The sequence below is a fragment of the Sminthopsis crassicaudata genome, chromosome 5, assembly GCF_048593235.1.
Source record: "Sminthopsis crassicaudata isolate SCR6 chromosome 5, ASM4859323v1, whole genome shotgun sequence".
NCBI classification, from domain to species: domain Eukaryota; kingdom Metazoa; phylum Chordata; class Mammalia; order Dasyuromorphia; family Dasyuridae; genus Sminthopsis; species Sminthopsis crassicaudata.
In genome coordinates, this window is record NC_133621.1 from 232,820,931 (window position 1) to 232,890,171 (window position 69,241).

General features: G+C 48.2%; 3 protein-coding genes across 8 annotated transcripts; all 3 read left to right on the top strand.

Annotated features, from left to right (window-relative positions):
• Positions 1-2,754: 2,754 nt before the first annotated feature.
• On the top strand, positions 2,755-38,809 carry KMT2D (lysine methyltransferase 2D). The gene is given in 56 exon segments (XM_074270497.1): positions 2,755-4,411; positions 8,931-9,016; positions 9,353-9,479; positions 9,692-9,912; positions 10,033-10,142; positions 10,336-10,498; positions 10,608-10,773; positions 10,864-10,978; positions 11,098-11,264; positions 11,497-11,642; positions 11,850-11,987; positions 12,292-13,343; positions 13,678-13,791; positions 14,132-14,242; positions 15,173-15,277; positions 15,814-15,995; positions 16,207-16,371; positions 16,496-16,605; positions 16,693-16,740; positions 17,413-17,634; positions 17,841-17,963; positions 18,074-18,178; positions 18,375-18,499; positions 18,606-18,753; positions 18,891-18,971; positions 19,724-19,834; positions 20,253-20,393; positions 20,484-20,568; positions 20,817-21,058; positions 21,154-21,227; positions 21,405-21,455; positions 21,670-23,490; positions 23,616-23,792; positions 23,905-24,041; positions 24,390-26,278; positions 27,222-27,345; positions 27,474-27,561; positions 27,746-27,812; positions 27,924-28,156; positions 28,277-30,584; positions 30,586-31,148; positions 31,379-31,519; positions 31,667-31,834; positions 31,968-32,127; positions 32,643-32,718; positions 32,883-33,058; positions 33,345-33,475; positions 33,613-33,748; positions 33,838-33,965; positions 34,114-35,227; positions 35,798-35,934; positions 36,027-36,157; positions 37,651-37,936; positions 38,059-38,132; positions 38,250-38,358; positions 38,464-38,809. Coding segments are annotated over 55 exon segments (15,264 nt in total). The 5' UTR covers positions 2,755-4,411; positions 8,931-8,967; the 3' UTR covers positions 38,557-38,809.
• A 2,870-nt stretch (positions 38,810-41,679) lies between these two features.
• PRKAG1 (protein kinase AMP-activated non-catalytic subunit gamma 1) lies at positions 41,680-50,075 on the top strand. Of its 2 annotated transcripts, none has more exons than XM_074270495.1 (12): positions 41,680-41,798; positions 44,334-44,382; positions 47,124-47,233; positions 47,379-47,460; positions 47,587-47,645; positions 47,876-47,921; positions 48,023-48,077; positions 48,267-48,393; positions 48,534-48,699; positions 48,820-48,857; positions 49,137-49,283; positions 49,429-50,075. In XM_074270495.1, the coding sequence occupies exons 1-12, from the start codon at positions 41,790-41,792 to the stop codon at positions 49,531-49,533; spliced, it is 993 nt and encodes a 330-aa protein (XP_074126596.1). In that variant the 5' UTR covers positions 41,680-41,789; the 3' UTR covers positions 49,534-50,075. The 2 variants fall into 2 exon arrangements, with proteins under 2 accessions (XP_074126596.1, XP_074126597.1); XM_074270496.1 differs by having other exon boundaries at positions 41,739-41,798; positions 47,063-47,233.
• A 144-nt stretch (positions 50,076-50,219) lies between these two features.
• DDN (dendrin) lies at positions 50,220-55,863 on the top strand. Of its 5 annotated transcripts, none has more exons than XM_074270490.1 (3): positions 50,220-50,562; positions 53,111-53,182; positions 53,640-55,863. In XM_074270490.1, the coding sequence occupies exons 1-3, from the start codon at positions 50,528-50,530 to the stop codon at positions 55,603-55,605; spliced, it is 2,073 nt and encodes a 690-aa protein (XP_074126591.1). In that variant the 5' UTR covers positions 50,220-50,527; the 3' UTR covers positions 55,606-55,863. The 5 variants fall into 5 exon arrangements, with proteins under 5 accessions (XP_074126591.1, XP_074126593.1, XP_074126592.1 ...); XM_074270492.1 differs by lacking the exon at positions 50,220-50,562 and adding an exon at positions 50,574-51,736; XM_074270491.1 differs by lacking the exon at positions 50,220-50,562 and adding an exon at positions 50,574-51,050.
• Positions 55,864-69,241: the final 13,378 nt, after the last annotated feature.

The following is a 69,241-nucleotide window of genomic DNA, read 5'->3' on the forward strand; positions in this document are numbered from 1 at the left end:
GTAGCTAATTTCCTTGATGTTCCTAGCAAATGGCAGATTCCTAAGGGTGATGGGTTAGGACTGTTTCTAGAAAAAGTGATACTAGTACTAGTGAAAGGGCCAGGAAGACAAGTGGACACTAGTTTCTGGTCTTTTACTTCCATTAAAGGAATTCTGCTGCAGCTATTGGAATTTGTTCCTTTTTTAGCTTTTAGATTTCTGTTTAGAAGTCATTTAAGACTAAGGCAAGGACCAGAGTTGGTTTCTTTGGGGATCCTTTGAAGGGCATGAGTATGGGCAGGGTAGGGAAAGCTATGGGCTTCCTCAAATAAAGCAAGCTCCTCAACTGCCTAGTTTCAATTCACAAATAAGACCTTCTTTATTTGGGGAAATGGTACATACCTTTTCATTCTGATCTGAGCTTTGCCTATGACGTAAGCATGGGCCTTCTCTGGCTGTATTAGTATTTTGAATTCTCTGCTTCACCTTTTTCCTTTTATCTAACTCCTACCCCTATTTCTGTTCTTCAGCTCACATTCATATTTTACTCCACTGTTACATACTTCCCTTTATTTCCCACTCATACAACATTATTATTAGTTTGCTGATTCTACTTACTGGTTGTATAATAGATAAGGCAACTTTCCTGAGCTTGTCTGCTCCTATTTATAAAAGTTGCATGGCAATACTTGCCTTACCTACCTTACAGGGTTGTTGTAAGGAATGCAAACCATAAAGCACTGTATAAATAAGTTATTGTTTTCTCTTTTTTGCCCTCAATGGACTTTCTGTGTAGGCTGAGCCAGTTACTTGGGGTTTAAGGCCTTTATTCGTCTCCTAAGCTTGGTGGTGGGTAGGGTGGAATGAGCAAGCTATGATTTTTCATATTCTAGATTGTAGGGTTCCTTTTAATTACTGAAACACTGCCCTCTAGTGAATAACATTTTCAACACCAGTTTATCCCATGAGTTTAGACTCAGCTATGAGTTTTTATATTATAGTAGAATTTGTAGGGGAATCTGAGAGAGAGAGAGAGAGAGAGAGAGAGAGAGAGAGAGAGAGAGAGAGAGAGAGAGAGAGAGAGAGAGAGAGAGAGCATGCAGTGTGTAGTGTGTGTGTGTGTGTGTGTGTGTGTGTGTGTGTGTACAGTAGCTAGATTTTGAAATAGAGGGAGGGACAGAGATAAAGTAAATAGAAAAAAATTATGAAGATAGACTTGGGGAGGTAACTAAAGAGAGCTCTCTCTTTTCCCCTGAGAAGAGGTTTCTGAACATTCTGGACATCATCCCACCAACTCATTTCCCCATTAAATCTTCTTTTGGGCCCCACAGATACTATTCTTTGAATGTTCCTGAGTTCTAAGTCTAAGAAATTAATTTTCTATCTTTTAGAGAGTTGGCTTATATAATTACTATGTTGAGAATCCACTTATTCTTCTCTTTCCACTGGATTATTAAAATAGTACTTTAAGAAAAGCATCACCGGTGTCAGGTACACATGTAATTGTTCAACTAGGTATACTGGGGCGACTAGGCTGGGTAGATGGAATCATTCCTTCTCCAGAAGTCCAGAGCCTTGCTATCTGACTTGGCTGGACTCTCCTCTGGCTCTTATTTCCAGCGGGAGCTTTCTATGATTGGGGACAAATAGCAGAATCAGAAAACTTGCAACTTACACTTTAGGTATCTTTTAGGCCTGTACAGCCTGCCATCAAAGGGTCTAAGGCTCCCGTTTGAAGGATGCACAGAAATCTAGGATCCTGTTTAATTTCTACTTTCTTATTAAGGACATTCCCATAATCTAACTCTCAGATTGTCCTAGGTAGGGTTCAGAGGGTTTGATCACTAATAGGGCTTGGGGAAAGGAGGGAAGTGCTGTTGAACTGCCTTATTTTTCTCATTCTGCCCCCAATTGGCATTGTATTCCAGAATCATAGGAACTTCAGTAACCTAGACCTCTCTCATTTTAGGAAGCACTAGGGTAAAAATGTAATTAAGCATCAAATATCTTTTAACTGAGACCTGACCCACTTGCAGTAGAATATTTGCTCTCTGTGTCTTTCGCGGTGCTTCTGGGCAGAAGAACAAACACTAGAAATCCCTAAAAATTGTGTAAATATGGAGCAGCCTGAGTGAACTTGAGGATTGTTTCCTGAAAGAATGTTATTCTTCCTGGGTTTCTTGTAACCATTGTTACCATTCCATCTACTCCCCTCTTCTCTGGGATTAATATGTCTGTTTGGGGGGAAAAAAAAAAAAGTAATCTGGGCTGCTGGGGAAGTCTTTTCCTGAAAAAAAAAAAAAAAAAAAAAAAAAAAGGCATCTTTGCTTTGTGGGAATAGTTCAAGAGGTGAGGTGAGGAGAGAAATCGAAGTTGGGAGAGAGGGCTGAAAATACTCTTCCTTCACCCTGACTTCCATATAATACTCAGCCCTTTGAACTTAGGGTCCAGAAGGACCCTCCTCTCTCCCTGTTTGAAGCTTTGGAAAGGCTCAGACCCAAGATTATAGGCCCAAGGAAGTTCTGCTGCTCCAAAAGTAAGAACTTTTTTCTCTCTTATCCAAATGTATAAGGATTGTGTGTTTCAAGGAATTTTTTCTCAATTGTCCTAGGTAACTATCTATACTTGGGCCAGGAAACGAGAGGAAGCCTGCGAAGTAATCTCCAGTGCCTTTCTATCGGGAGGAAATAAGGGGCACAGCTATCTCCACTCCTCCCCTAATTCATTCTTCTCCTAGGAGGAGCGGGGGCTTTTGCTCTGGTTTTCTACAGTGTCCAGAACATAGAGAAAACCCTTCCTGTGAGAACTAGGAGCCTATTCCTCACTTTCTCCGTTTGGGGACTCCAGTTCCCAGGATGCAGAGCAGTAGCCAATCCCTAGCCTCCTCTTCTCTTCTTCCATCCCCCTCCTTAAGCAAGAATGCCCCAGGGGACAGGTGGGGGTGGGGAGAGCTAGAGTTTCGGGTTCTGGTAAATACCGAGGAGAATGAATTGAGATGAGGCAGAGGAAATGGAGACTTCAGGGTTCCGGGCTCCAGTCGGATCTTAGGCCTTTCTGGAAAACGGGGGGGTGGAAGGACAAGAGCTTAAGGGAACTTCATTCCCACGTGTCTGCGCATCAGTCTGACCGGCGCCCGTCGGGGTTAACCTCAAGCGGAGGGATTTCTCAGCGTGTGCGCAGAACTGCAGAGTCACAGCTTTTCCCCGAAAGAACTGTATCCCTCCGCTGCTCAGGTCCAACACAAAATAGGGCCTCGTCCTCTCCTTTCTCCCCTTCTCGACCTGATTCCTTCGGCACCGAGCCCCACACGATTCTTCCGCTGGAGGCTACCTGAATCTCTACACCAGTCGTCGACATCTTGGCCCAGGGAGCAACCCAATTCGCAGGAACCACCCTCCCGGCCGCGCAGGAGGCGGAGGGGGGAGGCGGAGCTGTGTCTCCGCTGCACTACTTTCCTCTCCGGTTGCAAATGGCTGCCTTGGTCCCCACTTTCCGCTCAGTTTCCTGACCCCCGGCGCCGGGAGCCGGGGCTGGGCCATGGACCTTTAGATCCCCGGTGATCTTATCCTGCACACGATAGTGGAGTGCAAGCCAGTCTGAACCGGCCAGATAGGAGTCGGGGCAGCCCTCAGAGCGAGAGGGGAAGGGAGGCGAGAGCTGGGCCCGGAGCGGCCGGAGAGGAGCGGGCAGAGGGTTCCGACCGCCCGCTCCTTCCTCCCCCTACCCTCCCTTCCCCGGGAGGAGTCGACGGTGCGGGGATCGAAGCCGCGGAAGGAGAGAGAGGTTGGGGCGGAGGCAGTGGGGCCGGAGAGTGTGTGTCAGTTTCACTCCTGAGGCCCTCCCGGCTTCGCTTCAATGTAGCTAAGCTAGCACGGCCTCAGGGGGCCCGAGGCGGGGAGAACCTCAACGTTCCATCCGAAGTCTCCGCGTTCCATCCGGGCCAGCTGGGCAAGAGGCTCCGCGTTCCATCCGGGCTGGCGAGGGGGAGCCTACAGTGTTCCATCGGGAGCATTTCAGCCTTCCACCGGGGACCGGGCGCTGGGCATCGGGGGTTGGGGGGGGTCCCCGGCAGGCCCGGGGCTGGGAGGCGGACCGGCTCGTCGGATGTGAAGACTGTTCGCCCAAAGATCAAAGCAACCGGTGCTCCCCTTTGTGTCGGCTCTGGATTCGCCACCCCGAGGCTTTGCTTGGAAAACTAAGCTATTGGGACCTAGGGCAGAGGACCAGCTCCCAGCCTTGGTGTTTTCATCCACTTTAAATTTTTTTCGAAGTGGGGGGGGGCCGCTCCGACCTGGATTTACCGTTCTTGGCCCCTCTTTGGCCCCCCCCGTGTGGGGGGCGCTTGTGATCGTCCTGGCGGGTGGAGGTCGGGGAGCGGCCGGAGTTGTGGCCATGTTCTCGGGTGAAGATTTCTGGACCGCCTTGTGAAGAGGTGAGTGAAGTCCGCGCTGCCCGGGCCCGTTTATGCGTACAGCCAGATCACGTTCCATAGCAAGTACCAGCATCTAGTCTGGGAACGAAGATGTCAGAGCTCAGGGGAGGGCTTTCCTGGCAGTGTCCACAGAGCAAAACCTGGAGTGAGGCTTGCCTTGCGGCCTGGTGTGTTGGGGTGTGCCTGAGAACCGGGAAAGATAGCTCCAGTCTTCCCGAAGCCCAGGTGTGTTTTTATTTGTGTGTGCTGAGAGGAAACGGCTTTGGGGACTGGCTAGAGTTGTCCCAGCAGTCTGCACACGCCCCTGGGGCTGCTTCCTCTCCCGCCTTGTTTAGGCTTCTCAGATCTTGGGGAGGTGGGATTGGGGAGAACTCCACCGCTTGCTTATCCTTAAGCACCCCCCCTCCCCATACTTTTAACTGACGCCATCGACTAAGGGACCCCTCCCGCCTTCACCTCCATTCTGCCTTCACCTCCATTCTCCCTTCCTGTTCTTGCAATAGGAGCAGTTCCTGTAGCCGAACTTGTATGATGGAGGGGCTGGCAAGGTCTAGAGGGAAGCGGAGATGGCCCAGATGCATAATCAAAAAACAAACAAAACAAAACAAACAAACCCCTACCCACTAAAGCCAAATGACCACCCTGAGGCCTAGTGCTGTGGAAGAGCTGTTGCCTTCCTTCTCTTGGGGATGGACATAATCTCCAGAGGATTATAGAGAAGACTGGAGATTTGTTTCCTGCGAGAATGTGGACTGGAAAAAAATGGCTTTTGTTTGTGGCTTTCTCCGTGTCTGCCCTGGAGGGTCTGTTGCCCATGAGCCCCTGGCCATTCCCGCCTGCCCTTTTTTGGCCCCTCCCACACCTCTTCAACCCTTTTCCAAGTGGGGACGTAACCTAGTCCACTGATTTGCCCTGTCTGGGCAGATAAGGTTGCCTTGCCTTCCTAAGAGGGGAAGTGACCAGATCAATGCTGACTCTGCTAGAGAGCCTATGACCAGGGTTCTGGGCATTTGCTCAGAATATAGTATTCACTTTTCCTGGCTTTGTATTGGGACAGATGATTTCTTCTCAGTCCCTCTACTTATGCTGTCCAGAAGGGATTTGACTGGAGTCTCCACTACCTACCCCTCCTCCTCACCCCCACCCCAGGTTTCCTTAAGCCTAGCCTAGACACTAGGGAAGTATGGTCTCTGCCTTGAAATATTTCTTGGTGTTAACCCTGTAGTGAGAAATGGCATTGGTAAGGTGTAAAATGAAGTGGCAACTGTGGTTCATGTTTCTAGCTCTTCTTTGGAGGCTGTAGCCTCTTCATTAATAGAGTTTCCTAATATCTAAACCCTTCTTGTTCCTCCCTCCTCCCCTAGTATTATTCCAGTTAGGTGTGGCTGACCCCAGAGTAGGCCTGGGACTACCCTGGGAATCCCTAGGAACAGCTTTCTATCTTTAGGGTTCTTTCCGGAGGGATATGTCCCCAAAATAAGGGTCAAGAGAGGTGTGGTCTGATCTTCAGACTGGGAACAAGGAAGTCCTGAATTTCTCAACAGAACTAGCTGTTCACTCAAAGGCCTGGTTAGGCCCTTCACATCCCTAAGCTCCTGTTTTCTTATTTTCTAGGAAAAGAAGCTTGAGCAGTTGGCATGAGTGGGAGTAAAGGTAGAGGGGGAATAAAGCTGATATAAAACTAGCTTTTTTCCTTTTTTACTTAGGACATTTTGTTTGGAGAGTAAGCAAAATCATTCAATCTCTTTCCTGCTTACTTTCTGGGGTCCTCCTAGGTCTCCTCTTTACTCTCTCTCGCCTAAATCCTGCTAGAAAATATTTTTATAGTAATCTGAGAGATCTTTCTTTTGGGAAAATATTGAACTGGGAAGGGGTCTTCACTGATCACAGGCAAAGAAGAGTGCTGGTGTGAGAAATTTAGTCTTTAGTTTAAAGTCAGTGAGGTTTTAGAGAATGGGTTTTAGAAACTTGAGAGCTGTGGCTACTGCCCATGAATATATATATATTCCTAAAACTGATAAAGATGGGTAGGAAAGATGTTGGTGCTAGAATAGGCCAGGCACTTGTTTAATCTCTTCAGAGTAGATATAGAGAAGTAGGACTGAAAGTTTTGAGGCTGTTTAGGGGACTCAGGATCAGGATATGGCTCGGGAATTGCTGATGTCACTTACCCTATCTCAGTGGGGTGAGTGGTCATTTCTTCCCTAATGATGCCAGCCTATTTAGCTTGAGATGGCTGTACTCAGGAGAAGAACAGAGGAGTCTGTCTCTCTGGCCTTGTATAAGATGGTTCTCCTCCCACCCCACTGTATTATCACTGTTTTCCCCCTCCCTTGCTGTTGTGATTTTTTTTTTTTTTTTTTGGCCTCGAGAATCAGTGGGATGGGTAGGGAGTGCCTGGGTGAAGGACAGGAAGTAGCAGAATGTTGTCTCTGTTTAGAAAATGTTGAGGGTCTCAAACTTCATAGATATGATTAGGGCTCTAATCCTACTGAAACAATCTTAGTTTCTACAACTCCTTTTCCCAAAGGTATCCTTTGGATGTTTTCTGTGGAGCTGACAAGTAGATAGGATGATTAAGTGGCTGTTCTGTCCTGTCCTTTTCTGTCACAGCTGTAGTTGAATTGAGAAGTAGGAGGAGAGATGTTCTCTGGTTGAAAATAGTGGATGTCAGTTAGGTGTCCTCTCCTAAAAAGTGCTTTCTGGATAGGATGTGGAATGTGGAGTGATGCATCTTGGAGAACAGAGATTGAAAAAGGATTTTTTTTTTTTTTTTTTTTTTTTTTTTTGAGAAGTATCCCTTAGAATGAGACTCCAATCTAAGGATTTTTGGAGGTGTGGGTTTAGGGAAGATACTGAGGTTTTTGGATTATTCTCTGGTCCTGAGAACTATAGGAGGAGTACTGTGATTTCCTTTGTCCTAGCATCATTTAAAAAGATCCAGATGGATTATCTGCCTTTAATTTGTTGGGGGGGAGGGGGGAGTTAGAAGAGGAGGGACTGTCCTGAGGCCGATGTAATTTCTTTTTTTTCTGTTCAGAGGTATGAGAAGGGTAAAACATAGCTGAGGAAGTTTGTTTGTATCTACTATAAAAATGAAAAATTCATCCTTTTAGAGCAGTTTTCAAATTTTTGAATAGACTACTCTCTCACTCAATTCCCAAATCTCAATATTATGAACTACAAACATCTGCTTTTTCCCATATTTCTCCCATTCCCTAAACTCTTTACCTTATCCTACATATAGAATAGACTCAATTTGTGTCCCAGGAGCAAACTTCATAGTATATTAATTACCTACACACTTATTCAATGCTTTCTAGTGGGCAAAGTGCTTAATATATGGAAGAGTAGGACAGACCCCTCTCTTGATTCCCCCCCCCCCAATTTGGAGGGTCAGTGTATTTCTATTTTGAGATAGTGCAGGCCCTGAAACAGTCAAACCTTCATTGAAGTATGTGCCATCTTTATTCATCTTTCTCCACCCCCTGCCTTTCCCCACTAAGTATGTGGAAACCCCACTTAGCTAAAGGGAAGGAAACTACTTAGTCCTCAACTTTTAGAACTCCTGTTGGGGCAGTGTGTTTCCAAGGACCACAACTCCCAGCATGCCTGGCGGTAGGCCTGGTTACACATGCTCAGTAGTTCCCAGGGCCCTTTTCTGTTGCTTCTGGGGGCATCTCAGAAGGAAAAGCTGTTGTCGTTGCTAGGGGCAACAGTCTGGGGACTCCAGGCTAGGTGAGACCCCTGGTGGGGCAAGGGGGAGGGGACTGTGCTGGTTCACTAGGATGGGAGGGGAGGTGGGAACAGGAATTAGGACTAGCTTCTCTGGCTGGGAGCCAATGGGGGGGAGGGGGTGGGGGTGGGAGGAGTGGGGAACTCCCCTCAGAATGAAGCCCCAGTTTAAACCTGGGGATCTGTTGTGGGGCCAGTGCCTATATGAGCTATGGCACTGATGAATCCTTCCTATCTCCTTTTCTTTGTTAGGGAAGGCCCCAGACTCTGTCTTGGGAAAGCCCAGGTTAAGCTATTTGTCCCCAGAGAGGAGATGGATGGGTGCTTGCTCCCTTCCAGTTGAGCTTTCCCCTCTAAGAGGCTGTCTGTGTGAATATGTGTTTGTGGGGGGGGTGTCAGGGAAGAAGGTTTTTGGACCCTGGCACTGCCGAGCTTTCAGATGGTGACTGAAACGAAACTCCTGTATGGGTTCAAACTGGTTCTGTTTAAATGTATTGAGCAGGGTACAAGTAGCTTTGCTAAAAGATAGGGGAGGAGAGAGGAAGCACTTTTGCTGTATGATGTGCTTCTGATTGAAGTCCTCCTGACCCAGTACCTTTTTGTGGGAAAGTCTCAAGGGATGAAGGGAATGGAGGCCTGTTGTAGCAGGAGGGACCAGAATTACTAGGCATGGTTAAGTTCTTGCAGTGTCTAGGTACACAGCTGTCCCTTCTTCCTGATACTATGAAAAGAGTACTAGTGTGTCAAAGGGTGGTATCTTGGGCATTTATATTTGTGCTGTTAGGTCTCCCCGGGAGGGCACTGCCCAGTCGGAGAGAGGAATGGACGACCCGAAGCCCTCTGGTGAAGATAAAGATTCAGAGCCGGCAGGTGAGCATAGAAAGTTTAAGGTAGGTGGGTGGGTGGCATCTTGAAAAATTATTCCTGGCACAGAGACCCAGAATCCTCTCTGGGTGATATGGGAGCAGCAGCTATGTGACAGATCTAAAGCTTATATATGTCCTTTAGTATAATAGTAGACCTTGGGGTGGCATCATGTTACCTCTTGTTTGTAGAGCTCTGACCACTCGTCCTAGGCCTTTTTCCTCCCAGGACTTAATGTAAGAATAGCCTGGAAGTTCTATCAATGATTTTAGGGATTGGGGCAGCAACCTGGCTTGAGCATAATGTTAGCGAGTGCTTGATATCCATTCTCTGTTCTTCTAGCTGATGGGCTTGAAGCCTCCGAAGAATCAGGCCCCACTGAGCCAGACCCCCCCAACCTACCTTTGGGGGATGCCTCTGTCCACAGCCCAGGGAGTTCCAAGCCCCAGGACCCTCCCCAGGATTACAGGTAATTGGCCTGTGGGAAATAAAGGATAGAGACTTAGAGGTAGTAAGGGGCTTTGATTTAAGGGTGTTTTTTTTGAAAGTCTGCAGTAGGGATTTGGCATCCATAGGTTTCAGAAGAATTTGGGAATGTTTTAGGAGGTTTGTTGCGAGTGTGGCCACCCAAGAATGACTGGAGTGCTTAGGGGGAATGTTAACGGTTTTATATGCTTTCAGCAAGGGCCCACTTCGGCGCTGTGCCTTCTGTAACTGTGGGGAATGGAGTCTCCATGGGCAGCGGGAGCTTCGGTGCTTTGAACTTCCACCAGACTGGCCCCAGGGTTCAGCAGTGCCACCTGAAGGGCCTGAATGTGGAGAGGCAATGCCACCCAATGATGATTTGTCCCAGATTGGCTTCCCTGAGGGCTTGACACCTGCCCATTTGGGAAAGCCTGGTGGTAAGATTGGGAGAAAGTGGAGAGGGATAGTGATGGAACAGGAAGAATTTGGGGAGGAGAAGGGGAGTGGGGAGATAATCTGGAAAGAGATGAATTATTCTCTTCTACTGTCTTGTATAGAACTCTGCTGGGCTCATCACTGGTGTGCAGCATGGTCAGTGGGAGGACAGGGCCAAGACGGGCTGGAGTTGCACGGAGTGGACAAGGCCATCTTCTCAGGGATCTCTCAGGTAGGGCAAAAGGGAGAAGACAGTAGAGGGTGGGAGTGATGGGCATGCTGTGCTCAGCTGCCCTGTTTCTAATCTGCACACTCCAAGCTGGCAAACTTGGAGAGGAGGTCGGTAAATGTGGGGCTGGATACCCGCTCTGAGGGGAGTGCTAGGTGAATTTGGCCCATCCAACTCTGAGTCTCTACCTTGGCAGCGCTGCTCTCATTGCACCAGGCTGGGAGCCTCCATTCCCTGCCGATCGCCTGGATGCCCACGGCTCTACCACTTCCCCTGTGCTGCTGCCAGTGGTTCCTTCCAGTCTATGAAGACCTTGCAGCTGTTGTGTTTGGAGCATGGCGAGGAGGCTGAACATCTGGGTGAGCCATTGGAAAGGGGGCACATTTGGAACTTGGGTGCCTGTGATTACTTGAATGCTTTCATTTTTTAACTTTTGACTTTGCTGATTTTACTTTTCTTCCACACTAGAGGATGCCCATTGTGTAGTATGTGATGGGCTGGGTGAACTTCGAGACCTTCTCTTCTGTACCAGCTGTGGGCAGCACTATCATGGGGCCTGTCTGGACACTGCCCTGACTGCACGAAAACGTGCCGGTTGGCAATGCCCGGATTGCAAAGTGTGCCAAACCTGCAGGTGGGTCTGGGTTAGGAGATGAGGAGGAGGGCAGATAAAGCTGAGAAGGAGACTGGGGAAGGATGTTGTACTGTGCCCTCTATCCTACAGGCAGCCTGGGGAGGATTCCATGATGCTAGTCTGTGAGGCGTGTGATAAGGGCTACCACACCTTCTGCCTGAAGCCAGCTATTCAGAGCTTACCCCCTGATTCATGGAAGTGCAAGGTGAGTATCCCTGAGGCTCTTCTTGGCCTCTGACCCAGAAGGGCTTCCTTTTGCTTGGTCACACTCTCTCATGTCTCCTCTCTGATCTGATGCCCAAGATACTCTCTGTCTACCTACAGACGTGCCGGGTGTGCCGAGCCTGTGGGGCATGCCCAGCAGAGCTGGATCCCAACTGCCAGTGGTATGAGAATTACTCATTGTGTGAGCGGTGCCAGCGGCAGCAGAACACTCAGGGTGGAAGGATGGGAAGCTCTGACACCGAGCAGAATCTCCCTGTCTGCAACAAGTAAGTGGAAGAGAGGGTCTTTTGGTAATTGGGGGAAGGGGACTGCTGGTATTAGCAGATAAAATGGGATTTGGGAAGCTTATCCACGGTGCACTCTGGAGTAGAGAGGGCCATTCATAGCCATGGACTACATTCACAAGAAACCTTGATGCCCATATGGAGTTGGCAGTTGGGCAAGGAAAGCTGGGGCCTACAGAAGATTATAGTGCCTACTTCTCTCTTCCTTTTGCAGATGTCCTCAATCAGAGCCTGGCATCCCCTCTATTGATACACCTGATGATCTTGATACTGCATGCCAGGAACAGTTGGAGGGGGAGGAGGAAGCCTGCAGGAAGTCTGAGGAACCGGGGCCACTGCATTGTGAAGCCAAACCACTAGGTGAGTAGGGTCCTCCAGATAAATAGAATTTGGTTCTTAAAGCTTTACTAGTGTAAATAGCTGCCAGCTCCACTAAGACTTTTGGGACACTGGTTCGACTTCACTGCCTTTGACATGGAGTAGGTCTTGGTTGCCCCTGTCTTGTGCTTTCTGTAGTGTACATCTGAAGCTGTACCTAGGTAGGAATTTGGCCTCTTATGTCTGCAGGGCAAGCAGGGACCCAAGATGAGTCTCTACCTGAGGTCCTGTCCCCACCTGAGGTTGCCCCCCTTGATGAGGAGATGCCACTGGAGCCCCTGTTACTACCTGAGGAGCCACTCCTGTCACCTCAGCTACCACCGACAGGTAAGGAACTGGGGAAGCAACCTCTTCCTGGATACAGTCTGTCCCCCAGGGAGACTGTGAAATGAGTAGAGGATGGAGAGTCAGGAAGCCTGGGTTTAAATTCTGCCTCTTGATAGTCCCTAGTTTTGTGACCTTAGACGAACAAGCCTCTGGATCTCTCTTTGCCTGAGTATCACCGTTTGTTAATACGAGGCCTATAATAGTTTGTACAGGCTTGTACAAAGCTCAAAGCACAATGTGAATTTTGTCCCTTGGTACAGAATACTGTACCTCTAAAATCTTGCTTTTTTTCCCCCCTTTCCAGATCCTCCCCCTCCTCCACTCTCTCCTGCCACTGCTGTAGCCCCACCATCCTTGTCTCCCTTGGGGGAGCAAGAGGAGCTCCCTGATGCCAAAGGGGACAGTGAGCCAGGAACTCCTCCAGAAGTCCCTATCCTAGACACACCCATCAGCCCCCCTCCTGAAGCCAGCTGCTTTGAACCAGAACCCATAGCTCCTATAGACTTGACCCCTTCTCCAGCCTCCCCTGAAGAACTGGGAGAACTGAATTCTCCCATCCCTCTAGAGCCCCCTCCTCCACAGTGCTCCCCTCTACCATTAGCCCCTTCTCCCCTGGGCTTCATGGAGAAGGCACCAAAAGTCCTAGATGAGACTGAGTCGCAGGAGATGGAGACAGAGCCAGAGTGCCCAGCTTTGGAGCCTAGTGGGATCAGCCCCCCAGCCTGTCCCACAGGAGACCTCTCCTGTCCTGCCCCTAGCCCTGCCCCCAGCCCTGCCCCAGCCCTGGATGTCTTTTCTAGTCTGGTTGAGGACACAATCTGTCTTGATGAGGCAGAAGCTACTCGTCCAGTGCCAGAGGCTGGACAGACCTCTGGCAGTTCAGGTAGTGATCCTAAAGGCTCCCCCTTGCTCCTTGATCCTGAGGAGCTGGCCCCTGTGACCCCTATGGAGGTCTATGGTTCTGATGGCAAGCAGGCTGGGCAGAGCTCACCTTGTGAAGATCCTGAGGAGCCAGTTGCCCCACCAGTGCATACCCCTCCCACTCTCATCAAGTCTGACATTGTCAATGAGATCTCCAACCTGAGCCAAGGTGATGCCAGTGCCAGCTTCCCAGGCTCCGAGCCTCTGCTGGGCTCCCCAGACCCTGAGGGGGGTGGCTCACTCTCTATGGAGCTAGGTGTGTCCACTGACGTCAGCCCTGCCCGGGATGAGGGCTCCTTTCGGCTCTGTACCGATTCACTGCCTGAGACTGATGACTCCTTACTTTGTGATTCTGGAGCAACTGGAGCTGGTGGCAAGGCTGAGGGCGATAAGGGGAGACGGCGAAGCTCCCCTGCCCGTTCCCGTATCAAACAGGTAAGAGAAGTGGGGTCAGAGCAGCCACTTTCCTTCCTGGGGCTGCCCGGCTACAATTTAATGCCGCTCTTGGGTGGAATTAGCCTCTCAGGAGATGCCAAACCTGGGAGAGTTTAGAAGAAAGCTGCTCATTACCTTTTTCTTCCCAGAGTGGGCTTTTTGGAATTGATTCTACTCTTTCCCCTGGTTGGGCTACCAGGAACTTAAGTGGTCCCCTCTCCTCCCACTTAAAGCAATGCTCTGATGATCTTTCCCTGCCAAACTCTTGGGTTCAGGGTACAAGCCCTTGACCTCTCCTGAACTACCCATGTTGCCCATTCCTTCTCTTGCCCAGGGCCGTAGCAGTAGCTTCCCAGGAAGACGTCGACCTCGGGGGGGTGCCCATGGAGGAAGGGGGAGAGGACGTGCCCGGCTGAAGTCGACCACTTCCTCTGTGGAGACTCTGGTAGTAAGGAGCGGTCTCTTTCTGGCCGTCCCCTGACTATACCCATCCTAGATTCCATACCTTCTGTGTAGCCATTTCCTTTTTCCAGACTTAGACTACTTGCCTTCTATCATTTCATCCTTCCTTTCCCCTTAGGATACTTGGTTTTTAAGAGAGTCAACCCCACTAGCCTCTGAACAGAGTCCTCTGTTGCTCAGGGTGGGAGAGGCAGAGCCCTCTCCATCCCAGCTTCTGTCCCTTCTGCAGTGGCCCAAACTTCACTTCCTATCACCCAGGGAGGAGGAAGATTAGTTGGGGTGGGGTTAGTTGTGGCTCACCTTCCTTGCCTCCCTTGGCCTCTCAGGTCGCGGACATTGATAGTTCTCCCAGCAAGGAGGAAGAAGAGGAAGATGATGATACCATGCAGAATACTGTTGTTCTCTTTTCCAACACCGACAAATTTGTCTTGATGCAGGTACTGTCTTTTGTCTGGTTCCTTTGTCGGCAGTGGTACATGGTATCAGAGAAGCATTTGGAGGTTGGTGGGAAGAGTATTAAGGGAAGATCCAAGGCCTATCCCAGGGAGGCATTGTAGGCCAGGTGGAAACAAAAGATGGGCCACTTGAGTCACTGCCTCAAGTGTTAGTTTGAGCCTGAATTGTGATGAAAAAATGGCACTTGAGAGCACATTCCAGTTTTCCAAGTCTTCTACATGAGATCCCTTGCTGTTTGATAGCAATTTTGAATATTTTCACCACTTAAGACAAATGGAGACGGTAGGATCCCCTGGAGTAGTAAGAAGGAGAACCAGGGGTTAGCAGGAAAGAAGATTGAATTGATGATAGAGGTTACTAGGAAATGAGACCAGATTCCCTCAAATCCATGTCAATAATAGAATGTTAAAAGTGGGGTAAAGGCCCCAAGGGTAGGTAAGGTTAGTTATAGATGAGGAAATTGATTTTGAACCCTTGCTTTGCTTCTGTACTTTCTTTTTCTGGACTTCAGTTCTTCTAAAATAAGGGAGTTAACACAAAGGAGAGGTTATTACCCTTTTCAGAATCATACTTTTTAAATGTGTAGACCCAGATAGCATAGGATTGCAAAGGAAACAGGTTACGTGGAATTACAACTATGTCGGTATTAAAAAATCAAGTTCATGAATCCTAGGTTAAGAATCCCTGACCTAGATGATCTCAGAAGTTCCTTAGATCCTGGTAAGGTACAGAGGTCAAGTAATTTGCTCAAGATCATGGTATCCCAGTTATAGAGACTTACGCCATTATTTCTCAGCATGGTGTTTCAGGAGGAACACATCGTTCTTCTTGTGGGAGTGTGGCATGGGATGGGATGAAAAGAACTGCTAAGTGGCTACAGGTTCCACTCATCTGTCTGGGTTTTCTTCCAGGATATGTGCGTAGTGTGTGGTAGCTTTGGGCGAGGGGCAGAGGGACACCTCCTGGCCTGCTCTCAGTGTTCACAGTGCTACCATCCTTACTGTGTCAACAGCAAGGTGAGTCTAGAGCCCAGAGCAGAGAGAACAGGGGAGAGGAATTGGGAGATGGAGGCTCACCTAACTTGTCTCGTTTTAGGGGTATTGTTGAGTCACATCTTTTACTAAAATAGCTAAATTCTCATCAGTGGAGAAATTCAGTCTCGTAGGTTTAGGGACTTCTGAAAAATTGAAAAAAAGAGGGAAGTAAATATGGGAAAAGCAGGACTCGGGGGAGGGGAGAAACATAGTTTTTAAGAAACAGGAGACTTTGGTTCTAACTAAAGTTTTGAAAATCGTTCAAGTCATTCAAGCATTTCTTAATTTCCTACTTGTCCTAGATAAGGTCAAGACTTATCTTAGGAGTTTTTAAATCAGCTGTACCCTTCCATGGAGATTTACCTTCCAGGGTGATTCTCCTCATAAAGATCAACCAGTACATGAAAGAGACCTTCATTCATTGGCCTAGAAGGCTGGCCTGATGGACTAGGCTTTGTTGTGGTTGGGCCCATGCTCAGCCAAGTACCTTGCTGAGAAGGCCATTTTCCATCCTCTAGATTACTAAAGTGATGCTACTGAAGGGCTGGAGATGTGTAGAATGCATAGTGTGTGAGGTGTGTGGCCAGGCCTCTGACCCATCTCGCCTTTTGCTCTGTGATGACTGTGACATCAGCTACCATACCTACTGTCTGGATCCCCCTCTGCTCACAGTGCCCAAGGGTGGCTGGAAGTGCAAATGGTACTGGGGAGAGGCGTCTGTGTTTTGGGAGGAGTGGGAAGGGGTAGGGGTGGGAATCAGGGCCTGGGGATTAGTATGACTAAGGGAGGTCACCCCTTGGGTGTGTTGAGGGTCGGTGTGCCTGAATGAAGACCGAGTTTAGTGCCCAGGGTTTGGTAGAGGGATGCCCAGATTGGGCAAGCCGGTTCTAAGAATCCATTTCCTCTGCCAGGTGTGTGAGTTGCATGCAGTGTGGGGCTGTTTCACCGGGCTTCCACTGTGAGTGGCAGAACAGTTACACCCACTGTGGGCCCTGTGCCAGCCTGGTGACCTGCCCAGCATGTCGTGCTCCCTATGTAGAAGAAGATTTGTTAATCCAGTGCCGTCATTGTGAGCGGTGAGAGGACTACTTCTTCCTTTTTCCCTGGATGACTCCCCTGCCCATTCCTTGAGTTTGTTCCCCTCAGCTCCACTCCTCAGTCTTGGTTCATGTGTCTGAATCTCTCCTCCCCTAATGGCAGGTGGATGCATGCTGGTTGTGAGAGCTTATTCACTGAGGAAGAGGTAGAACAAGCAGCAGATGAAGGCTTTGATTGTGTCTCTTGTCAGCCCTATGTGGTGAAGCCTGTGGGTGAGTTAGCAGGAACTGTGGGGCAAGGAGCTTGGGGCCTACTTGGAGAACAGGCCCCTCATTGTGTCTCTGTTCTTCCCCATCCAGTGCCCATTGCGCCACCAGAGCTCGTGCCTGTGAAGGTGAAGGAGCCAGGTAAAGAGTGAATCATAGAATGTTAGATATGGAAGGGACCTTAGAGGTCATCTGGGCCAACTCCCTCATCTTACAGGAGGCCGAGGCCTAGAGAGGTGAAGGTAGTTGTCCCAGATTGCTCACTTAGTGGTGGAGCTGGGACCATAGCCCTGATCCCCTGACTGCTAACTTAATGCTTTTTGCTATTTTACTATCCCTAGTGATAATCTCTCTAGAGAACACAGTTCAGGTGGGGGACTTAGAACACCTGTCCTAAGCACCCTATTGGGTGTTCTTGTTTGTCATCTGGGGTATTCATTGGTGGCATTCAGTGAGTAGGGCATTTTAAGCCCCTGGGTAGTGGAGAACAAGGTAAATTCGCTCAGGATAAATTAATCAAATCTAAAGTTTGCTCCAATGCCAGAGAAATTCTTTTTTGAATTTCCCCTTGAGAGTTAATCATAAAGAGCCAAATCTCTGTTGGTGCTTGGGAAGAGATGGAACTATTCTTTCCTTGAGATGTGCCAGTCTTGGGGCTTCATCTTTGTCTGCTTCCCTCTCCATCCCTCCTTTCATCTGTTTGTGGCTTTGCCCTCCCGAGTTGGGCTGACTGCCGTTGGCCTACCTGGGAAACATAATTCTTAACTTAGTCCCTTTATCCTGGTGTCACCATCTCCTTCCCCTCCTTTACAGAGCCCCAGTACTTCCGCTTTGAGGGAGTGTGGCTGACAGAGACCGGCATGGCCGTACTTCGAAATCTGTCCATGTCCCCCCTCCACAAGCGGCGTCAGAGACGTGGACGGCTCGGCCTCCTAGGTGAGGGTGGGCTAGAAGGGCCGGAGCCCTCGGACCCCAGTGGCCCCGACGACAAGAAAGATGGGGACCTGGAAGCTGAGGAGTTGCTCAAGAGCGAAGGTTTGGCTGAGGGTCTGAATTTTGGCTAGAAGTGGAATAGTTGAATGTGGATCTGTCTCAGGATCACACTGGAGCCACTTGCCTCGTCTGGATGTCTCAGGGGAGACTCCTGGCTCTGTTCTAGGACTAGGGGTTTGAGGGAAGTGAGTTTTTTGGGAGTGCTGTGCCACCCACATACCTGACCTCGTCTTCTAACTTGCTGGCAGGAGTTGGTGTGGAGCACATGGAGTGTGAGATCAAGCTGGAGGCCCCTGCCAGTCCTGATGGGGAGCCTGGCAAGGAAGAAACTGATGAGGGCAAAAAGCGCAAGCGAAAACCTTACAGACCTGGTAGGTCTTTGTGAGATGGGGGTGGATGTGGAGGTGAGGGAAGAGGGGAATGGGAGAATGGCTTCTAGCCCTCCGAGCAGCTCCTCATCCTGCTCATGATCTCTTTTCAGGCATTGGGGGCTTCATGGTTCGACAGCGCAAATCTCATGCCCGTCTGAAGAAAGGGCCCGCTGTGTTGGTGGAAGTGTTGAGTGGGGAGGGCCAGCCTGATGAGGGTGAGATGGATTGGGGCACTGGGATCAATAGAAACAATAGGGTGGGCGGAGTGAGCTGGCAGTCAAGGGGGAAGTAGAAGCAGGTGGGAGATTCGTGGGGCAGAGAGCAGATTGTGGATTAGGTGGGATGGAGGGAATAGAAAAGGGGAGGGCTTCCTGGTGGGGAAAGGTTTTAGCTGTGGCTCTTCTCTTCCAGTTGTGACAGTTGACCCACCCACAGAGGGTGCAGTGGAGCAGAGTACAGCGGAAGGTGATGAGAAGAAGAAGCGTCGGGGTCGGAAAAAGAGCAAACTGGAGGACATGTTTCCTGCTTACTTGCAGGTGGGGACTAGAACAGGAAGGTCGAGAAGGGAACGTTGGACGAGAGGTCTAGCAGAGAACAGTAACTATTTGTTCTTGGCTTCCTTTCCTTTCTCCTACCACGTAGGAAGCCTTCTTTGGGAAGGCACTGTTGGACTTTAGCCGAAAGGCATTGCTGGTAGCTGGGGATGGACGACCAGGCTTTGTGCCAGGCACTCTCAGGGGTAAGGGGGACCCAGGCCCTGAGAGAAAAGAGTCTTCTGCCTCACAGAAAGGTCAGTGGATCTGGAAAGGAGGATGTTGGGCAAACACTGTAGGATGGAGTGCAGTGGGGGGCTGGGGCGGTTAACTACGGCATTGGCTACCCAAAAGAGAGGGTATCTCTAATGAGAATGCTGGCTGCTTTTCATAGGGGATGATGGACCAGACATTGCAGATGAAGAGTCCAGAGGCCCTGAGGGCAATTCAGAGACTCCAGGTGAGAGACATTGGTGTGAGTAACCAATTTTTTTTTCCTTTTTAAAATATTTTACTGATTTTTTTCTTTTTTCTTTTTTAATGTCACTGTCAATATCCACTATTCTGTTTCCCTTAGTAGAACAAATCAACACATGGGCCATGCCTGTTGACACTTCTTAATCCACATAATCTTTGCTTTATCATCAGGCCTCTGAATTCACAATTAGTCATTGCATTGATGAGAGTTCTGGAACTTTTATTGCCTTCCTTTATGTTACTGTGTCATTGTGTAAATTAAATTACTCTCCACTTCAGTTTCACCTCCACATCCATCCTTGCCCCACAGGTATCTACCAGTCCTGTAAGGTTTTCACTTGTGCTTTTTTGCCCTTATCAGTCCATTTATGCCTCCATGGAGCCCTCTTATCCTACTGATGCCCACTGTAGAATCCCAAAATGGAGTCTGAATCTGTTATTCAATAAAACTAAGCTAAGCATATGCCCAAGGAGGTTAAGGGCAGAGAAAGGGCCCAAATAGAAGAAAAATAATTATAACGGCACTTTTTATAGTGGAAAGGAAGTAGATATCCATTGATTTTAAAATGTTCTTATAAGAAGTTTCCAGCTTACTCTATTACATTCATGTATTGCTGTTTGTTTAGTCATGAACGGCTTTATCAGCCTCCTTTATCCTTGAGAAATAGGAGAGAGTATTGGTGGGAGTCAGGGGCAACAAAGTTGTCCCAAAGTCCTCTAACCCTAACCCAGGAATTTTTGCTCCCACAGGCCCTGAAGAGGGAGGCATCAAGACATCCCCTGTACCCAGTGACTCAGAGAAACCAGGAACCCCAGGCGAGGGAATGCTCAGCTCTGACTTGGACAAGATCCCCACAGAAGGTTGGTTCCTAGTAAAGTCTTCCTTCAGAGTTCAGGGTTCCTCGCTGAGATGTTTAAAAAGGAATGAGAATTCCCTATATAGGTAAAGTGTAGCACATAGGGAAGGATGAGAGAGTGCATTTGTCCTTATCGAGCATCTAGTTGGTCAAGATTGCTTCAAGGAAAAGGGGCTAAGGCAGGTTGGGATTGACATCGGATGAAATAAAGATCAGTTCTGGAGAACAACAACAACAACAACAAAAAGCAAAAGCCAAAATTTTGATTTTCTTGTTTGGCTGTCTTGGGCTAGGTTATCAAGCAGGTAGTTTTATTTTCCTGGGTTCTCTTTCCCTGCCAGGCTTTATGTTGCGTCTTGCTGCTTTCTTACTCGTCCCATTCGTTAGCCACGTTCACTAGCCCTCTCCTCTTCCCCACACAGAGCTGCCCAAGATGGAATCAAAGGACCTTCAACAGCTGTTCAAGGATGTCCTAGGCTCAGAGCGGGAGCAGCAGATTGGCTGTGGGACTCCTAACTTGGATGGGAGTCACACCCCAATGCAGCAGAGGCCCTTCCTACAAGGTGGGATAGTCGGGACCCATTTGAGAATTAGAGATAGAACCATGCTGCTTTGTGCTAGCAGTGCCCGTGACCCCTATCTACCTCTTGCAGGTGGGCTTCCTTTGGGCAATCTCCCTACCAGCAGCCCAATGGACTCCTACCCAGGCCTTTGCCAGTCTCCTTTCCTTGATAATAGGTAGGTATCTATACTTTTCACTGTTGTTCTCCCTATAGTCCCTTTTCTCTCCCTTTCTCCCCAGTACTTGTACAGACATAGGTTTGGTTTTTTGGTTTATAGCCTGACCACTGGGTTCCCTTCTATTAACTCCTAAATCCCTGCTAGTTTCGACTCCCTTCATGGCTGATAACCTATCATGGGGGAGGGAGAAAGGGTGTGGACTTGGAACCATTGGCCCGCTGTGACCTTCTGCCCCTGCGCCCCAGGGAGCGCGGGGGCTTCTTCAGCCCAGAGCCTGGTGAGCCTGACAGCCCCTGGACGGGCTCAGGGGGCACCACACCCTCCACACCCACCACCCCAACCACGGAGGGTGAAGGCGATGGGCTCTCCTACAATCAGCGGAGCCTCCAGCGCTGGGAAAAGGATGAGGAGCTGGGCCAGCTGTCTACAATCTCGCCTGTGCTCTACGCCAATATTAATTTTCCCAACCTCAAGCAGGATTATCCAGGTACATGCTGGGATAGGAAGGGAAGCTGAAGTCTGGTATGGGACAGTGTCACTTCTGGCCCATCTCCTTTTGACCTCTGATCCTTTGGCCTACAGATTGGGCCAGTCGCTGCAAACAGATCATGAAGCTGTGGAGAAAAGTCCCGGCCACTGACAAAGCCCCCTACCTGGTGAGGAGGAGAAAAGGAAGGGAGGCCAGGGCCCCAGGGGAAAGAAGGGAGTTCACTTGGAGCTGGGGTTCTCTCCATCCTACCTCCACTCCATTCACCCAGGGAATAGGTTTCCGGGTCAGGGTGGGTTTGAGGATCAGAGCATATGACTAAGCTCTGGACCTGATTATCCCTCAGCAAAAGGCCAAAGATAACCGGGCGGCTCACCGCATCAACAAGGTGCAGAAGGTGAGTGGGAGCCTGGAACGTGGGGAATTGTGGGAGAAGCCTGGGGCTTGCTGGGAGCCTTAGGATTTGGATTGGAGGAGGGGGATGTTTTCCACGGCAGAACATATTTTTGACAGAGTAGTGAGATCCCTAGAGCAAATGGATACCCCCGGGCCCTTGCAGCCAGGTCCATCCCCTTCAATTTCATCTATCCTCTCTCCTTTTACCACTACAGCAGGCGGAGAGTCAGATCAGTAAGCAGACCAAGGTGGGCGAAATAGCCCGCAAAACCGATCGGCCCACCCTGCATCTACGCATTCCCCCTCAGCCAGGGATGCTGGGCAGTCCCCCTCCAGCTTCTGCTCCGACTGTCTTCATTGGCAGTCCTCCTACCCCAGCTGGCTTGTCTACCTCCTCGGATGGGTTCCTGAAGCCACCAGCGGGCACAGTGCCTGGCCCTGACTCACCTGGTGATCTCTTCCTCAAGCTCCCACCCCAGGTGCCCGCCCAAGTGCCTTTGCAGGACCCTTTTGGACTGGCCCCCAGCTATACTCTGGAGTCTCGCTTCCCCACAGCACCACCAGCCTATCCCCCCTATCCCGGGTCAGCAGTGCCCCCTGCAAAGCCTCAGATGGTGGGTGCTCCCTCTCGGCCTGGGGCTGGCCAGCCTGGAGAGTTCCAATCCACCCCACCTGGCACCCCAAGGCACCAGCCTTCCACACCCGATCCTTTTCTCAAGCCCCGCTGCCCCTCACTAGACAACTTGGCAATTCCAGAGAGTCCAGGGATGGGTGGAGCCAAGATATCTGAGCAACTGATGTCCCCTCCACCCTTTGGAGAGCCTCGGAAGGCCCTAGAAGTAAAGAAGGAGGAGCTGGGGGCAGCTTCTCCTGGTTATGGCCCCCCCAGCCTTGGTTTTGGAGACTCACCTTCCTCTGGGCCCCACTTAGGCAGCCTGGAGCTAAAGGCACCAGATGTTTTCAAAGCCCCTCTGACCCCTCGGGCATCTCAGGTAGAGCCGCAGAGCCCGGGCATAGGCCTGAGACCCCAGGAGCCTCCCTCTGCCCATGCTGTGGCCCCCTCACCCCCTAGCCATGCAGACCTATATCGTCCAACTCCTTCTGGCTCCTATCCTGAGACCTATTCGCAACCCCCACTGACACCCCGGCCTCAGCCTCCGCCCCCTGAGAGTTGCTGTCCCCTGCCGCCTCGCTCCTTGCCCTCTGATCCCTTCACTCGAGTACCTGCGAGCCCCCAGTCTCAGTCTAGTTCTCAGTCACCCCTAACACCCCGTCCGTTGTCCACTGAAGCCTTCTGCCAGTCGCCAGTCACCCCTTGCTTCCAGTCACCTGACCCCTACTCTCGCCCACCCTCACGGCCCCAGTCCCGGGACCCTTTTGCCCCACTACATAAGCCTCCTCGGTCCCAGCCCCCTGAAGTTGCCTTCAAGGCCGGGCCCCTAGCCCATACTCCACTAGGAGTAGGGGGCTTTCCGGTGGCCCTGCCCTCTGGGCAACCTAATGAGCATCACTCTAAGAGTTCCGGTGGGCAGCCTCCATCTTTCGTCCGCTCTCCTGGGGCAAATGTGTTTGTGGGCAATCCTCCTGCCATGCGCTTCACTTTCCCCCAGGCAGTGGGCGAGTCACCCTTGAAGCCCCCTGCCTCTCAACCCAGTCACCCTCCACCCCATGGGATCAACAGCCATTACGGGCCAGGACCCACTGTGGGCAAGCCCCAAAGCACAAACTACACAACAGCCACAGGCAGTTTCCACCCAGGAGGCAGCCCCCTGGGGCCAGGCACCGGGCCACCCGGTGAGGGCTATGGTCTGTCTCCGATGCGTCCACCATCGGTTTTACCACAACCAGCACCGGATGGTCCTCTCGCTTACCTGCCCCATGGTGCTTCACAGCGGGGGAGCATCACTTCCCCAGTCGATAAGCGGGAAGATCCAGTGTCTGGGATGGCCACCTCCCTGGTGGGTCCTGAGCTACCAGGTCCCCAGGACCCCAGCATGGCCAATCTGAGCCAGACAGAGTTGGAGAAGCAGCGGCAGGTGAGAGTCTGCAGGGATGGGTCTGCCTTTGTGTCGGAAAGGCCAACTTTTTGCATCTTGCCAGCCCTGGCTTTGATAGAAGTGCCTGACTTTTCCTTCCCTGTCTTCCCTTTATTCCTACTTAGCGTCAGCGTTTGAGAGAGCTATTGATCCGACAGCAGATTCAACGGAATACCCTTCGGCAAGAGAAGGAAACGGCAGCAGCCACGAGTGCTGTAGGGCCAGGAAACTGGGGTGCCGAGTCCAGCAACCCTGCTTTTGAGCAGCTGAATCGAGGCCCCACTTCCTACCCTGGGACACAGGTAGGTGGGGGACAGGAGACCGAGCTTCAGACTGGAGAGGTGGGGGCGGCCTGGCGGGAGTGGGAGCATTAACCTTCTCATTCTGCTTACACACCTCTTTTTTTCCTTCCAGGACAAAAGTGGCCTTACAGGATTGCCCCCTAACAAACTGAGTGGCTCGGTGCTGGGACCCAGCCCCTTCCCTGCAGAGGAGAGACTCTCTCGGCCCCCACCGCCTCCCACCCCTTCTTCTATCGACATGAATGGCCGGTGAGTCATCGGGGGCAATGTGAATACAGGCTGGGGGTAGGTTTTGAGTTTTAAGTTCTGATCCCGCTTACTGGAAAGATTTAAGATCAGGAGAGGTCCTGGGTTGAAATACTCTGTTAAAGTAAGGACAAAAATCCCTATATAGCCCATGAAAATAGGTTCAAGATATGTAGAAGACTTATAAATCTTAACGTGCTCTCTGTAGTCAAGAGTTTCTGGCTATTATGGATACCTAGGCCATCTTGCCTTATTCCCCTGCTTCCTCCTCCAATCCTTTGTTCAGGTTCTGAACTCCTGGCTTTTTCCTGCCTTACCCTTTCTCTCTGATTCTGTTGTATATGATTGCAGGCAACTGGTTGGGGGCACCCAAGCCTTCTTTCCACGGGGGCCCTTCCCTGGACCTCTGCCTCAACAGCAGCAGCAACTGTGGCAACAGCAACAGCAGCAGGCCACTGTGGCTTCCATGCGGCTTTCCATGCCTGCAAGGTTCCCTCAACCACCTGGACCTGAACTTGGCCGGACAATCTTAGGCCCTCCTTTGAGTGGGCTTTCCAACCGGCTGCCCGGGCCAGGGGAGCCACTTCCTGGTCCAGCAGGTCCTGCTCAATTCATTGAGCTTCGTCACAATGTGCAGAAGGGCCCAGGTCCTGGCAGTGCCCCTTACCATCTTCAGGGCCCTCCTCAGAGACCCCGATTCTTCCCAGTGGCTGAGGACTCCCACCGCCTGGCTCCAGAGAGCCTTCGGCCCCTGGCGGTACCCGCCCTGCCCCCACAGAAGCCCTCAGCTCCTCCACCGCCTGAACTGAGTAACAGTCTCCACCCCCTTCCCCATACTAAGGGTCCCAGCCTTCCTGCTGGCTTGGAGCTGGTTGGTCGATCTCCTTCTAGCACAGAGACAGCACGTCCACCCCTGGTCCTAGAATCTGCAAAACTGCCCTGTGAGGACCCTGAGCTGGACGATGACTTTGATGCCCATAAAGCACTGGAAGATGATGAGGAGCTGGCCCACCTGGGAATCGGGGTGGATGTGGCCAAGGGTGATGATGAGCTTGGCACCCTGGGAAACTTGGAGACCAATGACCCCCATCTGGATGACTTGCTAAATGGGGATGAATTTGATCTCTTGGCCTACACAGACCCTGAGCTGGACACTGGTGACAAGAAGGACATATTTAATGAACACTTGCGACTAGTAGAATCTGCTAATGAGAAGGCTGAACGCGAGGCACTTTTGCGGGGCACAGAACCTGGCTTATCTGGCCTTGAGGAGCGTCCAGCCCCTACCACTGATGGCCCTGATTCCCATCTCATGACTGGGGCCAGTGAAGTAAAGCCTAAATTAGAGGAGGGTGGACATCAGGCCTCTCCTTGCCAGTTTACTGTGACCACCCCCAAGGTGGACCCGGTGCCTCCTGGCACCTTGGGACTGGGGCTAAAGCCTGGACAGAACTTGTTGGGGCCACGGGATAACAGGCTGAGCATGGGTCCCTTCCCTAACAATGTGCATACAGCTGAGAAGAGTCCCTTTGGAAGCACAGCAGGTCCCCCGGCCCAGCTATTGACCCCGAGCCCATTGGGTGGCCCAGGAGGGGCATCCTTGCTAGAGAAATTTGACCTAGAGAGTGGGGCCCTGACCTTGCCTGGTGGGCCTCCACCATCTGGAGATGAGCTAGACAAGATGGAGAGTTCCTTGGTGGCCAGTGAACTGCCTTTGCTTATTGAGGACCTTCTGGAACATGAGAAGAAAGAACTCCAAAAGAAACAACAGCTCTCTGCTCAGCTCCAGCAGCCACCCCCTCCGCCACCCCCACCGCCGCCGCCACCACCGCCGCCGCCGCCGCCACCACAGCAGCAGCAGCACCCCTTGCTGGCCACCTCCGCCACTGCCCAGTCCATGCCTCTGCCCCAAGAAGGTCCATCCCCTGGCCTGGCTGTTACCCCACAACAGCTTGCACTAGGGCTTGGGGCCCGGCAGCCCGGCCTAGTGTCCACCCAGGCAATGATGCCCAGTCAGCAACCATCTCATGCCCTGCAACAGCGCCTGGTCCCTCCCATGGCCATGGTGCCCAACCAAGGGCATATGCTCAGTGGAGGGCAGGCGAGCTTGGTGCCTCAGCAGAATCCACAGCCAGTGCTGGCTCAGAAACCTATGGGGGCAGTACCACCATCGATGTGCATGAAGCCACAGCAGCTGGCAATGCAGCAACAGCTGGCCAACAGCTTCTTCCCTGACACAGGTACCTGTTCTTGTGGGAAGAGGGTGGAGGGGCAGGGATCTTTTTTTTTCTTTTTCTTTTTTTCCCCCTGAGGCTGGGGTTAAGTGACTGGCCCAGGGTCACACAGCCAGGAAGGGTTAAGTGTCTGAGATCAGATTTGAACTCGGGTCCTCCTGACTTCAGGACTGGTGCTCTACCCACTGCGCCCCCTAGCTGCCCTCTAGGGCAGGGATCTATAATCCTCATTGTTGTCATCTTAAATTGACTGGAAAGTGACATTCTGAGTGCTTGTCTCTGAGAATTTCCACCCCTATAGTTGGGGAGCCAGGTTAGTTACCTTAAGAGATGACTCATAGTACAGGGAACAAATGTAAAGTACTACTTGTGTGACTCGGCCAGTGTGCCCCGTGTTCAGAAGGGAGGGAGGGAACCTTGAGTACAGAAGCAGTTATGAAAGGCTTCACGAGTGTGGGGGCTTGAGCTGGGCTTGAGGTATCAGGAATGATGTCAAAGAAGAAAGATAAATTTTCAGGGAGCAGTTAGCAGATCAGTTTGACCAGATTGGAAAGTTTGGGTGGAGGAATAGCAGCGAAATGATAGTAGAAAAAGTAGAGTTAAATCCAGTTAGTGAAGAAGCCTGGATACCAGCTTAAGTCATCTGAATTCTTTTTCTATAGACAGACAGCAGGCAAAGGTTTTTGTTGACATAATCAAAAACCTATTAGCCATGTTGCTTTTGGCCCCTGATTTCTTTGCTATACAGAGCAAACGGACCTGGGCCGTGGGTGGGATCTACCAGGTGTCTAGGGTGGAATCATGGCATTTGGACCAAATCATTGCTTCTGGGCAATAATTTCTTAGCTGTTTGGGGACAAGGAAGTCAAGAGACCAGACAGACCCTGGGTGGCAGGCAAGCGATGGGGAAGGGGTAACTAACCCTAACCTTCTGGTATTCTTTTCAAAGATTTGGACAAGTTTGCTGCGGAAGATATCATTGATCCCATTGCCAAGGCTAAGATGGTGGCCCTAAAGGGTATCAAGAAAGTGATGGCACAAGGCAGCATTGGGGTGGCACCAGGCATGAACAGGTGAGGAGTCTGTTGAAGTCTGGAAGAGGCCGTGTAATTTGTCCTCCTCTCTCCTGACTCCCTTTCCTCTGTGCCACCCATTCTACTTCTCTTCCACCTTTTACCATCTTTTCTCTGGCTGGTTCTAGGCAACAGGTGTCCCTCTTGGCCCAGCGGCTCTCAGGAGCTCCTGGCAACACTGACCTACAGAATCACGTGGCAGCTGGGAGTGGGCAGGTGAGTGAGCAGTGGATAGGGGCGTGTATATACAGATTTAATGTGCAGAGAGAATGTGTCTTGGTACCCATGTTATTTCTACTATTATATTAGCCTCATGTAAGAGCTAGGTAAGGAGGGTTTACTCAGAAGAGCTTGGAGGGGAAAAGAGAGCAGTGACCCATGGCATCTTTCCCACTTATAGGAACGGAGCAACAGTGACCCCTCCCAGCCTCGGCCTAACCCGCCCACTTTTGCCCATGGTGTGATCAGTGAGTATGATATGACCTGAAGAAAATTGGGGGGGGGGGGAGGTGTAATGCTGTTCCCCATTGGGACCTGCAGCTAACAAACCTCTTGACCACTTCTCCCTGCTGGCCCAGATGAAGCTGACCAGCGGCAGTATGAGGAATGGCTATTTCACACCCAGCAACTGCTACAGATGCAGCTCAAAGTGCTGGAGGAGCAGATTGGGGTACACCGAAAGTCCCGCAAGGCCCTGTGCGCTAAACAGCGCACCGCTAAAAAGGCTGGCCGAGAATTCCCAGAGGCTGATGCGGAGAAGCTCAAGTTGGTCACTGAGCAGCAGAGCAAAATCCAGAAGCAGCTGGACCAGGTAGCTGGACCCCTGGCAAAGAAAGGTTATGAAGGGGGATGTGTGGCCTGAGGTTGAGGCCTCTACCCACTTATGACATCTTCACTCTTGTCTCCCCACCCTTCCCATGATGTCACTTAGGTTCGGAAACAGCAGAAGGAGCACACAAACCTCATGGCAGAGTATCGGAACAAGCAGCAGCAACAGCAGCAGCAGCAGCAACAGCAACAGCAGCAGCAGCAGCAGCATTCTGCAGTGCTGGCCTTGAGCCCCTCTCAGAGCCCTAGGCTACTGGCCAAGCTCCCTGGCCAGCTGCTCCCAGGCCATGGATTGCAGCCTCCACAGGGGCCCCTGGGTGGCCAGGCAGGCAGCCTTCGGCTGCCCCCTGGAGGGGTTACACTTACTGGCCAGCCCAGTGGCCCGTTCCTCAATCCAGGCCTGGGCCAGCAGCAGCAACAGCAGCAGCAGCAGCAACATCAAGCTGGAGCAGGGACTCTAGCAGGCCCCTCAGCTGGCTTCTTCCCTGGGAATCTTGCTCTTCGAGGCCTAGGTGCTGATGCAAGGCTCTTACAGGAGCGGCAACTCCAGCTGCAACAGCAGAGAATGCAGCTGTCTCAGAAGCTACAACAGCAGCAGCAGCAACAGCACCTTTTGGGACAGGTGGCTCTGCAGCAGCAGCAGCAGCAGCAACAGCAACAGCAACAGCAACAGCAGCAAGGCCTGGGACCAAAGCCCCAGGGACTCCTGCCTCCAGGCAGTCATCAGGGCCTCTTGGTCCAGCAGCTGTCCCCCCAGCCAACCCCAGGGCCCCAGGGCATGCTGGGCCCTGCCCAGGTAGCAGTACTGCAGCAGCAACAGCAGCAGGTACACCCTGGGGGTCTGGGTCCCCAAGGCCCCCATAGACAAGTACTCCTTGCCCAACCCCGAATGCTGGGGTCTCCTCAACTGGCCCAGCAAGCACAAGGCCTAATGGCCCACCGACTTGTTATGGCCCAGCAACAGCAGCAGCAGCAACAGCAGCAGCAACAGCAGCAGCAGCAGCAGCAAACCCTGGCTGGTCTCTCCCATCTCCAACAAGGGTTGATGCCTCCTAGTGGGCAACCCAAGTTAGGCACCCAATCTATGGGGACACAGCAGCAGCAGCAGCAGCAGCAGCAGCAGCAGCAGCTGGGGCTCCTGAACCAGGGTCGAACTTTATTGCCTCCCCAGCAGCAACAACAGCAACAATTGTTGCCATCTCCAGCCAGCTCTCTTACCCAGCAGCAGCAGCAGCAGCAGCAACAGCAGCAACAGCAGCAGCAGGTGGCCCTGGGTCCTGGCTTGCCTGCCAAACCCCTCCAGCACTTTCCCAGCCATGGAGCCTTAGGCCCAACCCTTTTGCTGAGCAAGGGGTTGCCCTCGGGCTTACCAGGCAAGGAGCAAGCTGGGGCAGAGACAGTGCTAGTACCTGAGAGCACTGAAGCCCCCTCAGTGCACCTAGGAGGACCGTTGGCATTGGGTGCCCCAACAGAAACCCTGCCCCCAGAGCCAGTGGAGGTGAAGCCCTCTATCCCTGGGGACTCTCACCTCCTCCTCTCCCAACCCCAGCCTCATACTCAGCTCCAGCCCCAGCCCCAGCCTCAGCCTCAGCCTCCGCTCCAACCCCAGCCCCAGCCCCAGCCCCAGCTCCAGCCTCAGCCCCAGCCCCAGCCTCAGCTCCAACCCCAGCCCCAGCCCCAGCCCCAGCCCCAGCCCCAGCCCCAGCCCCCTCAGATGAACTCCCTGCAGTTACAGGCACCTCTGAGACTCCCAGGGCAGCAACAGCAGCAGCAACAGCAAGTCAGCTTACTCCATCCAGCAGGCAGTACAAGTCATGGGCAAATGACTGGTGGACAGCCCCCAGAAGTTACTTCCATGTCCCATCTGCTGACCCAGCCCCTTAATTCTGTAGGAGAGCGGCCATCTGGGCTGGATCGACCCTTGAAAGGGAGCCCAAGGCCACAGCCTCCCAAGCCAGGCCCTCTACCCCACCCTGGGCAGGGCCTGCCTGGGCATTCAGGAATGCCCACAGTGGGGCAGCTTCGGGCCCAGCTTCAGGGTGTCCTGGCTAAGAACCCACAGCTTCGGCACCTGAGTCCTCAACAGCAACAGCAGCTGCAGGCCCTTCTCATGCAGAGGCAACTGCAGCAAGGGCCAGGTGCTAAGACAAACAGTGCCCTATCTGGAGCCTGGGACCCAGTCTTCTTCCTTGCAAGGGCTCCTAGGCCGCCAGCCCCAACCTGGGGGCTTCCTGGGAGCTCCATCAGGGCCTCTCCAAGAGCTAGGGGCAGTGCCCCGACCTCAGGGCCCTTCCCGGCTCTCCACCTCACAAGGAGCCATATCTTCAGGGTCAACCCTTGGCCTTGCACAGCCCTCTCCTCTGCCATCCAGCCCCCAAGAGCCAAAGAGACCTTCCCCCCGATTGCTGCCCCCTAGCCCTCAGCTTTCTGCTGAGGTTCAGCTCACTCCTACCCAGATCGAGAACCCAAAGCCCCAAGAATCCTCCTCGGAGTTACCTTCGGGGGACATTCCACCCCCCTCATCTGCTGCCTCTCAGATTCCAGATGCTTTCTTTGCCAAGGGACCGGGACCTTGGGAAACCCCGGACAACCTGGCTGAGGCCCATAAGACTGAGCAGAACAACATGGGACATGGAGAGGTGCAGCAGGTGAATGGGCAGGAAATGCCGGAGCCACCCCGCCTCATGATCAAGCAGGAGCCTCGAGAGGAGCCTTGTGCCATGGGGGCCCAGTTGATCAAACGGGAGGCTAATGGGGAGCCTATGGGCACACCAGGCACCAGCAATCACCTCTTACTGGCAAGCAGCCGCTCAGAGGCTGGGCACATGCTCTTGCAGAAGCTGCTTCGGGCAAAGAATGTACAGCTTGGCACAGGGCATGGACCCGAGGGGCTCCGAGCAGAGATCAATGGGCACATTGACAGCAAGCTGGCTGGTTTGGAGCAGAAGCTTCAGGGCACTCCAGTCAGCAAGGAGGTGAGTACCTTGATTAGAGAATGGCCTTTACTTGGTCTGGAGATCATGTGTCTTCTAAGTGACAGGTCTAACCTCTGCCTACTTTGCCTCCATTGCATGCCGTTAAACCCCTTTACTGTATGTATGTATATTGTAAACTCTTTACTAAAAGAAAAACTGAAAATGAGATGTCCCGAAAGGTTGGAGAGGAGGTGGGTGGGCATCCCTCACATTAGACATGTCTGTCATAGGATGCTGCAGCCAAGAAACCACTGACCCCCAAACCGAAGAGGGTACAGAAGGCAGGTGATAGGATAGCAAGCTCCCGAAAGAAGCTTCGGAAGGAAGATGGGATGAAAGCCAACGAGGCCCTGTTGAAACAACTAAAACAGGTGATACCCCCAGGAATCCCAGCTCTGTGGCCCAAAGGGCAGATGGGAAGAGGCGGGGGGGGGGGAGCCCCTTGGGATCTCCGCTGCAGTTGGAAGGGTTCGAATTCTGTATTGAACTGATGGCTTTTTTTCTGTCCTTCCGCTCAGGAACTGTCCTTGCTGCCACTGACGGAACCCAACATCACCAACAACTTTAGCCTTTTTGCCCCCTTTGGCAGTGGCTGCCTCATCAATGGGCGGAACCAGCTGAGGGGGACATTTGGGAGTGGGGCACTACCCACTGGCCCTGACTACTATTCCCAGCTTCTTACAAAGGTCTGGAAGAGGTGGCACCATGCTGAGATGGGAGGGTTCAAGGAAATCCTTAGCCCAGCACAGGGTAGGGTCGTGAAGACAACTTGTTCACTATCATACTTGCTGTTCTTTTTTTTTTTTTTTGCCTTCCTAGAATAACCTGAGTAACCCGCCTACGCCACCTTCCTCACTACCACCTACCCCACCCCCATCAGTACAGCAGAAATTGGTGAATGGGGTCACTCCTTCCGAAGACCTGGGGGAGCAACAAAAAGATGCAGCCCCTGCCCAAGAATCTGATGGGGGACCGAGAGGTAAGCAGGGGATGGGGAGATGAGGCAAAGGAAGGAGCCCCTCCTTCCTGCTCTCTCCTATGGCAGTAGTCTTTACTTTTGAAAAGGACCCGCTTGGTGATCTGGAGGGTGTAAAGGCTTCCAGCACCTAAGAGTATAGGAGACTTTGCCTTTAAGAACAAAAAAAATTCATCTCTTCTCCCTCTTCTATACAGAGAGTCAAACCATGAGGTTTTTTCCCATTCCCTTATCAGCTCTTGTTTGGGGGAAGGGGGCCTGAATCGGGGAAAGAGGTTCTGAAAATTCAGGTTTTTGAAATATGTGGAGGTGGGGACAGAGTTAAGTTTCATCTCCTCAGGCCCCAGGCAGATCCTGTGGCATGGAGAAGTTTAGAGCAACAGAATCAGGATTTCAAGAAAGCAGAGGCCTGAGATGCTGGGGAGTGGGGAGTGTGGGGTGGGAAGGGGCCTCTTCCAGCCAGTCTTATTTTCATGTCCTTTCTCTCTCTCCCTCTCCCTCTCCCTCCCTCCTCCCAGAAGCCCCTGAAGTGAAGAGTTTGGACCTGCTGGCAGCACTTCCCACCCCTCCTCACAACCAGACTGAGGATGTCAGGTTGGAAATGAAATGAGAAGCAAGGCGGGGTGGGGGGGGGAGAGGGAGGGGTGGCCACCCTGCCATTGGGATTTCAATGGGGCTGTGCTATCCCCAGGCTTAAAGAGGCTGGGGAGAGGTGAGCACGAAGTGGTACAAACATGCCTTGTATTCCTGATCTCTAGGATGGAGAGTGATGAGGAGAGTGACTCCCCTGACAGCATCGTTCCAGCTTCTTCACCTGAGAGTATTCTAGGGGAGGAGGCACCTAGATTTCCCCAACTGGTATCAGGCCAGCAGGAGCAGGAGGATAGGGCCCTCTCCCCAGTCATTCCCATCATCCCCCGGGCCAGTATCCCAGGTATGTGCCTGTCTGTGGTATGAGCTAAACAAAGTGGACCTCGTGGTAAAGCAGGAAAAGGACTCCCTTGGCTACTCAAACTCCTTTTTCAAACCTCCCGTTCTTATCTGCAAAATTGGGATGATAGTACTTAGTTATTTGGAGGATTAAATGAAACAAAATGTTTTTTAAAGTTCCAAGTGAATATTAGCTGCTGCTCTGTTCTTATCGTTAGGTTTTTGTTTTTGTTGAGGGAGAGGCCCGGAGACCAGCTGAGCCTTCAGGGTCTCACCCCTGCTGTGTTTAGTCTTCCCAGATGCCAAGCCCTATGGGACTCTGGAAGTAGAACCAACAGGAAAGCTTTCTGCCACCACCTGGGAAAAGGGCAAAGGGAGCGAGGTGTCCGTCATGCTGACCGTCTCTGCTGCGGCGGCCAAGGTGTGCCAAGGCAGGGGTGGGGAACTGGAGGCAGGGGACAGAGGGGAGAAGACTTGGCCTCGGTGGCGGGGCCCCATCTAAGGAGCCCAGGTGACATATCTCTCCCTCTCCTTTTCACCTCTACCCCTCAACATCAGAATCTGAATGGGGTCATGGTGGCTGTGGCAGAGCTGTTGAGCATGAAGATCCCCAGCTCCTATGAGGTGCTGTTCCCAGAGAGCCCTGCCCGCTCAGGGGGTGCTGAGCCCAAGAAGGGAGAAGTGGAAGGGCCTGGTGAGTATGGCAGAAATCTGGGTGGGGAGGCCAGGGAGAAGGTCTGTCTCTGGCAGGGGTAGTGGGTTCTACTTCACTTCTTCCTACAGGTGGTAAAGAAAAAAGCCTCGGGGGAAAGCCCACAGAGGGTGGCAGTGACTGGCTGAAACAGTTTGATGCAGTGTTGCCAGGCTACACCCTCAAGAGCCAGCTGGACATCTTGAGCCTTCTCAAGCAGGTGGGGCCACAGAATGGGAGAGGCAGTGCTGACAGGGCAGAGGGTCTCAGCGGGACGGATTCAGGGGTTTGGGAAGGAACAATGATGCACTTCAGTCTGTTGTTCACCAGCATGGGCTGGTTCTGATGGTGTGGGGTTATCTTTGTAGGAAAGTCCTGTCCCAGAGCTGCCTGCCCAACACTGCTACATCCACAACGTCTCCAACCTGGATGTCCGTCAGCTCTCTGCCCCACCCCCTGAAGAGCCTTCCCCTCCCCTTTCACCCTCAGCTCCTTCCCCCACCAGCCCCCCGGCTGAACCCTCGGCCCCATCACCTCCACCCCTGGTTCCCTCACCTCCGATGCCCGAGGCCGCTCGCCCCAAGCCGAGAGCACGGCCCCCTGAAGAAGGCGAGGATTCTCGACCTCCCCGGCTAAAGAAATGGAAAGGGCTTCGCTGGAAACGGTTACGGCTACTGCTGACGATCCAGAAGGGCAGTGGGCGACGGGAGGGTGAACGGGAGGTAGCTGAATTCATGGAGCAATTGGGCACCGCCCTCCGACCTGACAAAGTGCCCCGTGACCTTCGGCGCTGCTGCTTCTGCCATGAAGAGGGTGATGGCGCTACCGATGGGCCTGCCCGGCTCCTCAACCTAGATCTAGACCTGTGGGTTCATCTCAACTGTGCCCTGTGGTCCACAGAGGTCTATGAAACTCAGGGGGGAGCATTGATGAATGTCGAGGGGGCCCTTCACCGGGGGCTTCTGACCAAGTGTTCGCTGTGCCAGCGTACAGGAGCCACCAACAGCTGTAACAGACTGCGCTGTCCCAGCGTCTACCACTTTGCCTGTGCCATCCGGGCCAAGTGCATGTTCTTCAAGGATAAGACAATGCTGTGCCCCCTGCACAAGCTAAAAGGGCCCTGTGAGCAGGAGCTGAGCTCTTTTGCAGTCTTTCGCCGTGTCTACATTGAGCGGGATGAGGTAAAGCAGATTGCCAGCATCATCCAACGCGGTGAGCGGCTCCACATGTTCCGGGTAGGGGGTCTGGTGTTCCATGCCATCGGGCAGCTCCTGCCCCACCAGATGGCCGACTTCCACAGTGCTACAGCCCTCTACCCTGTTGGCTATGAGGCCACTCGCATCTACTGGAGCTTACGTACCAACAACCGCCGATGCTGTTATCGCTGCTCCATCATTGAGAACAATGGGCGGCCCGAGTTCATCATCAAGGTCATGGAACAGGGCTTGGAGGACCTGGTCTTCACTGATGCATCCCCCCAGGGTGAGGCTCTTGGAACTAAGGGATCATGTACTGGGTGGGAGCCTCATCTTGCCTGTCCTCTCTTTGGTTGGAAGAACTACCTTCTAGCTCTAATCCACAGAGGTCTATGATTTTTTTTTGTCTTCCTTTTCCTTTGTCAATCATTCAGGAAATGGGGCAAGTTTTTTGTGGTTCTACCTTAATCTTCCCTGCTGCTCCCCTTCCTCATTTGAGGTGAAGAGAACTATTCCTTGTCCCCATAGATTGAGTTCAGGCTTGTCTCAGCCTGATCCTAACTCGCCCTTACTTAGAACTAGTATTAATTGAAGTCCTGACCAATGTTGGCTATATTTGTGGGTAGGAATAGGGATAGTTTTTTTTAAAATTCCTATTTTATATTCCTCATTGTTTGTAGAACAGGGGAACTGGCTCACAAAGGAACAATCCTGATTTAGAGAGAAGGAGTCAAGGCATCTGTCATGGGAGTCACAAATTTAAAAATAGGTCTTATATCTTGAGAGAATCCAGATTTTTTTGGAGGGTGGGGGGGGGAGAGAAACGGGCTCTTTGGTCATTCAATTTCCTTCTCAGCTGTGTGGAACCGTATCATTGAGCCAGTGGCTGCCATGCGCAAGGAAGCTGACATGCTTCGGTTATTCCCGGAGTATCTTAAGGGAGAAGAGCTCTTTGGGTTGACAGTACATGCTGTCCTACGGATTGCAGAATCGGTAAGGAGGGAGGCGGGCAGGCTGGGCTCATTGGTGTAGTGCTGCTGCTCCCAAGGGCCTGGGCTATGGTAGATTGCTCATTCTATCCACAGCTCCCTGGGGTGGAGAGCTGTCACAACTACTTGTTTCGATATGGACGACACCCATTGATGGAATTGCCACTTATGATCAACCCTACTGGCTGTGCCCGCTCTGAGCCCAAAATTCTCACTCACTACAAACGGTGAGCTTATTTGTGGTTTGAGGTTAGGATAGAACCAGCTTTGGGAGGGATGGAGGATTGGAGATCTTGGGGTAACAGAGGGGAGGAAATGGGTTGAAAATTGAGACATCTTTTCCCTTGGAAAGGTTGGGAAATCATTCAGACATGTTAGATAGAAGAGGCTGGAGCCAGGGGGCCCCTGAAAGCTGCCTTGTCCTTCCTGCCTAATCAGCTAAGAGTTTGGAGGAGGGAAGGGGAAGGTGGGAAAGTGTTGCTGGGGAGATATGCAGTAGGCAGGTATTTAATGGTGTGACTGATGGATGAGGGAGCCAGCAGTTCTTTGCTTTTCCCTTCTCTAACGGGCTGTGAGCTTAAAAGGGAGCCTTCAGAAGCACCCTGGAGTGCTGGTAATTCACTTCCTCTAGGCTGAGGTGTCTCCAGGAATAGTAATTGGAAGATTATTAAAACCTCCCATTTGTATAGCATCTTATACTTTTTTCCCCAAAGCGCTTTCACATCCATTATCTCATTTGATCCTCACAACAACCTTATGAGGTAGGTAGGGCAGGTGATATTGCCCCTTTTTTTCAGATGAGAAAAACTGAGGCCCAGGCGAGTTAATTGACTTGCCCAGGTCACACAGCAAATCAAAAATACAAGCCATAGCTAGAACCTGGTCTCTTGAGTGGTTCGCTGCTTTTCCCATTATGCCGATAGTGGACCTTAGCTCTCCATCTGGGATATAGGATGTGAGAAATGATTTTAAAGGAATTGTCACTGTATGTGACCAAGCCCCAAACAAGGAGGCCTGGACTTGATCTGTGATGATGCTGAGATAACAGGCAAGAACACAGCTTAAGGGGTTGCAAAAGGAAAAGATGGGGTGGGGAATAAGCAGGGAGGAGGGGAAAAGGGGAGGGAACTGGAGCCAAACAGATCACTCATCACTTCCCTGCATTAGTCTGTGCAGAGACATGAGGACATATTATCCTCACTTAGGGGGAGAGTTTGTTGTCTTTAAGCTGAAAGGGCCCTGTGAACAGGAGCTGAGCTCTTTTGCAGTCTTTCGCCGTGTCTACATTGTTTATGGGCTGGGAAAAGGCAGGCAGAAGTATCAACAGCTTTAATTCTCTCTCCACTCAGAATGTGAATGGATGAAAAGACAGGGTCTGGTCCAGTGGTAGTTGAGGGAAGAGCATGAATGTCAGGCTAGCCATGAGAGAATGTCAGTCAGTGTGTTCACATACCAGGGAATGGGAGAAGTTTAGCTTATTTGACACCTGGACCCATCTCAGGTTTTCTGTACCCAGTGGAATGGAGGGGCAAATGGTTGTTAACTGCTGCCCCCATCATGGTGGAGACCCCTAGAGTAAATTAGGACTCTGCTTCCATTTACCCAGGGCTGTATGTATACCCCATTTGCCATATCTCAGGGTTGGGGGTGGGTGCAGATGATTTGTGTGGCCACTTATTCTAGGAGAGGTCTGACTTGCTGTTTCTCCTGCTGCCCCCAGGCCTCACACCCTCAACAGCACCAGCATGTCCAAGGCTTACCAGAGCACCTTCACAGGTGAGACCAACACCCCGTACAGCAAACAGTTTGTGCACTCCAAGTCATCCCAGTATCGGCGGCTGCGCACTGAGTGGAAGAACAACGTCTACCTGGCTCGATCTCGAATTCAGGGCCTGGGGTTGTATGCTGCCAAGGACCTGGAGAAGCACACAATGGTCATTGAGTACATTGGCACCATCATCCGCAATGAGGTGGCCAACCGTCGTGAGAAGATCTATGAGGAGCAGGTGAGGACAAGGGTGGACGGTATGATCTGGGGCTGCACTTGGCAAAGGGAAAAGAAGAAACCTTTGGGAAGATCCAGGAGTTCTGTTTCGATCCGTTTCTTCTCTTCTCTTCCTCGTTACAGAATCGAGGTATCTATATGTTTCGGATAAACAATGAGCATGTGATTGATGCCACACTGACTGGAGGGCCTGCCAGGTAAGACAGACAGACAGGCAGACAAGGACATACCAGGGGTAGAGCTGGCCCTGACCCAACTGGCCTTCAAGCCAGACTCCCCTGACACTGACCCCTCCCTGGTCTTTTCTGGTTCAGGTACATAAACCATTCATGTGCCCCCAACTGTGTGGCAGAGGTTGTGACCTTTGATAAAGAAGATAAGATCATTATCATCTCTAGCCGGCGCATCCCCAAAGGAGAGGAGGTAAGGTGAAGTCTTAGGCGGGATGTGATTGGTATTGTGGTTTCCTTTGAATTGTTTTTGTCCTAAAATCCGTCTGGACTTGATTATCTCTCCCTTCCCTCCTAGCTGACCTATGACTATCAGTTTGACTTTGAGGATGATCAGCACAAAATCCCCTGCCATTGTGGAGCCTGGAACTGCCGGAAGTGGATGAACTAAGCTCAGAAGCAACTGGGCGGGGGAAGCCCTCCAAAGCCCTTCCCAAAAGGGTTGAAGGGGAAGAGAGCCAGGACCCAGGGTTGGAGTTGCTGGCTGACCAGAGCCCCAGGAGCAGGCTGGGGCTCAAGGCCCCGGGGCAGTGCCCATCTTGGGCACCAGGGATAACTTCCCTCCCCCACCACAGGCCCCAGGCTGTCATATCTGCCCCCAGCTCCAGGAGCCGACAGACAGAAACAGCCATTGGGCATCTCAGGTTCGGGGGGGAGGGGGGAAAGGGGGTGGGTAGACATGGGCTGGGAACTACCAGTAGAGAGAGGCAGCAGAGACAGTGAGGAGGGTGGCAGCTTGGGTCTCCCAGCCCCAGTGCTCCCACTGACGTCCCCAGCCCAACTCAAGGCTGCAAAGAGACTTGATTAAGCTTGACAATCCCAAAGGCTGGGTCCCCACACCTGGCCCCTGCCCGCTGGGTCCTGTCCCCACTTCCTAATCCCCTCCTTCCCTTTCTCTCTGTCTCCCTCTTCTCTGTGTTTCTCTGTCCCTCTTTCCATCTCTCTTTCTGGGTTGTGTTTCCTTGTTTCCTCTCTGACAAATGCAACACGAACGGGAAAGAGGCACCCAGTTGCCCGGGTGGGGCGGGCAAGGCAGGCAAGCCGGGCAAGGAGATCCTGCACCCACACCTACCTCATTTAAGTGTTGGATTTTTTGCTGTTTTGAAATGTGAGACCCTTTTCCCCAGCCCTCTAATCCCTCAACTCCCCCCACACCCCCACACCCCGTCTGAATTGGGGGTAGAAGGAAGGGGAGGGAAAAAAGGAAAATCTTTAGAAAAAAAAACTGTTGTTTTTAACTGTGGGCATGGGGTAGTGACTAGGGCTGATGGGAAGCAACTGAGAGAAGATGACCCCTTCATCCCTTCAGAGGCTGGGCATCTCTCCTTCTCTGAACAAGTTGGGAGGGGTGAGTGTTGGGGTTGTGTTTCAGAACCAGGGTGTCCTCCTCTTGTACTCCCAACCCCATCATGAGCCCAGTGCCTCCCTCAGCCTCTCCCTGGAATTGGAGGGGAAAAGAGGTTGTCTTGAGTTGTGTACCCATTCCCTGTGGGGCAGGTTGGGGCCCAGAGCTCACTTATTTCCCCAGCCACCAAACTGCTGCTGGTCTGGTGGGAAGGGAGGTGTTGGGGGTAGGGGAGCTTAGTGTCATCGTGGGGAGGGTGGGGGGGGTATTTATCTATTTATAAGCCGGATTGTATATAGTCATGTGGGGCATGGGGGGGCCAGCAGGAGGTGAGAACCCTCCCCTCTTCCCCCCACCCCCGGGGAGAGCAAATGTAAAACTACTAATTTTTGTGCTTTATATATTCTATATAAATATATCTATTTTCTTTTTACAAAACCAGTTTATAAATGGTAGGGGACGAGGGGAGGGACACCCGGAGCTCCCCTTGTGGGGGGGCTGCCCTCCATTATCCCAGACTTGCTGCCCTGCTCCTCACCCTTCCCCCCCTCACTCCCCTGGCTGTGACTGCTGTAAAGGTGAGGGGAGGGGACAAGGGCTGGGCTCAGTTTCCCCACTCCCAGATGTACAGTTGGACTTTTATAACGCACAAAAGTGAGCTGGCCCCTAGGGGAGCCAGAGGGTGACGGGTCCCCCCTCCCTCCTTTCCTATTTCCCTCCCTAAACTTGTGCTGCAGTTGATTGAACTTCTTCCTGGAGTGGGGGTGGGGGATAGGGGTGGGGTGGAGTAACCCCTAGCCCCTCTCTGGTAGGGAGCCATAGGTTTGAAGATGAAGTTTTTATTCAGTTCTCTCTTCTAGGGGCTGTGGGCAAAGGGCATTTTGTAATTATTTTTAAAGAAATCAAAACATTTGGAGCATGAGGATGAAGGTGATGCCAGCAGAGAAGGCTGGAGCAGGGAGCCTAATCGCTGTTATGTTTTTAGGTTTTTTTTTGTTTTTTTAAGTTTTTTGTTTTGAGACAGGATTGAGTGGCAGTGGGGGGAGGAAGTGGAAGACTTTTTTTTTGGGGGGGGGGAAAGCTGTTTTCTCAACTGTTAAAATGCAAAAGTTTAAAAGAACTTTCTCTTCCCCTTCCCCTTTCCTCCACAAGGAGCAAAGAGAAGGTGCTGTAAATCAGCTGGCAGCGCCAGACACTGGGCTTCTCTACCACTATCACCCAGCCCCCTCCCCTTGTTCTTCACCACCCCCAACCACTGGACCTCTTCCTTTCCAAAAAGCAAAAGGCCTACATTTCTGGGAGTGGCGAGCACTTGGGCCATACCCATTGGTAACTGGCCCCAGAAGGTCTGGCTCCGGACTGGGCTGGAGCCCAGTTTAGGGTTTGGGATTGGGGAGTGATAGGGGCATGGGGGGGTCAGACTTTGTAAGCATATGCTAGGTATCTGGTAGTCCTGTAGATCTTAGTGAAGAAACCTTATACAGTTTTTAATTTTTATATAAACTATAACTCAGACCCAAGCTGCAAGGTTGGAATTTTGGTTTTTTGTTTTGTTTTTAAGTTCCCTGCTTGTACAATTGCATCGGAAGCGCCCCCTTCCCCCTCCGCGCCCCCCCCCCCCCCCCCCGTGTTTGTATTTTGGGTTGCTTTCACACTTGCACATATTCGATTTTCAGTTTTCCCATTTATGGTCACCCCCTCACTTCCAGGACCCTCCTTCCCTTTTTCCTTCCCTCAGCCTCCCTTGGAAAAAAAAATCGCTGACAAGTGTGAATCCCGTGAAGACTTTATTTTGTGTTGTGTATGCTGTACAGCAAGGTTTGTCCTTCGTAACAACAGATGAAATGAGTCTCCCCTCCCCCCCTTTTTAAGGCCTCGCCTATCCCGCCCCCAAAGCCCCTGTCCGTGGCATGTTTTGTATCGGCGATCATTATGAACTGTACATAATTTATGTTGTGAGAGGCAAAGGGCAAGTTTTGGATTTTGCTTCTTCCAAGTTTGTTTTTAAAGGACAAATAAAAAAAGAAAAAGCATTTTAAATATAAGTCGCCTGGAGTCGCTCGGTAGCGCCACCGTCAGCGGCCCAAGGCTGCGTGCAACGGGGAGGGGAGGGAGACGCCCCTTCGGCTGCTAGCAAGCGACTAGTCTCTACCGGAAGGGCGGAGGCCGTGCGTCCTCTCGAGGCGCGGGCGGAAGTAGAGTGGTAGTGACGGAAGTGACGACGGGGGCGGATCTAGGAAGCGATCCGGAGGGCACGTAAGGAACTGGCGTGGAGCGGGATGGAGACGGTGAGAGGGAACGAGCTCCGAGCCGGAGTGCTGGGCGGGGGCACCTCTGATCCGGATTCCAACCCCAATCCTAATGCTGGGCTGGGGGGAGGCGGGGCGCGAGATGAAAGGATCTGCTTGGGCTGGCCCTTACCGGTGACCTCTGTGTCTCTGCGAGCCCGGGGCGGCCCCTACGCTGAGAAGTCCCTGGGCCCCAAGGCTTCAGGGAGCTGGGTTTCAACCTGGACTTACGAGTCTCCCGTTCCTAGGCCCTGGACCCCCTCCAGGGAGGAGCAGCTCTAGGCTCCTGATTTACCGGAGCTAGGGAGCCCAGGCACAGGCCCCTAGTGCCAGCCCATGCTTGGGAAGCGTTCCCATTGCGGGTTGTCCTTCCTTTATGAATCGTCCCGCCTTTTTCTTACTCCTATTCCGAGTCCTCCCTAAACTCCTCTTTTAAAACAAACAAAAGTTGGTTTTCTTCCTTTGCAAAGGTGAAAATTGATATTTCCCAAAAAATTGCGCGGGGAAGACGGTCAGTTCCGTAAATTTGAGAAAACATTCGTGACTGGGCTGGGAATCGGGAGAACAATCCTGCCATCAATGAACTGATTGGGGGCAAGTCAATTCACTTCTCTGGGCCTGGTTGGACCCAGTGATCTCCAAAATCCCTTGCAATGTTAAGATTGTGTGACGTGGGGCTTGGAAATTAAGGATTGTGGTGGAAACAGCCAAGGGCTCACGGAGAACTAAACTGTTCTCAGTCTAATTGCCGAGTAAAATTCAGGATGAGGTGTGTCCTGACAGGGCCCTAACCTGCATTTTAAGGAAGTGGCTAGAGAAGTATTTGGCCAACCCAGGGGGGATGACCTGGGGAGAACCGGGGCTATTTGTTAACCCTCTATTTGCCTCTTTCCCACCCTGGGAAATTCTTAAGTTAATTTCAGGGCTTGGCACACGGTAAGCACTCAGTAACTATTTGATTGTTCTTGCTTGAGGTTATTGACAAGTTCTCCTAAGTGACTCTTTGTATCTCATGAATGATTTTAATGTATCAAACAAGATAATGTAGGTAAAGATTTTTTAAAACTTTAAAGGGGTATATAAACCTGGCTGTCATTGTGTCGTTGTCCAGGTTTGCCTCTGATTAAATCTATACATTGATATAGATTTGTATTTGTTCAAACCCAGTTTTCTAGCCATTGTATACAAATGTCTAATCATCTGTGTCTATTTCACTCCCTTAAGTTTACATAGCAATTTTTTTTCAGCTTGCCTTTGCCCTTTTATCATTAGCCAGACAAAAGATCCCAGTCAAGACCTCAGATTTTTGCAAAAAGCCTGCAGGACAGAAGTGTAGTTTCGGAACCATTCTCTTGAGCATGTTGATTTGGAGCTACTAGTACAGCTAGAAATCAACATCACTCCTTTTGGGTGTCATTGACATTACCAGAGGTGCCAAATTTTGGGAAATATGATATTTATCCAAGGTTTGGTTCCTGCTGAGCTAGGGGAAGAGACAGAACTGCCCCTCTACCTTCCTTATGTCATTCTTAATATTCAATAAACATCTTTAGTTCCATATTTTCTCTGAGATCAGATATAAAATCCTTTGTTTGTCTTTCATACTTGGCTCAATTCTGCCTTTGAAGTTTTCTTACATCTTTCTGTCCTTTACATATTCTGAGATCTAGTGATACTGACCTTGTTGTTCTTCAAACAAGATACTCCATCTCCCAACTCTGAGCATTTTCACTGTCTCTCCTTCATGCCTGGAATACTCTCCTTCCTTATCTTTACCTCTTGGCTTCTCTGAGATTCTTCAAATCTCAATTAAAATCTCCACCTTCTGCAAGAAGTCCTCCTTAGTGTGGTCCTTCTGATATGACCCCACATTGATCCTGTATATACGTTATTTATACATAATTGTTTACATGTTGTGAGACTTAAATGAGAAAATATCTGTAAAATGCTCAGCACAGTATCTGGCACATGGTAAAAAATGTTTATTAAATGTTTTGTTCCCTTGATTTTTTTGTTTCCCCATCAGACTGAACTCCTGTTTGTTTTTTACCTTTCTTTGTGTCCCCAGTACTTAGAGAAGTGCCTGTGGCATGTAGTAGGCACTTAAATGCTTGTTGCCTGATCCACTGAATTGACTAAAGGGATTGGAAAGAAGCTTCTTAGCTACAGAACAGATTTTTGATTTTACCCTTCAGTTATTCAACTAATAATTGACTGGCTATCAATAGGGGTAAAGTAACCTGGTTCTTACATTCAAGTTAGTACTTGGGGAAGGAAGTGGTATCCCACTGACCTGTTTTGGATTCCCATTGCAAATTCTTTGGGACTCAAGCATAGGCCCACACTTTGGGCCACCTTCTCAGAAGCTTTTGAAGCCTAGCCTGGGCCAGAATCGATAGTGTCAGTTTTGAAGTCTTGTTTCTTTTATCCTGCCATGCTTTACTGCTGGAGGAGGGGTACATTCAGGTACCATAAGGAACATAACCAGGTTAGTAGACCCTCAGTTAGTCTTAGTTTCTTTGTTTGTCCTTCTAGGTCAGCATTCCAGAGAGTGGTATGGAAAAATGCACCCCAGCTCTGGAAGGTAATGTATTTCATTATGGTATAAAAGAAAGATGAGTGCTTCTTTGAGAAGCCATGGCTAGACTGTAATTTGTCTTCATTTTTAATAGGTTTTGTTTTTCTCACATTACACATCCTGGAGATGTCAGGGCTGAGTCAACAGCCAGAGATGCTAGGCCACTTCCTAAGAATTAGAATCAGTACTCTTGTCAGTAAAATAGTTCTCCGGATCAGGATTTCTTAAGCTTTTTCCATTCCCAATCCCTTTTTATTCAAGAAATGTCTACATGACCCTGGGCATATAAATTTATAAAATAGTTATGCAAACCCAACATTTACTGATTGTACTGATTATAAATCATAATTTTGGATCCTCACATTCAGTTATGAGATCCCATGTGGAGCTGCAAAACAATTTAAGACGTGTGTTCTATATACAGAACTGCAGGAATAAGTTTGGGGTTATAGTAGTATTTATTAAAAGATTATCATAAGTGATTTACATAATTAGAGAGTAGCTAGGCTTTTAGGGTAGGGTTCTATACTGTTGTCAGTAGGAGAACTATAGGCTGGAAGACTACATTTAAAAATCCTTGTCACTCATTGAAGACCCCAGAACCACCACCAGGAACCACCAGGCTTTTGCCTGAGTGTGTGTCTCCAATTCTGGGATGGCTTTGAAAACTTCTGCAATTGGGGCAGCTAGGTGGCGCAGTGGATAGAGCACCAGCCTTGAATTCAGGAGGACCAGAATTCAAATGTGGTCTCAGACACTTAACCTTTCCTAGCTGTGTGATCCTGGGCAAGTCATTTAACCCCAGCCTCAGGGGGGGGGAAAAAAAACAGAAAAAAAGAAAACTTCTGCAATTACTCAGCCTCTCAAGTCAGGAATGAATGTACTAGGGATATAGTACTAAAATCCAAGACACAGGGTTTAGCATTCCTATAGTGTTCCCAAACTATCTGTTCTGAAGCGATACAAGCGAAGCCTGAATTACCTTTACAGCTGCACCTTTCTGCTATGGGAAAAGCTTTAGAACTTCCCAAGAAATCATGAAATGTTCTTCCCTTTATTTTTATTCCTAAAAATATTTGATTAATCACCTGTTATATTCAGGCTACTGCCCTGGGTGTTAAGGATCCAGATATGACACGACTGCTTGATAATAGAAGAAAGGTATCAGGACTAGACCTGCGGTTTCATTGGTATCAACTGAGAAGTTCCATTTGCCAATCCAATCAGTATCTTCCTTACAATTTTTAGTGTTGTGAATTGCCTAGAGTACGAACAGGTTAAGGGACTACTTAACTGGAGTCACATAGCTGGCATGTGCCAGGTTGACTTGATGCCAGGGCTTCCTGGCAATCCTCTACGATGCCACACTGCTTTTCTAGAACGTATCATTTAAATGAGTAGAAAGAAAGATATGTACACACATAACTATGATAATGAAAGTGTTCCAGGAAAACTCGCATGTGAAATTTGAGCAATTTGGTTTGGGAGAAGAGAAAAAAAATTCATGAAAGAATTAGTATCAAAGTTGAGTTTTAAAGGAAAGGGAAGATTTTCAGCATTGGGAGAAAAAAAGTAGAGAATTTTAAACTAAACAGGAGAAAAAGTAAAGGCTTAGAGAGGAGTGAGAGATCATTGAAAGGAAGAGATAGAAGTTGGTCTAGTCTGGCTTGAAAGTAAAATATAAGAAAATTTATAGTATGAAATAGGACCAGAAAGGTAGGTAGGATGTTGAAAGGTCATGGAGAACCCTACTTCATTAAGTGGTGAACAGCCATTGGAAACTGTTGAAAAGATTACTGTCTTAGGAAGATTATTGGGGCAGCAGTATGAAGGAGGAATTAAGAGTGGAAAGCCAATTAGGAGGTTCTAAATATGCTCTCTTCCTCCCCTTCCTCCTGCCCCCCCATTCCTAGGACAGACCTTTATGTTAGCCTCAGGGACTCCAGAGGATCCCTGGGGGTTGAAATAATAGCTGAGGATAAAAGAGGCAGGTCTCTTCCTTATTTCAAAATAACAATAAAAACATGCTGGGTACAAGATGTTATGAGTTAAGGCAGTGCAAGTCATGGATATTTTCTTATCTTGACAAAGGATAAAAAGACTTAGCTGGAGATGGTCTCGGTGTTCAGTGGATCCTGAACTCGCCCCCTCTCCCAAGACCTGACTACTGATAAGGATTTTTCTTACCCTCCAAGTAGACTTCCAGGATCCTGTACCCAGCATAATCTGACCTTATGCCTATCCTCAAAGCCTTAGAGGGTCAGAGGGGAATATAGGAAGCAAGAAGTCCCTTCCCACATGGTATTGAAATAGAAGGACTTGGTTAAGGCAGTCAGTCATATTCCCATCAAAAGCTCTTTGAAGAATTACAAGACTCTTTTGCAATTATTCTCCTATTGAAGAAGAACAAGAAAGAATAAATAGAAGTTATGAAAAAACAACTCAGATTTAATTTCCAAAACATTCTTCTATGGAGAACTCCTGAGTAGATCATTCTCTACCTGACAGGAATTGGCATAGTCCTGCTAAAAGATGATGGAATAGTCTCTAACTTGGGGAAACTGAAAATAAGTTTGATGGGAGCAAGAAGAGCAAAGAAGATGAAATAGGGAGGGCTTCAAGAAAAGCAAACCTTAGAGATTTGGGAAACTACAGCCCTCGAGTATGTGTTCTTCCTCTTTAATAGAAAGGTGGGGGTATGGGACAGCAGAATGAAGGGAGAACATTAACCTCCTCATGCTATGCAGAGACCCCAGAATCCAACAGTGCTGTCTATACTTGCTTCATGAAATCCCATCGATGCTACGACTTGATCCCCACAAGCTCCAAACTGGTTGTGTTTGATACTTCCCTGCAGGTGAGTGAGGCTTTTATCCTTTGCCTTTTCTCTGAGACCTCTAGCTTTATAAACTTCATTCCATTACTTTGTAGGGCTGCTCTTACCCTTCTTTTTGCTTATGTCTCTTATCCTTCTTTCTCTATTACCCACATCCTGTTTGCAGGTAAAAAAAGCTTTCTTTGCCCTTGTCACAAATGGAGTTCGGGCGGCCCCATTATGGGACAGCAAGAAACAGAGCTTTGTGGGTAAGCAAGAGTACATGGGATGAATGATATCATCCTAGGCATGGAGGGTAGCACTTGGGATTCCCTCATCTGAGGGTTGTGGGGAAGGCTATACAATTAATTGCTAAGCATCCATTTGGCTTCCAGGCATGCTGACCATCACTGACTTCATAAATATTTTACATCGCTACTACAAATCAGCCTTGGTAAGGAACCCACAGCCCTTTGATTCTGATGCTAAAGTCAGGGACCACTGATTCCGCTTTAGTTCCCATTTCCAAAACTTGCTCACTGATTTTCCACAGTGTCTTTGTGATCTCAATCTGCCATCCATAGGGTACAGTTCTTGTCCCCTGCTCTACCTTCCAAGGAACAGACTCTCAGGGGCTGATGAAACAGAGTGATAAAAGCCTGAACACTGTTACCTCAATTCCAGGTACAGATCTACGAGCTCGAAGAACATAAGATAGAAACTTGGAGAGGTAGGTAGGGGATCACCGGGAAACAATGTGTTGGAACATTTCCTTGGGGAGCTTTTTTCTTTAGCGGTACTTTGTATACAAACCATCTCTTCTCCTCCTAGAGGTATATCTTCAGGACTCCTTTAAACCCCTTGTCTGCATCTCTCCTAATGCCAGGTGAGCTGCCATTCACTTTTTCAAAATGGAAAAATATCATCCTCAAAAGGAACCCAGAAAGAGTGGTGGTGGTGATAGTGAGAGTGACTCCCAACCATGCATGCCTTGGGGGTGGTTTGACCTTGTTCACTGCCTCCAAACCCTTTATAACTTACAACTAGAGCTGAGTGTTACCCCTTCCTTACACAGCCTTTTTGATGCTGTTTCCTCACTGATCCGAAATAAGATCCATAGATTGCCAGTCATTGACCCTGATTCTGGCAACACTCTGTATATCCTCACCCACAAACGTATCCTCAAGTTCCTCAAGCTCTTTGTAAGTGCTATTTCTCTTCCTCTCTGACTTCTCCCATTACAACATATACTGCATTCAAGCCCAGCGGGGCTGAGTTGGGGACTTGGTGTGTGAGGGCCATTTGGAGGACCTGGAAGCCTAGTTATTGGTCTCCCCACCAGATTGCAGAGTTTCCTAAACCGGACTTCATGTCTAAGTCTCTGGAGGAGCTCCAGATAGGCACTTATGCCAACATTGCTCTTGTGCGTACCACCACACCTGTCTATGTTGCATTGGGCATCTTTGTGCAGCACCGGGTTTCTGCCTTGCCTGTGGTAGATGAGAAAGGTAAGAAATTGGGGAGAGAGAAAAGAAGGGATGGAAGGGGAAGTCTGTGTCCCCAGGGATGTCTTGTGGGCAGTGACGGGCTTTCCATTGCTGGATTCCAAGCCCTGGTTATTTTCACAGGGCGTGTGGTGGATATCTACTCCAAATTTGATGTCATTGTGAGTGACTTCAGAGGGACCAGGTGGTAGGGAAAAGGAAGGAGGGATTGGGGAATGTGGGAAGGAAATGGAGGAAATTCTTTGTGGGTTCCGGAGCTTTGGAGACACTGGCCTCCACATCCTGATGTGAAAAAAGAACTGAATCCCTTACTCACTAAGTGTGGCTTGGGAGATGACCCAGTTCTGAACTCTCCATTTCTAGGGGGATGGAGTGGGATGGAATGGGGTTTGAGGAATTGGAAACCATGCTTTTTGGGCTCTTTGCCCTCATTTTCCCAGAACTTGGCAGCTGAAAAGACCTATAACAACTTGGATATATCTGTGACAAAAGCACTACAGCATCGATCCCACTATTTTGAGGGTGTACTCAAGTGCTACCAGCATGAAACTCTGGAAACCATCATTAACAGGCTGGTGGAAGCTGAGGTGGGGAAGGAGAATCAAAAGAGTTGGGAAAGAAGGGAAAACCATGACTACTTAGATTGAAGGGGGAGGCTTGGAAATAGGGAAGTTTCATCATTGAGGTTAGACTGAAAGAACATTTCTTTTCTCTCTTGTCATCCTCTATCAGGTTCACCGGCTGGTGGTTGTGGAAGAAAACAATGTGGTAAAGGGCATCGTGTCACTCTCTGACATACTACAGGCCTTGGTGCTCAGAGGTGGAGAGAAACCATGAGCTGAGTTGGGAGGAATACATAGAATGCACTATACCTCTGATTAGTTGGCTGGGATATTAGAGGCTTGGAACCCTTTTATGAAGCTTACCCACTCACCCTACCTTACAGAGCCAGTATAAAGGTGTTGGAAAACACAGAAACCGGCACACTTTGAAGGAGTAACCTCTAGGCACCCATCATCTACACTGGTCCTCTGCCTGAAATACTGGGCACCCCTCATCTTAATTAATTCTGATCTCTAAGAGATTCCCAATCCTCTCAGCAAATACTCTAATTCGTTCTCCTGAAATAATGTACCATGAAACTTGGTAAAATATGTTTTTATTCTTCCTCCTACAAAAGGAGTTGCGGGAGGGGGAGAATAGTGCCATTTCCTCCTATAATGATGTTTGTGAGGAGGGAGTACGTAGCCTTTGAATTCTTGATCTTTTTTTCCCCTGCTTTGCTTCCCATGTCTTGGGGAGTTGGAAAGGGAAGTTCAGAAAGGCTGGTTCAGATTTATTTTTCATAGTGATACTAATTAAAATGACAAGGACATCTATATCCTTTGGTGTTGTATTTTCTTTGGAGCTTTCAGCACTGATGTCCTTGACCTCTGCACCTGTGGCCCCACACACATCCTTCTCCTAGAATAGATTTATTACATTCCACATCTCTCCTTTATCCAAACTTTGCCTTTCTATGCCCCCAGTCTTCTTTCCCTCTGTTACGACTGGAACCTGAGCTTAATCCCTTGTTAGGTCCCTTTTCTTCTTCAGGCATTCAGGAGTTAGTTCCCAGCACCATCTCCCAGTACACCTCCCTGCCATGAATGTTCTAGGAAATCCTCCCTCCAAGTGGTGCTGGGAAGGCAGGACTAGGCTTTGATTCTGCTGAACTGGCACAGTGTGTGAGTTTACAAATCCCTTTTATTGTCTCTGCTGCCTTTGGGAGGGTAGGGAGAGAAACAGCTACAGAGTTACACATTTAATCCTCACTTTCCTGACTACGGACATGCAGACAGAAGCCATCAAATGGCACCTGGAACAGTGAGTTAGGGAGACCTGGGATAGGAGCTGATGGAAGGGTTGGGGGTTGGGTAGACAGTGGGAGTCAAATGCTAGAGTTCTGCTCAATCTTGCTTTTCTTGAATTTTTCTGTTTGATAGTTTTAGAATAACTCATTTTGGATTCTTGACTTAATCTTCCCTATGCTACTTTTCTCAAACTTCAGGTTAGGAAAGTTGTGGAAGAAAAGGTATGCTTTTGTGGGGAAGTGGTACAGGTCCTGGGATATAATCCCTAATTAAAGATATCCTACTGTGATGGGCCACTATCACATCATTCTACACAAGGCCGAACAGCACATTCCTGAAACTGAGGGAGGTTTCTGAGTTGATTAGTGAGTTAGAAAGTATGCACATTCCATGGGGTCAGAGTAGTGGGGGAGAGTTTGGAGAAGAAACTTTAAAAAGACCTAGGATTCTAGTAGGATAAGACTTTCACTCTTACTTTGCTATCACGATTGCTGGAGCCATGTAAGTACAGGGATTCAGGGCAGGAATGGGGTGGTTGAATGGGAAAATTAGGCAGATAAGTAATGTATTGAGATTCTTTCTCTAAAGAGGAAATGAGAAAATGGAAGATTTGGAATTGGGATGCTTGAATTTTTTGTATCTGCCTCTGTGGGAGTGGACATTTCAGAGGAGGTTTGAAAAAGAGTAGACAATACCTTCAGTTGATCTATTCTCTATAGTGGTAACAACCAATGCTAGACCACACCCCCACACCCCCCACCGGATACCTACCCCTTATGTTTTAATTAAGGGAAAATGCAAAGGTTTTTTTTTTTTTTTTTTTTTTTTTTTTTTTTAAACATTTCAGGATGGGGCAGATAGCACAGTGAATAAAGTACCAGCCCAGGAGTCAGGAGGACCTGAGTTCAAATACTTAACACTTCCCGGTTGTATGATCCTGGACAAGTCACTTAACTGCAATTGCCTCATAAAAAAAGATTAAAATAAATCAGGATGTCTTGCCATCTGCCATGCTGTCTCTGAACCCCAAGTAACCTTGGGTTGGGAGGAAGTCCCCTCCATATTCCTCTACTGTTACCTCTTCTTTTTGTTAAAGGAGGAATGTTATCTGCTGAACTACACCCTTCCCTACCTCCATTTAAAGTGTTAGCATGGTTGCTATGCAAGGGTTGCTAAGTCTCTGCTGGGTGAGTTTGGTGTGGGCTGTGTTATTACTAACATTGCCATGGTAAAGTTGGGACTCGCTTGTAATAATATTGCGGGGAAGGGACCATGAAAGCATTAGAACAACCTTTCTTACTCTCGTTATCTTAGCCAAAAGAACCAGTAACAGGTGGACATCCTAGGCTGTGGCAGGAGAAGTGTGGGGGTGAGGTCCTGCAGATGGAAACCAGCCCTAACATTTTGTCTGGCCTTCGTTTTCATTTAGTTGCCCGAGGGTGCAGAATTGGGAGTAATTTCCATTCTATCCGTTTTTCCTAAAAGTGCAGGAACTTACCCTACTCTTCAGGGCTTGCCAGAGCTGTGTGTGGGCATGATACAGAATGATTTTGCCTTCTGGGTTAGTGGGGGAAGAGACAGCTATTATGAGCCCTCCCTCCACTGGGAACGCCTAGGACTAAGGTGAAAGATCTTGTGGTCACCACAGCAGAACCGTAGAGTCCCCGATGGTGAGGAAGTAAAGAGCCATGGCGGGGCAGGACTTTAGAGCTTGGGAACAGCAGCTCTCAGCTCCTGAGCTGAGCACGAAGCAACCGCCTCCTCCCTCTGCCGCTGAGTAGCGGGTTACTCATCTGCACTCGCATCACGGCTAAAAATAGCCCCCCAGAGCCTTAGGGCCGCCCCCTCCCTTTCCCCTGCCCCCAAACCCATGGAAACAAGCAGAGGGTGGAGAGCGAAGACCTTGAATTCCGAGGGACATTTTCTTATCATAGATGGAGAAACAGGCTAGAGTCAAGGAAAGCCAGAGATGAAACTCAAGTATCTGGCCACCCAACTAACTAGAATAATGGATCAGTAAGGCAGCAACTTGGGTGGGAGGAGAAATGCTGAAGGCTGAAGAGGAGGAGGAGGAGAAAGAAGAGGAAAAAGAGGAGGAGGAGATAGATGACCTTTGATAGCGAGTTGAACCTCCACTTTGCAATTGATCCCGCAAGGGTTTGAGGGCAAGGGATGGAAGCAGGGAGTGTCCAGGTCGGCAACCGAGAACTGCCGCGTGCTGTGTGGGAGAAGTAGCAACACAGAACAACTGCCCGTGTCACATGCACGCACACATACATACACTCAGAGAGACATACACGTGGGTTCGGGTATATATAATCCCCAGTCCTTGTGTACGCCGCTCTGCAGCCGGTACAGGCTTTCTAAGCTAGGAGGGGGCTCTTGGGGTGGGTGGGTGGGGGGTTGGGGTTGGGGTGGAACAGGATGGTGGATGGGTCGCTATTCTCCAAGGGGCCAGGCAGCCCTAGAAAGCCCCACGATGGAGAGTCTGCCAGCTGCTTGTGGGTACAGAAGTCCAAGCTGTTAGTGATTGAAGTGAAGACCATCTCCTGTCATTACAGTCGCTGGGCCCCTGCTCACCAGCCCATGGACCCTACCCGGGGTCCTTGGGTCCAGGAACCTTCAAGCCACAGGTGAGTCTGAGGGCTTAAATGGGAGAACAGGTTGGGAGACGGGTACAAGGAAGGGCAGTTTTAGGTCCTGACCTCTCCACTATTTGCCACTGACTGTATGATACTGCTTAAGCCTCACTGCACTCCCACTCTTAAAGCAGGTGGGCCTAAGGTTACCTCGGGGGAGAGGGAGAATGAAAGGTGACAGGATTAATGAATCCCGACGGGGGGAGGGGGGATTGTGTGAAGCTTACACGATTAAAGTATGACAAAGAAGCCGTGTGTGAAGCTACCCAGACTCACTGCAATTAAATATTTCCTATTTATCCCCGAGCACCACCCCCCACCTGGTTCTATCAAACCTTTCCGCACCCCACCCCATTAGTCTTCAGGGCTAGCCTTTACTTCCCCGGTGGTTACCTGTGCTTTTCCCTCGACCTCATTGGTCGCTCACCTGGGCTCCTGCTTATTGTCCCAGGTATGGGCTGGACCAGAAGCCCCCAGAGCGGCTGCTTCGCCGGGCATGGGTGCCCCGAGTGTTACAAGAAGCAACCAACCGGGGGACAGGGCATCCACCCGAGATCCGACCAAGAGAGCAAGAGAAAAGGAAGGCGGCCTCTCAGGAGCGTGAGGCAAAAGAAACTGAGAGAAAGCGGCGCAAGGGAGGTGGGGTTCGAAGTTGGAGCCCTCCGGGTCTTTACCGTTCGGAACCCCGGAGTCCATTGGGCCGAGCACGGGGCGGAGGGGGGTCCCGCCCCGAACCTGGCAATGTCCCTAAGACCGCCCAGCCTAAGGTCCGTCAGTTTCCTTGGTTGCTTGGGTCAGCCGGCCGCCCGCCCCGTCCAGCAACACAGTCGCTGAGAGAGCCTGGGACCGCGGCTCGAGCGGGGCTCCGGGTGGGGCGGCCGTCCGGGCCTCCCAGTTATGAAGCCCACCTGCTCTTGAGAGGCGCCGCGGGGCCGGTCCCTAGGAGGCGCTGCGACCGGCCTCCGCCCTACGTGGCTCCGCCTTCTTATGATGGCCCCCATCGGACTTTGGGGGCCAAACGGCCTCCGCAGCTTCCCCGGCTGCCTGCCCCGGCTCCTACTCTAGAAGGCAAAGACAGAGAGGAGCGCCCCAAGAAGAGGCTGGATCCGCGAATCTACCGCGATGTTCTAGGGGCTTGGGGGATCCGGCAGGGTCGGGGCACCTTGGGTGGGTTTCCAGCTTGTGGAGGGCTGGGGCTTGGAGGGAAGACTTCAGACAAGGTCTCTGGGGTCTTTCCCGGGGGGCTCGCTAGCAATTGCAGCGAGAGCTATTCACAGCCGGGGGCTAACCAGATCGCGAGAGCAGAAGCATTAACCTCTGGCATCTCCCAAACGACCCCCAGGACCCAGGTCCCTCTCAGAGACGACTCCGAAGGAGAACGAGCAGGAGAACAGAGCTGGTCCCGCAAGGCCTGGGAGGGTCCTTCCCCGGGAGACCAGGTAGCTCAGCTTAGTCGAACCCTTCCTAGACCCTGGGCCCCTGGGAGTCCGAGAGAGAGAGAATCCCCGGGAAAGAGGGATGGGTACCAGAGGTCTTCCAAGTTTCCAACTGACTGGAAGGAGACCCATCGAGCTCATACTGTACCCCGCAGCCCCCACAGTTGTGTCGGGGAAAACGGAGTGTTTGTCATCGACGCCACGTGCGTTGTCATTCGGGCCCAGTTCATCCCGACCCCTCAGATCCAACACGTGCAGATTTTGTCTTCCCCGGGGCCGCGGGATGGGGGGAACTCCCTGGCTTTTCAGGAGCCGGGAAAAGAGGAGGGAGAGGAGGAGCGAGCCTTCACTTCCCCCTGTCAAAAGCTGCTGCAGAATAGCCGGCTCTTTCATCAGCTCAGCAAGGGCTGCTCAGAGGCATGGGGTGAGGGTGTTGAAGCCCGGATCCCGGAGGACCCCTCACTGGAAGAGCGCGCCTCCCGTATCCTGGGGCTGCCGATCAGGGAGTTAGACCTGGGGGTGTCCCCCAATGAATGTAACTCGGACCCCGGTGAGCCCAACGGAACGGTGGCGAGGTGCGCGGATGTCGCTCGGGACTCAGAGCCCGCGCCTAGGGTCCTGCGGCCCGTCGGCCGGGGCTGGGCGCGGGACCCAGGGCCTTACGCCGGGGCCCTGCGGGAGGCTGTATCCCGCATCCGCCGCCATACAGCCCCGGATTCAGACTCGGATGAAGCCCCGGAGTGTGGCGCCCGGAGCTGTTCCTCCGAAGGGAGCGACACAGAAGCCTCGGGTACCTCCTGGCAGCCTGAGCAAAGCCTGCTCGCGCCCCCAGGAGACCAGGGAGAAGCCGGGCGCAGGGCCGGAGAGCTGAGAGACTGTATCCGGGAAATCCTCGATGTAATCTGCCAGACCGAGGAGGCGTTATTCCGGGCCGAGGACTCAGCTCAGGGAAAACAGGGAGGGGGGCACCCCCAGCCATAGGTTCCCGGACCACGGACCTGATCCCGCCCTCCGTGGTTTCAGCTCACTGTACTTGGCACCCGTGCAGATTTCTCTGGCCTCTTCTCACTTTATTCTCTAACCTTACCCCTACATGTACCCCGAACGGTGGAATCAGAGGAACAAACAGCCATTTGAGTTTTTCCGCTTTTATTTTAGAATGAGAAGTCGGGGAAGTGAAATCATCTTATGTCTGGATCAATTCCGTAACTATCTCAATTAAAGGGCTTAGTAAACAAAGCCCAGTAGTTGTTGAGTTGTTTTTAAACTGAATCCTGTCAAAATGATTGCGTGTCCCAAGGAATTCACACGTCACTGCAGTATTCTTTTCTGACATACATGAACTAGACGACCTCTTTTTATATTGAACTATCATATCTCTTAAAATTTCAGAGTTGAAAAGGTCTTCAAAAGCCACCTACTTTACTCTTGAATTAGAATTCCAATAGCATCCCCTAACAGTCGTCGCTCAGCCTTTCCTAGAATTCCTCTAGCGAGAGACAAACACATTCTTCTGAAGACTGTCGGTGACACTTTTGGAAAATTCTAATTGTGAGAAAGGTTTTCCTTGCCTCAAGCCTTAATTGACTTCCTTTTGACTTAAGCCTTTTTGTTTTGAAAGTTTTTTTGGGGACCAGACAGAATCTAAACCCTTTTTTAGCATGATAGTCTTTCAAATATTTTGGAGACCATTATCATTTTCGATCTAGGTTTTCAATTTAAACATACCCAAGTTCTTCCACCAATCCTTATAGGGGAAGAGTGTTTCTCTTATATCTTCTTATATCCCCTTATAGGGGAAGATTGTTTCTCTCCTCCCCTTCCCCCCATAATCTAGTGTATTTTGAAAAGAATGATACCATAGGAAACAAAAGGGTCATAAATGGATAGGAAGCACAGCAGAGATTAGATGGGCAGTTGACAGAGGGATAATAACAGCAGGGGTGATGTCCATTAGAGAGGGTATTAGGATAGAGGACTAATTAAAGGGGAGGAGAAGAAATGAGAAAGTGACTTAAAGAGGCTATAGAGGTAGGGTCTTGAGGCATTCCATAGTGGATTGGTTTGTTGGCAGGTGCTTTGGTTTTGTTTTGTTTTGTTTTTTAAGAGGTTACTTACTGAAAGGAAAGAGGAGAAGATTCAAATCAGTAAACCCAGTACTCCCACACTTAACGATTCATTTTAATCCAGAAAGGAGAATGAGCAAAGAGAGACTTCTCACTCTCCACAAAGAAGCTCCCTTTCACACATTCCTCCCATCTTTCTCATCGAGAAAAATCTCAAGACCTGAAGAACTTCGGGAATCAATCAACAAATTAAATGCTAAATGTATCAATAAATAATAACAATATTAAATACATGTTAAATACATAATGTGTTAGGTGCTAAGGATGCAAACACGAAAATTAATAAGTCTCTAACTCTCACAGAGCTTATAGTATGTTACGGAAGTGACATGGGGATAATGGCATATACACAAATCAATAGGTAACATATAATAAGTATATATAGTATACCCCAAGGTACTCTGGGAAAGAGTGGCTAATGACTTTGTGTAACTCTGTTTAAATTCAATTCATGAAAGAGTTGAAACATCACCTCATGTTAAACAACAAAAGGGAATATAGAACTTAGTCAAACAATCTGAGATATTATTCCTAAAACATGTTAGTTACCCCATACAATAGAAGCTTCAGTGGCTCCTCTTTTTAGCATTTCAATCCTTTACTACCAAGTTCCAGACTACCTTCCCAGACCCTTTACACACACCCTGAGATCCATCCAAATTGACTCACTAGTACCTCTCCCATGATGCTCGATATTCCATTTCTGTGCCTTTACAAGTCTGTTTCCACTGATTTCAATGGCTCTGGAGTCATGAGACCTGGCTTCTAATCCTAACTCTGTTGCTACCCACCTGGGGGGCTCCTTAGGCCTCAGTTTCCTCATCAGAAAACAAAAAAAGTTGAACTGGCTGGCTTTAGATCCAGCGATTGTTATTCTGTGCCAAAAATGCACTTCCTTTTTTCTTCCACTCATTAAATTCCTACAAAAGCAGCTTATGACCTTTCTGAATCCTTCCAGCTGCTTCCCTTCCAACCTCAAGATACTTTATATTTCTTTTATAAATACTGTTTCTCTGTGTTATGTGTACATATTTTCTTAAGAAATGGCAGCTAGGTAGTACAGTGAGGATGGGGATGAGAGGAGAGTGCTAGAACTACAATCCAAAGGATCCAAGTTCTAATCTGCCCTCAGATACTTCCTAGCTGTGTGATTCTGGATGAAACACTAAACCTCCATTTCCACAGTTTCCTCAATGGTAAAATAGGAGTAATAATCACCCCTACCTTATAGGATTGATGTGAAAATCAAGTGAAATAATATTTGAAAAGGGCTTCACATAGAGCCTGGCACATAGGTAGTGCTTAATAAATGCTTATTTCCTTCTCAATAGGATATCCCTTCCAGGCATTTTTGTCTTTGCATCTCCAACTACTTCACAGTAGATATTTAATAAGTGTTTGTTGGTTGATTGATAGGGAGCCACTGGTGATTTAAAGCAGAGGGGATAATATAAGATTAAGATTATAATATAATAAGATTAATGCTTTAGGAATATCACTGTTGCAGCTCTGTGGGGCTGAAAAAGGGAGATTCTGCAGACAAGTAGGCATTAGAAGGCTGAAAGGTAGTGAGGAGCTGAATGATGAGGAGCTGGTTTTGTGAATAGAGAGTTTAGGGATGGATGAGAGAACTGTGGAAGTAAAATGCCCATAACTTTGCAACTGAGTGGATATGTGAGTGAGGCTTCCAAGTTTGCAAACTCGGACAACTGGAAGTATGGTTTCATCATCTAAAGAAATATGGAACAAGGAAGTGAAGATTTCTAACTCCGATAAGCCAAAATGGTTTATGACCTGGGAGGTTGAGCAATGACTATTGTACAGAATGGAGCAGAAGTGGTTAATTGGGACTAATTTATCTTAGATGCTAAGAGCTAGAAAGGAAATGGTCGTGATGGGCTAATAAGGCAGAATTGGGTTGGATGGGGAACCTCAATTTGTGTTGGAATGATTCCTCAGGGATAATGCTTTAATCTGTAAATTCCCCATGTTTTCCTTCTCTTTGCTGATTTCTACTTCATCTGTGATTGTCACATTTTTCCCATGATGGAGTTGTAAACCAGAAGGAAATTTGAGAGTGAAATCATTAATCTTAGGGGATCTAGAAAGGGAGGGAGATGGTTAGTTTGGAGTTAGCCAGTCAATTTAGTTGTATTATTGAATGTGGTCACAGGGGGGCATACTTGTATTGAAGAATCTCCTTCCATTACTATCCAAATTGGATAAAGGGACATCAAAGACTTCAATCAACAAAAATAGATTGAGCTGGCCCAGCTCTGGGAAGACCCTTACATTCCCTCTTTAACCCCAAAGCCACTAACCATTCCAATGAAGGAAATCCAAGCTGGAACCCAGATGGGTTTTATTTCCTTACTGACTCCTCAAATGGGTAAATTTTTGGAAATGGTCACAAAGCTGATTAGATTCCTGTTATCTTTATGATTAGTTCACACTGCCTGCTTCTCTCTAAGTTTTTTTTTTTTTTTTTTTTTTTTTTTTAGTATTTTCTATGTGACCACAGACTCCTTTATTTCTAAGATCACATAGCTATTAAATGATGCCATTTTAGAAATGTATAATCAAAAAAGAATAGATTTCTTAAATTGTGATGGCCAATAAGCATTTTTAAAGTACCTACTATGTGTCAGTCACCAGTAAAAGTGACTTTTACTTAGTAAAAGTACTTTAGTAAATATTTGATCTTCACAGCAAGCATTCTGTTTGTCCCCATCTGGGAGGCAATCAAAAATCAGAATCACACAGATAAATATCTGAGGTTGGATTTGAATTCAAGTTTTCCCGATTCCAGGCTCAGCTTTCTAATCACTGGGCTGCTGGCTTCTGGGAATAGCCCATATGTTCCCACCTATCCTCATGATATCAATAGAAAGAAAGGAAGACTCTCAGTTCACCATGTGGACTCTCTGGCCAATTTATGGAAAGACATGGACAAAAAAGGGCACAGAATGGACAGTTATAAATGGAATTTTAATTTTGCATTTTTTCAGGGAAAATTCTCATTGATTAAATCCCAAATCTAGTTGAGTGACCTTAGAGAAGCCATTCAATCTTTCAAGGCCTAAATTTGTTCCTCTATAAAGGGAGAAGCCTGGAATCAAGGATCTCTGAGGTCAGTTGTTAGTGCAATCTAAGGTCTTATAGTTGAAGGACCTGGGCTCAAGTCCTATGTGACCAGAACAAATGATGTCATTTTTCTGGACATTTGAATCAGATATATTTTAAGGTGCCTTTCAAAGTCATGCCTTCTAATTCTGAGATAATGTGATTCTGCCTCCATGGATGAATCACTGTATCATTTTGAGGCTGTTTCCTTAGAAACAAAATGGGAATATTATTAGCAGTTACCTATCCAACAGGTCATTTTAAAGAAAGTGTTCCATAAACCTTTAACTATGATCTATTCTTCTGTTGTTCAGTCATGTCTGACTTTTTATGACTTCATTTGGGGTTTTCTTGGCAAAGATACTAAAGTGGTTTGCTGTTTTCTTCTCTATCTTTTTTTGCAGATGGGGAAACTAAGGCAAACTAAGTAAATGATTTTGCCCACAATCACACAGCTAGTACATATATGAAGTCAGATTTGAGGGCTTAGCTCTTAAACCTGCCAGGCCCGCTTCCTAAAGTTTTTTCAAAGAAATTTCCCCATATTATCCTTGCTACTGAGAGGAAATTGCTCAGAATAGAATACTCCTAGAGAGTTCTATATACTCATCTATCTCCATGACTCCTCTAGAGTTTTCCTCAGTCTCCGGTCTATGGTCCCTCTCCTAGCAAAGTCACTTTTTCCATAACCCTTATTTATTTTATAAATAAACCCTTATTAATTATACATAAACATTTAGTTTAATCACCCACTAGGTGCTTATTACAGGTACAGGCACTGAGCACTAAGTATTAGACTGAGTCCAGAATAATAGTACCCCCAGGGAAAACTTGCAGCTCTGTTCTGTTCATCATTCTCTGTTCATCATTTGTCTTTGCACTTTCAACTCTCATCCCCTGTCTCTTAACTTGTCCCCTTATACCTTGGCTCTGCCCACTGCTCCTAGTGTCCTTATCCCTTTACCCCATTCCTAGCATCTGGGCTGAGTCAGCTTGGGTAAATTTAGCACCTGGCCTGGGCAATTGCAGGAGTTTTGCCTAAACTCTCTCTTTCTAGCTGGAGGACTCACTTCAGTTCCCTTCTTTTTCTCCACCCTTACCCAGGTCTCCTGTCCCCCTCTCAAAACATTTATGATTTTATTCTTAAATCATATATAAGTTATACTTCAACTTCCCCAGACTCCAACCACTAAGGAGGAGAAGATTGGAGTTAAGTGGTCAGGAATAGAGTAGAGTGGTCTGTCTCAAGGGACAAAGAGTCAACCCTACAATTACCCTGGTTCTTATTGTCCCCCTTTTATGGAGAAGAAGCAGCAGGTCTCTGTTGAGGCAAGATGCCTCAATTCTTCTTTAGGCTCCTAGAGGGAGAAGACTAGTTATATCTACTGAAGAATTGAAAAAGTCAATTTAAAAAAAGGGTTTTGTTCCCTAAGAGATTCCCCTCACCCCTATGCTAACCTTAGATTCAGAATTTTATTCAGCCTTGCTGGTGCTGGAAAACGAAAGGTTGCTGTCACTTGATAGAAATTAAAATATTTTTCTGCATTCAGAGAGAGAACCTATAGACTGAGTGCAGACTGAAGCATACTATTTTCACCTTTTCTCTTTCTCATGATTTCCCTCTTTTATTCTGATTTTTCTTTCACAACATGACTAATATAGAAATATGTTTTAAATGATTGTATGTATATAACCTATATCAGATTGCTTGCTGTCTTGGGAAGGGGGGAGATAAGAGAGGGAGGGAAATTTTTTTAAGATTAAAATATTTCTCCAAATAATTTAAATCCAGATTTGGGTTAGGGAGAGAATTGGATTCAGATTACTGTGGGGAGGAGAGGATAACACAGTAAAAGATTGGTATTCTTAATCCCAGTATCTGGCTGTAGTTTGCTCAGTCTGTTCCAAATCATGTTCAGAGCTGTATACTAAGATCAACTAAGCAGGATGAGCACAACTGCATGATTGCAGAAGAGTTTCAAAAGAATCAGATACTCCTCTTAACTCTTTTCCTTCTGAAACATTGTAGTTTCTATTTTTTTCTTAGAATCTATCTTTTTTAAGGATTAAATTATTTAGTCACCAATTAATTTTTTTTTCCTTTTCTGAGGCTGGGGTTAAGTGACTTGCCCAGGGTCACACAGCTAGGAAGTGTTAAGTGTCTGAGACCAGATTTGAACTTGGGTCCTCCTGAATTCAAGGCTGGTGCTCTATCCACTGTGCCACCTAGCTGCCCCCTCACCAATTAATTTTAATCCCTTCTTTAAAACCTATCTATTTAATATCATTCAATTGCATTGTGGTCAAAAGAAAATGTGTTTCCTTTTCCACTTCTCTGTATTTTGCAAGATTTTTATACCCTTAACTATAGACAATTTTTTTTGTAAAGGTGCCATAATCACCTGAAAAAATATGCAATTTTTTCTGTTCCTATATAGTAACTATCAGAGATCTATCATATCCAACTTTTCTAAAGTACTTAGGATTTTAATTTCAAGATCAGAGGCTCATACATTTAGAGTAGTGTTTGAACTGAAGAATCAAATTCTTCAATCACAGGGTATGCTTTTATTCTTAAATCAAATACATCCTGTCCTTCTTTTTTAGCTTTAACTAGTGCCTTTTCTAATCATGTCATAGGGGGTGGACAAAGCTGCTGCAAGAGTGATGCTGATTGTGTCACTGCTTTCCCCATCCTCCTCCTTCCTCCACCTACAAAGGGGAAATTGAGGAGTGAGGGTGATGATTTGGGGAATGCCCTATTGTCTCCTGTTGTGAAACATCACATTCCTTAATTTCATCAGCTTTGTACTTACTTCCTTTCTTGTCTAATTCTTCATGCTTTTCAGCTACTTCGTTAATGCTATCCCCCTCCTGCTCTTTCTCCTTTTTCCTAATTCTAATACTTATGTAATGCCTTAAAGCCAATTGTATATGTTGTATACATAGAATGTTTCTTCAGGAATTGAATCAGGACCTTTATCATTGTGATATTCAATTAGTTGCTCTCCCACTAGTTTCCACTTATCTGGCTCTTATTTTTCTTCCTTAGAGAACTAAGGAGATGTGTACTTTAATGTTTCTAAGAGTTCAATGATCTGTTTCCAAGTTACACTCAAACCTTGGTTTTTTTTATTAGCTTAACTATGCTTTCTACATACTTCCCTTGGGGTGGGGAAGGTTCTTTTCTAAGCATTTGTCCCATTTCAGCTGAAACACTAGTTTAGGCCTTACCAAAGTTTCCTGCTTGTCTGTTTTATACTCACCCTATTTCTGGGTCACAGGGACTTCTTTACTGAACTCACAATCTTGTCAGTCGGTTGTAGGTCCTTAGTCCACAGTTTGGGCACCAAAATGTAATGTTCTGGGCTGGCTTTCTGGAGGACCTTCAAATGGGCCTTGATTTTAGTGGAGAAATGCAGAAGGCAAGAGAACCACCAAGATGGTGGGAGATGGACTGTCTCTCTTCCAGTCCTTGTTGGTTCTTATATACTCTATTACAATTACATCATTACAACACTATGCATATGTGAACTTAGAGAATCATTATATCACCATGCTAAGTACTAAGTATATATGTGAACTAGATAACCACCGTCTCATCAATTCCTCTGAGTTAACACCTTGTTTCAAGTATACTCCTTTCAAGTATACTTCTCCAGAGTTCTGGCTCTCTACAGAGATGGATCTTATACATCTTCTGGTCCAGTTTTTTCTTCTTACAAGTGAAGAAATTGAAACTTAAAAATTGTACAAAATCCCTGGAAAGATTCTTGATTGTCTTTTCTAACACTATCCTTATCCTGTTCTCTGCCCTTATTTTCTCAATTGATTAGTAGCAAGAAAAGTGGGGAATGGCAAGAATAGATTAGGGTTAGGAAATAGAAAGGAGAGAAGTTGGGATGGGGGAAAAAAGGATGCGTAAAGTAAGACAAAGCAGCAAAACAAAAAATAAGGGAAAAGAGGATCATGTTTATCTTTAGCTTTAAAGAAAAAAAAGGATATCTTTTGTTTTGGTATCACCTACAAAGTATGAAAAGGAAAGAGGGAAAAAAGCAGCTTAGTAAAATTAATTAATGAGTCTGATAATGTATACAGTGATCCACACCTACTTCTTCAGAGAAGGGAAGGAGGTACAATCCCATATTTAATCTCTGGGCCAAACTTAGTCATTATAATAAGTATGCAGTTTCATTTTTTGGTTGTTCTTTCCACTTATATTGTTATATTACTTTCCTAGTTCTTTTTTCTTCATGTTGCATTGGTTGATATATTTCTTCCCATGCTTTTCTGTATACTCATTTTCATTGATGTCTAGTTTTTTGATGATGGAGTGGCTGAAAGAGATAGGAAATACCATTTACTCAATCATATTTCTTCCTTGTGGGTGGCTAGGGTCAGTGGTTGATTCTAGGGTACTAAGGAAAGGGAAAAGGGAGAGTCAGGGGAGGAGTCATTGCTGGAGTTTGGGGGAAGTTGGGAAAGTCATGTCTCTGACTGGCCTTGTAGGGGTTCTGTGGGTGGGAGACTGGAGACTCCCTGCTGAGAAAATTACTTTTGAATCTAAATCTAAATCCAGTTCTGTCTGCTGGCTGGCCAGAGGCAGGATAAATGCTGCAGTCAACCCCCCCACCCCCTCCCCAGCTCATGGGTCCATGGACTGTTTACATAAAACAAGAGTTGTTGGTAGAATTGTAGAGGAGAGTAGTAGGCCTGGACTTCAAGACAGAGGAGTTTCTGACTCATAGATAAAATAGCAGGGACTACTATGACAGGTCCAGGACAGCCTGGATTTTTCCCTACTCACAGATTCTGTGATCCCCTCCCCTTAGCAGAAAATGTAGAACTTCTCTTCCATTTCAGGTAGTCACAGGTATGTAGTGACTACATAAAAGAATACATAAGTGTTCCAAACAAGACCTTGAACACAGTACAAAGAAGAGGTTGATCATTATAGGACGGGAGAGTGGATATGTGTTCATAGGAGAGACAGATTCAAGAAACTCTTAATGAGGAAAAGCTAGTTTAGAGAATCTGTTTTACATCACAGGGATTAGGGACATGGGGCTCCTGCAATCTGGAAAATCTGCTAAAAATTTTTTGGCTCTTTCTTTGTGCCGGAGAAGTCTGAATTTTTATGGTAGTAAAAAATATAATCAGTTAATATTATACAGAATTTTATACATTTCTGAATTTCTAAACTTTTTCTTTGTCACCAGCTGATCTTTATGTGCTGGCTTTCACAAAACTCCCCCCAAAATCCTCATTAATTTCTTATATCATCCCTGTGATATATTGAAATTGAGATGGGAAAAGTCATGATGAGGAAGGGATAACTGTATGTGTCTAGAGATAAAGAAAAAAGTTGGTAGGAGTTATATTTGTGTACTTGTGCCTCTCCCTGACACTTTCACTTCACCAGGAGATTATAGATCTTGACATATGGCTAAAAAGAACATAAGACTTTGTAGATGAGACTCATCTCAGAGAGTTGAAATACTTTGTCAAGATTACACAGCTAATCAGCACAATGTTTTTTAGTCCCTAGATTACTGGAAATAAAGCTTTGACCCAGATAACAAGCCAAACTCCTTCGGGTCTTAGAATTTGCAATTTCTTGTAAATGCCAAATATATACATTTTGTTGTCTCTCTTAGGGTCAACTTATAGAATCAAACTTGGTCAAATTAATCCAGACCCTCAAGAGGCTATAAATTACAGAAGTATGAACACATTGATAAAGAAAGTCAGTAGAAGAGAGATTATTCTGTACAGGAATGATCAAGAAGGATTTTATGGAGAAGTTAATATTTGAGTGAGATGTTGAAGTATGGCTCAGCTGTCCATAAGTTATGATTGAACAGGAGGACATTCCAGGAAGTAGTATGGAAAAATACAATGAGTTGAAGGAATAGTGAGCTTTCTGGTATAATCTTTGTCTGTATTATTCCCTCTTGTCTGTTGGAATTATCATTATTTTATACCTAGTCCCAGGATATTGATGATAATTCAAAGAGAATAAGTAGTGATGCAGTTTCTCAGCCTTTCCCCTGATTATCAAGTGTAGTTTCTGAGACTGGCCATTTTTCTCTCTTGAGAGTCTGAGAGAGTGTTCTTTCAAAATGGAAGAAAAACCTCATGAGAACACAGGAAATTGAACTGCATCTTTCTTCCTGTGGCCTTTAAAAAATATTACCTGGATTCTGTATTGTAAACTTTGCAACTCTGAGATTGGGGATTGCCAAGAGGTTCCATTGTTGTCAGTTAAGTAAAATCTCCAACAAATTAGAAATAAGGAAACTCATTTCCTTCTATTTGATTTCCTTATTTATACTTTGTGGCCTGGAGTGTGGATCCTGAATACATAACCCTCCCTTTTATTACCTTCCCAAGACTTTCTGGGGAGCACAATTTGGGAAATCCCCAGATATATCTTAAGAACTTAAAGGCTAAGTAGGAGGAGTTTTAGGAGGTGATTAGAGGTAGAAAACTCCATGCAGTAATGCCGAATGATCATTTTTCTATGATCATTTAACTATCTGACAATCTCATATTAAGTTCTTTTTTCCTTGTGAATATAGGTGTATGGATAGGAGGTTTTTTTAGACTGAAAGAGTTGATTCTATTTTGTGCTAAAGACTAAAGTATTATATACGGGGAGAAGAGGATAAACATTTATCAGGTGTTTACTATACACCGAGCACTGTGCTAAATACTTTACAAATCTCATTTTGATTCTTACAACAATCATGTGATGTAGCTGCTATTATTAATCTAATTTTATGGTTTGAGGAGGCTAGTCTAGGTGATTGGTGGCAGATTGTGAACTTAAGAGAGACAGCAAATAAGCCAGTTTGCATTGCTACGGTTATTAGAGTACCCCAAATATCTCATAATATTCATATAAAATGTCACATACAGTCTACAGATCTGACTCTTGTTAGATGAGTAGTGGTAAATAACAAGTTCACAGATGACACAAAACCAAGAATAGCCTATCTGAGATCCAAATTTAGCAAAATTCAAGTAACCATCTCTTATGTTCAAGGCACTGTACTGGATGTAATGAAGACTCTGGACTTACAGGTAAGGTCCCCAATATCCTGCTACCTCTTCTCTTCCCAAAAGTCAATTTTTTTTTCTTTTTTTCTTGCTATAAATCATGATTCCTCATTTCTGTGCTCCCCTGATTGCTTTTCAATTGATATCAGTTAGCCAGCCATACTTAATAAGCTTTTTTAAATTATAGCTTTTTATTGATAGAACATATGCATGAGTAATTTTTACAACATTGTCCCTTGCGATCACTTCTGTTCCAACTTTTCTCTTCCTTCCCTTCACCCCCTCCGCTAGATGGCAGGCAGTCTCATACATGTTAAACATGTTAAAGTATATCCTAGATACAATACATGTATGCATATCCGTTCATTTCTCTTGTTGCACAAGAAAAATTGGATTTTGAAGGTAAAAATAACCTGGGAAGAGAAACAAAAATGCAAGTATTCCACATTCATTTCCCAGTGTTCCTTCTCTGGATGTAGCTGATTCTGTCCATCATTGATCAATTGGAACTGAATTAGATCTTCTCTATGTTGAAGATATCCACTTCCATCAGAATACATCCTCATACAGTATCATTGTTGAAGTGTATAATGATCTCCTGGTTCTGCTCATTTCACTCAGCATCAGGTGACATAAGTCTCTCCAAGCCTCTCTGTATTCCTCCTGCTGGTCGTTTCTTACAGAACAATAATATTCCAAACATTCATATACCATAATTTACCCAACCATTCTCCAATTGATGGACATCTATTCATCTTCCAGCTTCTAGCTACAACAAAAAGAGCTGCCACAAACATTTTGGCACATATATGTCTCTTTCTGCTCTTTAGTATTTCTTTGGGATATAAGCCCAGTAGTAGCAATGCTGGGTCAAAGGGTATGCACAGTTTGATAACTTTTTGGGCATAATTCCAAATTGCTCTCCAGAATGGTTGGATCCATTCACAACTCCACCAACAATGCATCAGTGTCCCAGTTTTCCCGCATTCCCTCCAACATTCATCATTATTTGTTCCTGTCATCTTAGCCAATCTGACAGGTGTGTAGTGATATCTCAGAGTTGTCTTAATTTGCATTTCTCTGATCAATAGTAATTTGGAACACTCTTTCATATGAATAGAAATAGTTTCAGTTTCTTCATCTGAAAATTGTCTGTTCATATCCTTTGACCATTTTTCAATTGGAGAATGGCTTGATTTCTTATAAATAAGAGTTAATTCTCTCTATATTTTGGAAATGAGGCCTTTATCAGAGAACAGTTGGTATAATGGATCTCTTTAAACTGAGAACACTTGCTTCCCCAAATACATAGAAAATCTAGTTAACCATCAGGTTCAGACTGCATAAGAATAGGAAGCTGAGCCAGAGAAATTGGACTTTAAAGAAGTTCCATAGGGAGAGGAAGCTGGAGCCAGAGGAAGTTACATCAGGAAAATACCGGTCTTATCACACTTGCTCTCAAGGAACTCATATTCTATAATGAGAGATAGAAAGATTTGGCTGCAAGTCAGATGGAAAGACAGAGCAACTAGATGGCACAGTGCCAGGTCTGGAGTAAGAAAGACTTATTTCCTGAGTTCGAATCTGACCTCAGACATTTACTAGCTGCATGACTTCAGCTGTAGAATAAGCTGGTGAAGAAAATAGCAAATGACTCTAGAATTTTTACCAAGAAAATGTTATGAAAAGTTGGTCATGATAGAACATGATGGAAAGGTGCCATGATCCTTAGGCTATAGCAACAAAGTTTTGTCATGCTGTTGTACCTCTTCTTTAATGTAATTTCCACTGGTATAATCGTATTAATTCCTAAAACTGAAGTATTGGACACTGCTAAGGACTCTGGAGATAAGAACTTTCTCTTCTGTTTTCAATATATGTGGCCGTAGCACTTGCAGCTGCCAGGCTGCATCTCCCCAGGGATTAGTTCCAAGGATGATTGCTGAGAAACCTGGTCTGGGAGCATTGCTGTTTTCAGAATTCTGAACTGTCTTCATTGAGTTCTGAAGGAAGATAATGTCCAAGGAGGTAGTAATGGTTTGAATTATGTAGAGCATGCTGTCTCCTGTCACTTTCTCAGGGGTTCTAATCTTTTGAACTAGGCTGGCCCCTTTATCCCATGAGTGGCATTTGATTAGCAGTTGGTCAGGATGTCTGGCCTCTCCTCCACATCATCCTGGTTAATGGCTATAAGGGCTGGGGTAGAAATAGGACCAGTGAGTGGTCCAGGAGAGAGGACAAAGGGCACTGCCCATTTCAGAAGTCTGTTTTCATCTATCTCTTGTGTATAATTGGAAAGCAGCTTT

Coding starts and splice junctions, on each gene's coding strand:
- PRKAG1 (XM_074270495.1), top strand. Junction 44,383..47,123: donor ATGCACCCCAGCTCTGGAAG/GTAATGTATTTC, acceptor CATGCTATGCAG/AGACCCCAGAATCCAACAGT. Junction 49,284..49,428: donor ACAGGCTGGTGGAAGCTGAG/GTGGGGAAGGAG, acceptor ATCCTCTATCAG/GTTCACCGGCTGGTGGTTGT.
- DDN (XM_074270489.1), top strand. CDS start 52,974: ATGGTGGATGGGTCGCTATTCTCCAAGGGGCCAGGCAGCCCTAGAAAG. Junction 53,183..53,639: donor CAGGAACCTTCAAGCCACAG/GTGAGTCTGAGG, acceptor TTATTGTCCCAG/GTATGGGCTGGACCAGAAGC.